The 65,162-nt window shown below is 39.9% G+C and overlaps 1 protein-coding gene across 2 annotated transcripts; it reads right to left on the bottom strand.

Moving 5' to 3' along the window:
- Positions 1–4,791: 4,791 nt before the first annotated feature.
- Positions 4,792–44,402, bottom strand: LOC119722528 (microtubule-associated serine/threonine-protein kinase 3-like). Of its 2 annotated transcripts, none has more exons than XM_038192699.1 (21): positions 43,954–44,402; positions 37,524–37,835; positions 29,368–29,396; positions 29,058–29,131; positions 28,065–28,216; positions 27,396–27,565; positions 22,054–22,165; positions 21,136–21,312; positions 20,487–20,585; positions 19,971–20,192; positions 18,817–18,905; positions 16,405–16,579; positions 15,664–15,755; positions 15,330–15,410; positions 15,113–15,183; positions 14,033–14,260; positions 13,239–13,463; positions 12,556–12,853; positions 10,597–10,934; positions 9,692–9,933; positions 4,792–9,087 (listed from the first exon to the last, which is right to left on the bottom strand). In XM_038192699.1, the coding sequence occupies exons 1-21, from the start codon at positions 44,011–44,013 to the stop codon at positions 7,666–7,668; spliced, it is 4,668 nt and encodes a 1,555-aa protein (XP_038048627.1). In that variant the 5' UTR covers positions 44,014–44,402; the 3' UTR covers positions 4,792–7,665. The 2 variants fall into 2 exon arrangements, with proteins under 2 accessions (XP_038048627.1, XP_038048628.1); XM_038192700.1 differs by having other exon boundaries at positions 29,368–29,393.
- Between the last annotated feature and the right edge of the window lie 20,760 nt (positions 44,403–65,162).

The following is a 65,162-nucleotide window of genomic DNA, read 5'->3' as shown; positions in this document are numbered from 1 at the left end:
GACGTACCGCTAGAGGCGACGTCGCCCCTAGCGGTACGGGTACCGCTAGAGGCGACTTACCGCTAGAGGCGACGTCGCCCCTAGCGGTACGGTACCGCTAGAGGCGACGTACCGCTAGAGGCGACGTCGCCCCTAGCGGTACGGGTACCGCTAGAGGCGACGTACCGCTATGGGCGAAGTCGTCCCTAGCGGTACGGGTACCGCTAGAGGCGACGTACCGCTAGAGGCGACGTACCGCTAGGGGCTACGTTTTTGACTGTTTTACCCCAAATTTTCGGCCAAATTTCCTTTTCAAAGGCACATCTGTTCCCAGATCGAATTGGAATGTGTTCAGGGTTACCTTAGGCATCTTTCCTGCAAGTTTCAAGGAATTTCATTTTTTGGCCAAAATTGAAAAAAAAACAAGGGGTTAGCCTTACATTTTTAACCAAATTTGGTCAAAAATTAAATTTTCTCCAAACAATGCAGAAATACCTCTGGAGACGAGTGGAGCATGAATCAATATTCAAACACCCACATTTTGGCGGATTTGGGCAAATATCATCCATTTTGGAGGAGGAAATGCATGTAAATAAAACCGAATTTTGACTGTTTTACCCCAAATTTTCGGCCAAATTTTCTTCTCAAAGGCACATCTGTTCCCAAATCGAATTGGAATGTGTTCAGGGTTACCTTAGGCATCTTTCCTGCAAGTTTCAAGGAATTTCATTTTTTGGCCAAAATTGAAAAAAAAAACAAGGGGTTAGCCTTACATTTTTAACCAAATTTGGCCAAAAATTGACTTTTCTCCAAACAATGCAGAAATACCTCTGGAGACGAGTGGAGCATGAATCAATATTCAAACACCCACATTTTGGCGGATTCGGGCAAATATCATCCATTTTGGGAGGAGGAAATGCATGTTAATAAAACCGAATTTTGACTGTTTTTACCCCAAATTTTCGGCCAAATTTTCTTTTCAAAGGCACATCTGTTCCAAAATCGAATTGGATTGTGTTCAGGGTTATCTTAAGCATCTTTCCTGCAAGTTTCAAGGAATTTCATTTTTTGGCCAAAATTGAAAAAAAAACAAGGGGTTAGCCTTACATTTTTAACCAAGTTTGGCCAAAAATTGACTTTTCTCCAAACAATGCAGAAATACCTCTGGAGACGAGTGGAGCATGAATCAATATTCAAACACCCACATTTTGGCGGATTTGGGCAAATATCATCCATTTTTGGAGGAGGAAATGCATGTTAATAAAACCGAATTTTGACTGTTTTTACCCCAAATTTTCGACCAAATTTTCTTTTCAAAGGCACATCTGTTCCAAAATCGAATTGGATTGTGTTCAGGGTTATCTTAAGCATCTTTCCTGCAAGTTTCAAGGAATTTCATTTTTTGGCCAAAATTGAAAAAAAACAAGGGGTTAGCCTTACATTTTTAACCAAATTTGGCCAAAAATTGACTTTTCTCCAAACAATGCAGAAATACCTCTGGAGACGAGTGGAGCATGAATCAATATTCAAACACCCACATTTTGGCGGATTCGGGCAAATATCATCCATTTTGGGAGGAGGAAATGCATGTTAATAAAACCGAATTTTGACTGTTTTTACCCCAAATTTTCGGCCAAATTTTCTTTTCAAAGGCACATCTGTTCCAAAATCGAATTGGAATGTGTTCAGGGTTACTTTAGGCATCTTTCCTGCAAGTTTCAAGGAATTTCATTTTTTGGCCAAAATTGAAAAAAACACCAAAGGGTTAGCCTTACATTTTTAACGTTACCGCTAGAGGCGACGTCGCCCCTAGCGGCACGGTACCGCTAGAGGCGACGTACCGCTAGAGGCGACGTCGCCCCTAGCGGTACGGGTACCGCTAGAGGCGACTTACCGCTAGAGGCGACGTCGCCCCTAGCGGTACGGTACCGCTAGAGGCGACGTACCGCTAGAGGCGACGTCGCCCCTAGCGGTACGGGTACCGCTAGAGGCGACGTACCGCTAGAGGCGACGTACCGCTATGGGCGAAGTCGTCCCTAGCGGTACGGGTACCGCTAGAGGCGACGTACCGCTAGAGGCGACGTACCGCTAGGGGCTACGTTTTTGACTGTTTTACCCCAAATTTTCGGCCAAATTTCCTTTTCAAAGGCACATCTGTTCCCAGATCGAATTGGAATGTGTTCAGGGTTACCTTAGGCATCTTTCCTGCAAGTTTCAAGGAATTTCATTTTTTGGCCAAAATTGAAAAAAAAACAAGGGGTTAGCCTTACATTTTTAACCAAATTTGGTCAAAAATTAAATTTTCTCCAAACAATGCAGAAATACCTCTGGAGACGAGTGGAGCATGAATCAATATTCAAACACCCACATTTTGGCGGATTTGGGCAAATATCATCCATTTTGGAGGAGGAAATGCATGTAAATAAAACCGAATTTTGACTGTTTTACCCCAAATTTTCGGCCAAATTTTCTTCTCAAAGGCACATCTGTTCCCAAATCGAATTGGAATGTGTTCAGGGTTACCTTAGGCATCTTTCCTGCAAGTTTCAAGGAATTTCATTTTTTGGCCAAAATTGACAAAAAACAAGGGGTTAGCCTTACATTTTAAACCAAATTTGGCCAAAAATTGATTTTTCTCCAAACAATGCAGAAATACCTCTGGAGACGAGTGGAGCATGAATCAATATTCAAACACCCACATTTTGGCGGATTTGGGCAAATATCATCCATTTTGGGAGGAGGAAATGCATGTTAATAAAACCGAATTTTGACTGTTTTTACCCCAAATTTTCGGCCAAATTTTCTTTTCAAAGGCACATCTGTTCCCAAATCGAATTGGAATGTGTTCAGGGTTACCTTAGGCATCTTTCCTGCAAGTTTCAAGGAATTTCATTTTTTGGCCAAAATTGAAAAAAAAACAAGGGGTTAGCCTTACATTTTTAACCAAATTTGGCCAAAAATTGACTTTTCTCCAAACAATGCAGAAATACCTCTGGAGACGAGTGGAGCATGAATCAATATTCAAACACCCACATTTTGGCAGATTCGGGCAAATATCATCCAATTTGGGGAGGGGGAAATACACGTTAATAAAACCGAATTTTGACTGTTTTTACCCCAAATTTTCGGCCAAATTTTCTTTTCAAAGGCACATCTGTTCCCAAATCGAATTGGATTGTGTTCAGGGTTATCTTAAGCATCTTTCCTGCAAGTTTCAAGGAATTTCATTTTTTGGCCAAAATTGAAAAAAAAAACAAGGGGTTAGCCTTACATTTTTAACCAAATTTGGCCAAAAATTGACTTTTCTCCAAACAATGCAGAAATACCTCTGGAGACGAGTGGAGCATGAATCATTATTCAAACACCCACATTTTGGCAGATTCGGGCAAATATCATCCATTTTTGGAGGAGGAAATGCATGTTAATAAAACCGAATTTTGACTGTTTTTACCCCAAATTTTCGGCCAAATTTTCTTTTCAAAGGCACATCTGTTCCAAAATCGAATTGGATTGTGTTCAGGGTTATCTTAAGCATCTTTCCTGCAAGTTTCAAGGAATTTAATTTTTTGGCCAAAATTGAAAAAAACACCAAGGGGTTAGCCTTACATTTTTAACGTTACCGCTAGAGGCGACGTCGCCCCTAGCGGCACGGTACCGCTAGAGGCGACGTACCGCTAGAGGCGACGTCGCCCCTAGCGGTACGGTACCGCTAGAGGCGACGTACCGCTAGAGGCGACGTACCGCTAGGGGCTACGTTTTTGACTGTTTTACCCCAAATTTTCGGCCAAATTTTCTTTTCAAAGGCACATCTGTTCCCAAATCGAATTGGAATGTGTTCAGGGTTACCTTAGGCATCTTTCCTGCAAGTTTCAAGGAATTTCATTTTCTGGCCAAAATTGAAAAAAAACCAAGGGGTTAGCCTTACATTTTTAACCAAATTTGGTCAAAAATTGACTTTTCTCCAAACAATGCAGAAATACCTCTGGAGACGAGTGGAGCATGAATCATTATTCAAACACCCACATTTTGACAGATTCGGGCAAATATCATGTTAAACCCTTACAGTTTAATAATTTTGTTTATGCAAGGTTAACCCCTTGCAACTTTTGCCAATTTGACAACAATGCTTTTGTTTGAACTGTAATATAATTACATGTAATGGTCTCGTTAGAAATATAAGATTGGCTACTCATTGTTTTTAATTTTGTACATTTGTTCAAGGTTAACCCCTTGCCTCTTTTGTTTTTAAGAAATTATATTATTTCAGTGTCAGGTGAACTCTTTATCATTGCTTTTTACTAGTGCCAGCAAATTTTTGATAAAATTTTAGTTTGAATTGTGAATATTTTAGATTCATATTTTGCAGTGCAATTTACGACAAAAATCTTCTTTGACTGTACCAGTTTTCCCACTGCTTTCTCGATCGACATTTTGTGTGCAGGGTTAACCCCTTGCTATAGTTGACCCAATGGTTTGTGGATGAGCTGTTTATCCATTTTTAATATTTATATCATCCTTTTTTTTGTAAAAAAGTATGCAATGTTACCCCTTGTACTTGTTTTAAAATGGTTTCTGTGATAAAAATGTATTACTATAATTGTCATTGTAGGAAAGAGTTTTCGGGGGGTTTTTGGTTATGGAATGAAAAATAATTTGTGCAAAGTTAACCCCTTGGAATTTTTAAACAAACTTAAAAGACCATTTTTTTTTAATGAATGGTGATATTGAAAGTTAGTATCAATTTGCTGGCAACGATTAACATTGCAAAACATTCCACAACAAACAAAATAAAAGGAATTTTTACTCACCTAGTTTTATAGCCATACGGATCAATGCTTTCTTTTATTTAACAGTCATATACAAAATGCATAATAATAATTAAGATTTACATCCAAATAGTTTATACAAAGCAAAATGCTGAGCAGCAAAATAAACAACCCAATACAACCCAATGCAATCGCACCACGTAAGTATATGTACAAATCTAAGGATTAAAAATTGTCATATAGAACCATTTTTACAGTAGATTGGTTTGAAATACAGTCCAATAGGTAACTGGTAAAGGTACAGTTCATTTAGGAGGGAGAGGTAGGGAGGGAGGGGTGGGGGGGAGGGGAGGGGGAGGGAAAACTGGGGAGGTTATAGTGTAACCTTCATATGTTGGAAGGCTGAGTTAAGGATACAGTACTTGCGACCGCTAGACACAGAACAACGTTTTAGCAGATTGAACCACGACACCTGCGGGTTGGTTACAGTTTTTAGCAACAGCCATCTTGCAGAATATTTCAATTGTTGAGACGACCTAACATAACTCGTAGTACTACAGTGTCTGGTTCATGCCAACTTCAGAAGAAAACAAGATGCCCAGTATTCAATAAGATGGTTTCTAATTGCATTCACCAAAATCTCCACTACATGTCACCCCCCAAAAAATATGGGTTTTTTTTTTACATTTTTAATTAAACTGACCTTTATATCAATACAGAGCAAATTATACAAAACTCATTTTCACCGGACTTCTGTTTGATAATATCCAAAACCAATTTTTTGTTTCTTCCATATTCACCGATAGTGATAATGGTACAAGGCGAAGGGCAAAGCAGGAACTAAGAAGCCCCCCCCCCCCCCCCCCCCCCCCCGGCCTGCATCCACCTTAAAACTTTCAAGGAGGTTTTACAAGTTTCTTTACGGATGTCTGTTAATCAGCGGTGACCAAATGAAGTGAATTGAGAAGTACCTTTCTTTGCAAAGAAGAATTATCTACCTCCTCACTAAATCAATCTTCTGTGATAACAATTTGTGCTATTTCCACTTCAACCCGTTTTCGTTAAAATGTCTTAAATCATATTGAGGAATAAAACAAATCTAGAAATCACAAAAGTAATAACATTCTGTATACTTATTTACAAAAGCTTTTTTGAAAGCTGTCACACACACGAAAAACAAAACAAGAAAACTGACAATTGAGCAGAATAAAATAGCAATATAAGGCCACATGGATACGAGGTTGTGCTTACTACGCATATATTCACAATGGCAGGGTACCAACAAATTTGAGTTCATTGATTACTTTGTGCATTTCTAGCTGGTAACCCAACGACACCATTCTGACATTTTTGCTTACAACATGAAGATAATTATTACACGGACCAAACTTTTACTGAAACAAGACAGGGCAGTTCAAATCAATTTGAATCTCGGACATTTTATGAATATTAAGATTAAAAGTGAGCACGTGTAGATGGCAGTGCACACTGCATATTCATAAATGCAAATTACAGGCAAATATTTGGACAATTGTTTTGAAAGTGATTGTTCTTAGCATGGGAAAAATAATGAAAGGACATTATTCTATACATCGAGCGCATGCATATACATGTATGTAAACTAAACAAAGATCAATGTTATTTAGCCAGCGTTACTTACAAGTCTTACAAGTGCAAAACTTAAAGTTTACAATTGTTTGATTAAATTACAATTTTAATTGGACAATTGCTGACAAAAGTGCTCCTTCTTGAACGGTATGATTAGGTGTCAGTGGTGACCAAATCTTTCTATGTAAATTGAAGGGAAAATGCTCGGGAACCAGTGCTATGTAAACACTATGCCATTGGATATTTTGAACTTGCCTCCATTCTTGTCTAGTTTCCCAGTCGTAAAGTAAATAACACTATCACATGGGTCCGAACCTCATAGGGTACCGGACTATTTTATGATAAACTAGCCAGTGCAGGATAGATATATTAAAAAGTGCACAGGTTACAAATAAAGTGGATGTATAGAGATTAAGAAAAGAATTTTCCACAAATCAAACTTAAACTGACCATATCAGATTTCATTCCATTAATAAATATTCGATTAATTATTAACGCCAATTCGATCAATAAACTGTAAACATATCAATACTTTGAGTACTTATAATAGATAATATATACACATTTTGTATTTACACAAATGCACCCTGATTAATTTGATATTTTGTCTTTTTTTCTTTCTTTTGTAGACAACCGTTTAATGAAATTCATGCAAATTTTTGGATACATGATGCACTTGGAACAATGCAAACTTGACATTCCTCTGGAACTTTTGCCCACAAAGTTTTTTTTGCAAACAAACTCATCACGCAAAAAAGGAGAGTACCGCGTTCCTCCTCTCTCAGCTGCAATCCAGTCAATTATTCAAATTCAAATCAGGGAACTGGCAGTCAAAACATGTTTCTTCTGCCAAAAGAGGGCGCAACAGTTGTGGTGGGAGGGTCAGGCCGAAACTAAGGCCGTTCAAATAACTAAAATAATTGAGACTGGCCTAAAATACAAAATCTGATTTTGAGGAGGTCACGAGTGACAAAATCCATTTTTGGTTTTTAACTTCACTTTTTTATTTTTAACTGACAGGCCACTATTAAAGCTATCGTCGCAGCGTCAATACTAGCAATAACACTATTTACAATTTTAGAATTCTGATAGATATTTCTGTACAGGCAGTAACCACAACATTAAATTTACACAAAACATTACACATACATTAAGGCTAGGAATGTTGAATGCGATTAAATATATCTCTATTTATGAAAATTGCCACTTTTATTTCATCATACACATGCGCTTTTTAAGATTTTTTTTCCACCATTTAAAACACGCAGGCAAAAAAGAAAAGCAATATGGAAACGAAAAAAAATTTTCTGTTCTATTTTCCTTTTGAAGACGAACGACCAGAGTCTTTGGATTTTTTGTCGGATTTCGACTTGTCCCATTTGCTCTTCTCTACTTTGGTCTTCTCCTGTTTGCCCTTGTCTTGCCGTGACTTGTCAGACATCAAATTATCTTCCGTTTTGCTCCGATCTAACTTGCCTTTCTCCTGCTTGGTTTTAGACTTCTCAGGAGCAGGACCATCTTCAGACTTGGATTTTGTTTTCTCCGACTTGGATTTTTCTCCTTTGGATTTTTCCGCTTTTGTAGGTTCGACAGCGACTGCTTCGGTGCTCTTGCCTTTTTCTGGCTTCTCTTTGACTTCCTGTTTGCCTTTCTCTGCAATTGTAGTGTCAACTTTTGATTTGTCAGTTTTAACGTTGTCATCCTTGGGCTGGTCTGGTACCTTGACTTTTTCTGAGACTTCAATGATATCTGGGATCGGTACGCAGTCTGTTCCCGAGTCAGCTCGATGTCTAGGCTGGATGGCAAAGAAGTCCGTCATTGGTCTCTCGTGTTCTGGAGACAGCGCTCGACGCAGCAGCGGTGAAGGAGGAGTATCCAGATTCTTCCCTCGCATGAATTTCTTGGGCTTGGCTTTCATTGGGGCTGTTAAGGTCGGGCTAGCCAGGCCATGAGCTGGGTAAGTCTGTGTCGTGTTGGAGCTTCCAGGAGAATGACCCATGTTTGTGACGATAGTGAGTGGACTCGGAGTCCTAACCGGTGATGTTGGGATTGGAGATGAACTCGGAGTCCTAGCCAAGGGGGACAGAGGGATGTGACCGACAGATTTCCTACGATGCCCGCTCTTGTGGAAAACTCTTGGCAGCTTGTGAGCAAGTCCCTGCAGAGAGCTGGGCCGCGAGGAGGAATATGAAGCCGACATTGAAGCTGGGGAATTGGGGCAGCTGGAACCAGACGAGGAACTCTGAGAGAGGTTGATAGGAGAGCTGACTGATGCCTCAAGAGGAGGGTGGAATATCGGCGGTGAACGAGGAGATTTCATCAAAGTTGGTGATCGCGGGGAAGCCTCGTTAGAAGATGGGGAACGATACGTCACCATGCTGCTACCGCGACCCCCAGACAGTGCCAGTGGGGAGACCTGATCAGCAGAACCCTTCCTTAGACTCGGCCGGCGATAGATGGAACTCCGACGTTTCCTGTCGATGGTGTCACGACGCTTGGATTTCTTGCGACGTCGTGCCATCTTACTTCCAGCTAGTGTGTGACGTCGGCTGCCAGTCTTAATGGTGGTGTTCTCTAACGGAACAACGCGTAGAATGACTTGGTTCTCATCACTTAACATGAGCTCAAGGATGTCGCGATGGATCAAACCTTCCACTGGGGTGTTGTTGATGTGAGTGATGAGATCCATCGGCCTCAGACCGGCTTCGTACGCTGGGCTCTGCTTCTCCACATTCTGAAAAAGGAAGTAAGAGTAAGTGATTGGTATTGGCATGGTTTTCTAGTTTACAGTAAGCTTTGCATTCAGATTTCCAAGTGAATGTTGAGTTGCGATTAAATATATCTCTATTTATGAAAATTGCCACTTTTATTTCATCATACACATGCGCTTTTATAAGATTTTTTTCCACCATTTAAAACATGCAGGCAAAAAAGAAAAGCAATATGGAAAAGAAAAAAAATTGTCTGTTCTATTTTCCTTTTGAAGACGAACGACCAGAGTCTTTGGATTTTTTGTCGGATTTGGATGGGCATGGTTTTCTAGTTTACAGTAAGCTTTGCATTCAGATTTCCAAGTGAATGTTGAGTTGCGTTTCTGCCGGTTGATATTGGAGGATACTCCACAGCTTATACCGTTAACCATTTTTACTCCTGGGTGGAGAGCAAGTTGGGTAAAGTGGCTTGCCCATGGACAGAACATATGGCCTGTAGCTGGATTTGAACCCCCGACCCTCTGCTCATGATTCACAAATCATAACAGGTCGTACTCCACTTACAATGCCAAGGTCCCCTAGCTTGTTAACCTTTCATCTTTAATATTGCTGAGCTCCTCAACTTACCGAGACCAAGTGATGGATGGTATAGACGTTACTCTCTCCCAGGTAGACCCGGATGGCTCTCATCTGGAATCCATACCTCCGTCGCCGTGGGAACTTCCTAATGACGATGGGTGGTTTGAGAGGTCCTGTTGCCGGGGAGAAGTCGCGGGATGGCGAGCCGTCTCGTGAGCTTGTGCCGTCCCTGGAGCTTGTGCTGGACTCACCGGGGGAGTTGAGAGGCGAGGGGACGTGAAGCTCATCACCTGGAGGAGACAATTAAGTGAAATTAAGCACTGACTTTCTTAACCCATTAGGGCCTCTACTACATTTCATTACATTTTATTAAATTGTATTACATTGTATCACATTGTATTACATTGTATTTCCCTGTTAAAAAAATAAAGCCGTACAGTGCCGGGTTGGTTTGGGGTGATACAGATGGGTTAAAGTATTTAGCTAAACAGGACTTTTTTTGTGAACAGCTGTGATCTAAATGTGTTTTGAGACTTTGCAAAGCGACGAGAACAAGTTTGGAAAAATTTAAAGCTTCATCATGTGACACATCTTTAAGGGAAGTTTGGCTCCGTGAAGAACCAGAGGTATTGACTCAACTGTCCTGTCGGTATCTTTGAATGGTACAAGATCTGTGACCAGAATGCCAAGTAAACATCTGTGGTTCTGCACAGAACAACCTCCCTATAGGTGGGCGCGGGCATCCAGGAATGTTTTACCTTGGCTTAACTAGTTCCCAGACCTATGATCTTGAAACTCAATGGCTCTTGAGTCTGGAGTGCTAAATGGTATCAATAGCAACCGATGAAAACTGGTGTGCAAAGGAATAAATGTTTTCATCGGATGACTTATGGTATATCTGGAAATGTCTCTCAAGGAATATACTTGACGCTGATAATGACATGATGACATACCTGTTGGGATAATGAGAGACAAGGTACCAGACGAGGCTGATTTGATCACCGGCCGTTGTCCTGCCTGATCCACGCTAGTCAAGCTCCCCTGACTACCAGAGCTACTGTTTCCATCTTTAGACAAGCTAGGTGACGAAGACTGTGGCTCGTTAGAGGATGATGATGTCCCTGAGGGACCATCTTCCTCTAAGGAGATGGAGAATCGGGGCAAGACGTCCTTCAATCCTGGCTTACGGGCAAGTCGGCGATGTGTACGTGGGGAGTAGTCTGGTGTCAGCTCATTTGAAGCATGTAGGGAATCCATGATGATCGGGTCACCAGACCTGTGACTGTGTCGTCTAAAGGAGGAGCAAAATAAGAATTTAAACGTAAATCTGGTCCAAATATGAGTTAAAATTTGTATTGATCTTCTAGAATGTTTGCGGGGAAATTGGTAAATGTTAATTTTTAACTTAAAAAATATACTGCTCAGACAAGTCTTCCTTTGAAAGCAGTTACTATTTCATTCTAAAATCAAGTCATACACTCTTGAAATGAATTTTGACTTCCCCCGTTACTTAATATAATAATAATAATAATAATAATAATAATTTGGGAATCTAATCATCCTTACTAAAGCTGGGATGCTAAATTGCGATGGACGCGGCTACAACGTGGTCGGGCCGCTGGCACGTAAAGGCGCCTATGGCTGCCAGCCACATCGACCCATATATGACCACGGAGCACAGCCTGAGATCGAAAGTGTTTGATTTTTTCCTGAGGGAGGAAAACCGGAGGGACCGGAGAAAAACCCTCGTGGCACAGGAGAGAACCAACGCACAACTCTACTCACATGTGCATAGCTGCCAACTTTTCAAAATCCCAATTAGTAATCAACCCGCGCGGTCATTTTCAACTTCTCGTTTTATCAAAAGCTTTACCAACATCGAGTACAGGTACATGGTTTACATGAACACATACATGTGCATACCCTTCTTGTTGTGAATAATAATGTACTGTAGGCCAAAAGATAATTTTAAAAAAATAAATAAATAAAAAAAAATAATAAAAAAAAATAAAATAAAGTTTTTTTTAAATTAATTTTGTTTTAATGTCTGTATTTGTTTGTTGAAGTCAAATAAATAATAACAACAATAACATGTGCGCATATTTTTTTTGAGATGCATGCTATCGATGTGTAGTTTCGAGTTCGTATCATGTTTTTACACACAATGATTTAGGGCCACCGTATGCAATAGAAATATCCCGCCAACATACCTTGCAAACGCATGCTGATTATCTTTTCTGTCCGTTGTGATAAACTCAAACTCTATTACCAATTATTCCAACCATACTCTTATTAAATTCCATGATTAAAATCTCGCACTGATGGGTCTCATTCGGGCAATAAGCGACTGAAAGTGCTCACGATCGTCACTGAAAAGTACTCACATACACGATACAGTACACACAACCACACATCCACGAGATGCACACAAATGACACACCATTGAAAAATATTTTTAGTCTGGTCCTAAAGTACTCCACTGCGCACACTGCATTGATGTCTATCAGGTGCTTGACTGCATTCTTATTAGACTTGTCACCAGTCCATCCATTATCGCGACATTTCGCCAGAAGTTTTTGGTCAAAAACGATACTTTACAAGTATTTTTTTTTCGTTAGGTAGAAAATGGGAAATTCGTAATGTTTTAGAGGCAAATCGTATTTTCATAATTTAACAAACAATTCGTAATAATTACGAAAAAATCGTACTAGTTGGCAGCTATGCATGTGATCCGCGGCCAGGCCGGGTCCGCGGCCAGGATTCGAACCGTGGTCACCTTGGTGAGAGGCGAGCGCTTTACGCACAAGCCACCCGTGCCACCCTAACTTGTGACCCGACTGGATTTGCTTGTGACTGACAAGTGATTTGACTTGTTGACTTTTGATTCGTTTGGCTATACTTTTGTGTCTTACCTGACAACAACAGGATGCTCGCCAGCTGGTAACTTCTCACTCTTGCTTCTGACTGGAACAGACGAATGTCCCCCGCTCTCCTTGTCATGGGATAACGGAGGCGACGCACCAAAGCTTGGTATAGGCATAGGGGCACTCAGGGAACGTTCCCGACGCTCTGAGTCATCCGAGGATTGTGATACGCTGCTGCATGAACGGTTGTAGCGCGGGGAGAACGTCGTGAAGTTGCCGATCTCTAACGTGTCTTCTTCTTCGTCTTCTTCTGAATCTAACTCGTGGTTGTATCGGTCGGAACGAGCTGAAAGGAGGAATGGTATCGACTTGAATTATTTCTTCAATTTAGGATTAAAGCCAGTTTGTACTGCATATGCAAAGCAAATTCAACGCCACCAAAAAATCAACATAATTTGCTAAAATTGTGTTGAAAACTGGCAACATCACAAATTCATGTTCTCCCCCTTAGGGTTCGTGTTATAAAAGTAGACGTCTAGGTAGCAAAATATTTCTTAAAATAAAACAAATTTCGACCCCACATTGCATGCATTCTTAAATTTAAGGCATGCTCATATTATGTCAACCCTACTATTCAAAAGAGGATTAAGCGCATGCAAACAACCTGCACATGGAGGTTGCTGGATTAAATTGAACAGCGCCCTCTATCGATCAAGATTATAGAGCCTTACTATCAAAGTAACTGGTGTCGTCCTCCCCCTCCAGTTGAGGAATAAACTCCGCCTTCTGTCGGAGCATGGAGCCCCAGTCCACACCGGCAAAGAAGATGTGCTCCTTGACTTCATGGCTGCCTCCCGTGCCAAGACGAAAGAATGGATTCTGCTGGAGGAGTTTGATAATGAGGTCCTGGGCGTCGTCAGGTAAGGCGTCTTCTCCCTCCGGCCAATCAATCTCAACTAGAGAAAAGAGGAAAGAGAGGTTGAGGTTAGAACCTGGCTAAATGGCTTGGTATACACTGAGTGAAGGTCGGGAACCAGATGGGCACTAAGGAACTCAGTGCTAATTTGAGTGTCTGGCTGGCTTGCGAGATTTACCCCAAGTGAAGGTGGAGCCAGCTGACTAAATTGTAAGGTTTCTTACTGAGTGAGACTTGGAACCAGACCAGTCATTTGAAAAAAAAAGGGAAGGCTTGTACAAAGTGAAGTTTGGGAACCAGACGAACCTTTCAGAAACTCAGGCCGTGTCCGAAGTACTTGACCAAGGCTTAAAATTGCACACGAGCCACTACCACAGACATGTGTGCAATTATATGCTGCAGCCAAGTCATTTGAGACATGGCCTGAGTGGCAAGGTTAACACCGGACTAAATCATGGGGTATACACCCAGTGAAGCTTGGGAGCTAGACTACATGACAGACGACAAACATTTTTTTACTTATGATATACCATATTATCATTTTGGTCTTCTATCACTGTTTTTTTTGTATAGCTATTGCCAGACAAATTATTCTTTATCTCTACTCACCATTGATAGCTTGGGTGAACAATTCTTCCGCAGTAGCGCCAAAGAACGGCGGACAACCGACCAAGAACTCAAACAGGACGACTCCCATAGACCACCAGTCGACTGGTTTCCCGTAGCCTTGTCTCAGGATGACTTCCGGTGCGATGTACTGTGGCGTCCCACAGACCTGCTGGTCAATGAAGAGTTTGGTGTCGTGGTCGACGCTGCCCTCATACAAATTTGTAGTCACTGTCAAACAAAAAGGAAAACAAAAAATTATGAAGAACTGTTTCCAGGCAAATGTCCACAATGTTTTCTGTGAAAGTTACTGTTTGGAGAATTTCTTGAACTTGGGACATTTCATTTTGGACATGTTCCATTTTGGACATGTTCCATTTTGGACATGTTCCATTTTGGACATGTTCCATTTTGGACATGCTCCATTTTGGACATGCTCCATTTGGACATGCTCCCTTTTGGACATGCTCCAATTTTGGACATGCTCCAATTTCGGACATGCTTCATTATGGACATGCTCCAATTTGGACATGCTCCATTTTGGACAAGCGGTATTCAAAGCAAGTTCCTTGCTGGAATGGGCTTTCGTAAAATTAATTAGCATGCTTACACATAGGTGAATGTTCTTGTGTGCGTTCCCAGGATGTTTCGAAAAATGATGCCTTGTGGAGACCCGGGTATAATACGGAACAGAAGATTGTAAAGGTCTCCACAAGGCAACTTCTAAAGGTGAATAGGTCTCCATAAGGATTTCACGAAATAGCTATATGGATTTTACTCAAAAACTAGGAATTTCCAAAGTATACTTATCCGTCGCAAAGTATTTTATGTAAGGGCTATTTGGTCGGAATTTCAACCCAGGAAAGTAATTCTAGTTAAAATAGGAGCATTTTGAAAAATAGCTTTCGACCCTCTCACGATTTTGTATACTAGAACAAAGTGATGTCTCCACAAGGATACAAATTTGAGCATGGGTGTTCCAAGTGGGTAAAGCTTGTTGGGAATACTAATTTGGTTAGTTCTGTTCATTTGTTATCATTTTTAATAAATCTTTGTAAAATAGATGAAATTTAATAAACTTACAGCTCATGAGTCCGATCTTGGAGAGACCAAAATCTGTCAGCTTGATGTGGCCAGTAGACGTAATAAGCAAACTAAGGGGGGAAAAAATGATAGATTATAAATATAAATAGTTCTCACTGTTTTTTTCCTGTTTTGTTAATGATGAACCTCATCATTACTGTTTGTTTTATTCATCTCACAAATTTACCCAGATATTTGTAAAAAATGTAATTCTTACTTGTCTGGCTTGATATCACGATGTACGATGCCGTAACTATGGAGATACTCCACCGCCAAGATGGCTTCTCCAAAGTAAAGCCTGAAACGGTTAAAAAAAGGGTAACAGTACAATAAAGAGAAAAATGCTAAGGACTCCATTCACAAATGCCTATTAACGTCTAAAATATGGACTGGCTAGGAAGTTAACCAGCCTGATTCGCTGGTATGCATTTTCAATGTCAACACATGGACACCAATGGAACCAGTGAAATATGAAATGCTAGTATAGAAAGCAAAACATCTGGGAAAAAAGTTGCTATTACGAGAAGATTAGACAAGATTTCAAATCTTACTTGGCCATTTCAAAGGGTAGTGGACCGATGTTTTTCAGGAGTGTAGCGACGTCCCCTCCCTCCACATACTCCATGACCATGCACAGGTGTTTCTGTGAGGGAATTAAATAAAAATGATGTTTTCAATGTAAAAATTAGACATTTTATTTTCAGTCTGCTTTTATTTGTACTCTTTAAAGAAGGTTGTCCTGTTAAGAAAAATGAGAACACTACATTAGATTGATACACTCGGCTAAACACTTCCTAAAATCCTAAAATCCCCGTTTATTCACCCCTTCCCTTCTTGTTTGCTATTCTATCTCATTAACAGTAACCGCCCTGAATCCTTCAAAATCCTCTTTGCCAAAGTGGAGGAATTTGCAGGATGGAGGTTACATAGCAAAAGTGTGTTACTGATTTCGTAGGATGCACTTTGTCAAGGTCTTGGGCCGGACCTTGTGTTGTTTTTGCTCAGCCATGCATAAATATAGGCCTGGATTATGCTTGAAATCCTCCGCACTGCTCCAGGATGTCACTGGCCAAGCCTCAACATATTAACAGTCACTGCCGCAGGATTTTGCAGGATTCAGGCAGTGGTCACCCCTCCACGGACCATATTCAAGAAATAATGGAGGAATTTGCCGGATTGAAGCTATATACTATATTTTCCCATGAGGCCAATTGGAGAATTTTGCAGGATTGAGGCTACATCCTAGCAAAAAGGCCTAGGGAGTTAGGGTTAATTACTGAGCGCAGTCCTACCTTAGTTTCAAAGCTGCAGAACATGCTGACCACGAACGGATTCTCAGCAAACGTCAGGATATCCCTCTCATTGAAGACTTGATCCACCTGGTTGCGAAGGGCTAGGTTGTGCTTCCAGAGCTTCTTCATGGCAAACCGCTGCTGCGTAGGCTTGTATCGGACTAAGTAGACAGCACTGCAAGATGAAGCGGAATGAAGGAATGAACCAAACAACATGAACAAAGGTCGATATTCAAATTTTGGTCACAAATTTCTCTAAAGAGAAAACCCAGAGATCAGATATTGATGCATACCTGCCAACATTGAAAAGTCAGAAAGAGGAACAGGGTGCCTACGCATCACACACGGTGAGCGGCGAAGGCGCGCGTGCGCGCTAATGGGTTGGGTCCAGGGGTAATCATACTAAGTACATGTACATGTACATGTGCCTAGTAAAATGTTACATGATATCCAGAAGCAGACCCAACAGACACTAGGCCTAATCTTATTTATTGGATAATTTTCTGAATTTTCCAGCCGGTTTTTGCTGATCAAAAATTTTTACAATTTAAGAATAAATGACTGCTGACTTACATGCTTCACAGTTTAATCACATGTAGATATTCAGTCACAGTAATACATTTTACATGTACATGTACACTGTACAAGCAGTGACAAGTACAATTTTATTTGGAAAAGTTCGTACATCATTGTACGGTGTGCATAGGCCTGTTGCAATACACATTTTTAAATTTTTCACGATATTCCTCTCGGAATTTTTGACCATATCGCTGCTTTTTCTCAATCAGTGTATCATCCTCCTGGTCCATGTTGCAGTTGAAATGCTCATACAAAAACGTTGACAAAAAAAGTGCGACTCAGCACGGTCAAAATATCAACGAAAAACCACCGAAGACTATGAAGAAACAACGTGTGTGGAAAACAAACATGGCATCAATACGTCCACCGCGCCGTGCCTGGCCCGCGCTTAATTCAGTAAGCACGCAAGAGAGGCAGTACACCAGACGGATGACGTAGCGGGTCTCAGTATTGGCTGCGGCTAGGTTGTGGCTGATCGCACAAGCCTGTGCGCGCAAACGGCTGCAGCCGCAGCCAATTCGGACATGGTCTGTTTGATGACGTTTGAGTCTGGTTTACGTCCCTTTCGTCGTACATAAGAGCGAGGCGGATTTTATACCATTATGGTAGCGGCAATAGCACCCTCAATACAATAAAACATTTTTCTCGGACAAGTGTGCGACGGCGCGGGGCATTTTTTTAATTTGTTTATTTATTTTTGGTATTATTTCTTCTCTCGCAACTCGGAAAATCGGGACGTTCCGATTTTCGGGCACTTTTTATCTCCAAAATCAGAACAGTTCCGCCTAAATCGGAACAGTTGGCAGGTATGGATATGGTAGAAGCAAGGCCTGAATAGAAAACTTCAAACAGTTTTTGGAGAACACAGAATTACAAAGTTTGACATTCAGCTGGTCTTGTTAAAGAACATTTTTAAAGAAAATAGAACACAAAATCAGCTACAGAGATATGGCAAGGTAGAAGCAATACCTAAAATAGAATAACTAGATGAAACAATTTTCTGAAAGGCTTTTGGAAAGACTCTTTCAGAATTGAACCATTTAGACCCTCTAACATTTTTAATATAGTATATTTCATGTCAATCCCGGGTAGTATTACTATTAGCTTGCAGTAGTTTTGTTCATTTCTCAAAAGTTTTCTCAGAACAGATTTGCAAAACGTGACATTTAGCTTTGCTTCAGGGAAATGGAAAAGCGAAAAATAGAAACGGAAACAGGGTTAAACAGGTGGGTCAGACCCCAGACAGGGGATCCCGTAAGCTAGCCCTAGGGGTATCAGTGACCCCCTTCAGCAAAGATGGAGGGGGAAGGGTACGGCTTGGGGGTCTTATCACGAGACCCCAGGTGAGTTACTAAGCCGTACATACCCCACCGGTTAAAACTTTTAATATCATAACCTTACCCCCCACCCTTCTGTCATTTGTAGTTTCCCCTGACTCAATCCAGTCGATCAAAATCATATGGAATTGAATTCTGCATTTGGATTTGATTTAAAATATCGATGTCTGATTCAGATACTTCAGAAAAGCATTTAGAGAATTTTGCAGTCTGGAGTAGGTTTGCAGAAAATATTGCTGAGTAACTATTCTCACCAAGGAAATATCCAGCAGGTTGGGAACCGGCCAAAGCAACACACAGCACATGACATTTTGGTTGGTACCCAATGCGGTTAGCATATCTTCCTTGTGGTGAGCAAATTGGCCTTTGCCTATGGTAACGATTCATACTTATGCTGCACCCAATTTACCTGGCTACGGCTTACCATAGACACATGTATTACTGTTAGCCGTAGCCACGTGATTCAGATACTGCCCATCTGTTATTAATGGCTTACCCATAAGCACCATTGCTGATAATCTTGATATTCTCAAAGTCACTCTCCTCGGGATCCTTGAAACTGCTTCGTCTTCTCTCCCTGTCACCCTGTCATGAATAATCAAAACAGATGAGTGCCCTCTTTCGTCTCAATCTTCAAGGATCTCAAGTTCTATGCAATTGACTCTCGTAAATACAAACACTGTTAATACAAATTCTGGTTATTACAAACAAAAAGCCTTTGTCCCGACTGAATTTATGTGCGCAATGAATGCGACCATTGGTCCTCTTAATACAAAATTGTGATATAACAAACATTTTGGCTAGGCCCAGCTGAGTTTGTATTAACGGGAGTCGTCTATAGACGAATCCGGGCACAATATTAACTGTACACTCGTGCGTCCTTCGATGAAGAAACCATTGTGCATGCTATTGTACAAAGCAACTGCCCGACGGATTATCTGAACAATAGCTAGCACAATGCATTCACCATTGAAGGGGGCCTTCATGATAGAATTAATAAGTGTGCCCAGATTGGTCTATACAGAGTACAGAAAATAAGAAAATAAACTTATTTTCAGCAATTTTTGGCACACTGCCTGAAAGGAATTTTAAAAAGTCTGTAGCCAGGCTAATGATGTGAGATTTGCAGGAGATTATAGTTCTGCTTGTGTAGCAGTAATCAGAATATTTGCTTTAACAACATTTCTTTTAAATTAAAATGCACACTTGGGTACAACCTTGCAGGTGACAAGGCCATTATGTAACCTCTGGCACGTGCAATTTCAGATTATATTCGAGTTGGTTTGGCATTTAGAGAGTAGAGAGTAAAGTCTGTCATGAGCCAATGTGGCCCATCAGGCCGGCGTTTATCTCCGGTTTCAGTAGCATGAAACGACTGAGAATATTTCTACTCCCCCTGGATGGGATGCTAGTCCATCACAGGTTACTCCCCAGCTAATGCCAGTACCCATTTATACTCCTGGGTGGAGAGAGGCAAGTAGGGTTGAAATGGCTTGCCCAAGGACACAACATATGGCCAGCAGCTGGTTTCGAACCCCTGACCCTCTGATTATGAGACACAAATCCTAACCACTAGGCCACACTCCTGGCAATTTCCTACTACTCCCCCCCCCCCCAAATCAACTAGCCTCTCTTAACAAGACAACTCACTGTTTCATCTGCTTCATCCTCTTCCTGATGATGCTGATGCTGTTGTGACCCTTGTTGATCATCGTACACCATGACATCATAGAAATCAGCCAGCGGGTCTCTGGTTAACCCCAACTGGCCAATGATGTACTTGGGTAGCTCCGTGGTGATTGACCCGCCAACATTCTTGACTTGACCTTCAGCCTCTTCCAAGATGTGGTAGAATTCTTCTGGGTTAAATTCCTAGAAAAAATGCAGAAAGGAGAAACCAAGACTGAATATTTCAGGGTCAAATTCTTGGTAATTTGTTGATAAAACAAGGACAGAATGACAGGCAGCTACACAAATCATCAATGGCTGGGGGCCAGTGCAGTCAACTGTCCCCTTCAAAATAAAGGTGCCTTTTTATTTCAGTAACTCTTAAAAATAAAAGACTTTTGAATGTCTCTTTGTGTTCTCATCCTAATTCAAACCATACTTCTGTATCAAAGACTTTTTTCAAAGAAAGGTTAACAAGTTTGATTGCAGAGTACTCACCAGGCATTCTAGTAGTCTACCCGGCCTGGCGATGATCATGAGAAGTTCCCTCTCTACTCTAGCAAAGGCCTGGGCCGAAGCATCAGACCGTCGCTCCGCCTGAAAAAAATGAAATGCACGAAAAGAAACAAATATTATTAAGATGCATGTGGAGTTTTTGTGGTACAGGGGAGAAGTAACAGTTATCTTGCATAGTTGGCAAGCCTGAACAAGGCTTGATTTTCATGTTAAAAGACAAATTGAAATTGTGTTTATTTCAAAAGGTTGAAGTCACAAATTTTACAAGAACATTGCCTTGCATTGTTAATATTATGCTCATGCTTGGCCTGCTAAAACGGAACAACAAACATTAGCGTTTTACTTTGTCAAAATGTGACTTACAATGAAGCTTTTCTGGGATTTAACATGATGATCAGCATTATGAAAACAAATCGACCACAAGTTGTAGAAAGCACTAGAAATCTTTAATCACTGGGTCCAGCGGTCCAATGAGCTATTCAATTACAAATTTTTTCTGCAGCATTTCTGGAGCTGCCCTCACTGGTCTCTGGACTTAACAATCCATTTTTTTCCTTCTAATCTTTCAATCATAACTTCTACTCCCTTCCCCCTTCCCCTTCCTGAGACCGCGCTACTTGGTCAAACTCACATCCTCAGATAACACCTTGAGCTTATTGGCCATCTCAGAGAGGTAGACATGAGACAGAAGATCAGCCTGCGACTTCTCAAGACAGTCCCTAGCCAGCTCGATGGCATGATGCACTAGGAACATGTAGATGGCGTCGCTGGCTTCCATCTGGTCCGAGGAATGCTTGTTAATGAATTCCTGGATGTGAAGAAACACAAATTTGACATCATGAACTACATGACACTAAGCAAAAATGCTCATTGATATTTCTATAAAATATAAAACTCTGGTCCACTTTGCCAAGGGAATTTGAATAAAAATCTCCTTTTTTTGTCAGGTTGTGCATTGAATTTTATGTGACACTTTGAACACTGTCAAATTCTACAAAGACAGATGAGCTTTTTCCGTAACTACTTGGCCAAAATCTCTGACCTAAACACTGACATATGGCTCTTTTGCCTTGTCAACTTCCTGCAAAAATAAAATGCTCAATCACAATCAAACAATTCACTGGTCCACATCTCGGTGCAATCAATCAATGTACACTCCAGAGTTACAGTTACCGGTGAAATTTTACGTTGGTATGTCATTGGGCACAGAGTTTATTCAGCTGGTCCACAGCATACAAAAGTAAACACGCATTGGCTGCCAAATCACCCCCAGCCGGGGTACCAGTTGTTCATTTGTAACCAAAACATTGTCGAGGAAACCCAGTGCATGATGGGTACTTACCGCCATGATCCAAATAACATAATCCATGCATCAGATGTATGCAAATGGTGAAACCAGGTCACAAGTCAAACAGAATCTATCCAATAAGACCTCAGAGAAATAACTCAGTTGGATAGGACAGCAGGTATGAGTAAAATCCCCTTGAAAGTTTTCACCAGGAAATGAAGCAAGTACGAGGGGGCCAAGACGGGCCCAGTGCGTGCCTACCTTCAACTTCTTCTCCATCTGTTCCTTGGCCTTGGGGAATCGTTCCTTGTACAGACTGTTCATGATCATCAATTCACTATCCGAGTTACTCATCAGAGGGCTGCTTGCTCCGCTGTCAAAAAAAAAAAAAAAAAAAAAAAAAAAGGTACAGTCAGAGTTGTGACAGGCTTCCTACAAACTTTCCCGACCCTAAAAAATCCACGTTTCTTTGCCCTGGTTTTTATGACCCTCATTTTGAAACATATTTTTGGAGCATGTTTAGTCATGCTGTTAATATCATGACTTTTTGGCATGATCCCTAAAACAACCAGTAAGGGGGAAAAAAGGAATAAAAATACATGTTGAGTTGTACAGGCACGAACTACACGCTGAATCAGTACCTATAGATTTGGGTGTTAGTAATGGTGGAGAGTTTCTTAGTTATATGTACAAGTCTATGGATTACAAACACAAGTTAGAAACTGTATTAGTGGCTACTTCAGACCAATCTGGGCACACTTGTAATTCTATCATGAAGGCCCCCTTCAATGGGGAAAGCATTGTGCTAGCTATTGTTCAGATAATCACGAGGCAATTACTTTGTACAATAGCATGTACAATGGTTTCTCCATTGAAGGGGGCCTCATGAATGTGTAGTTATCATGTGAATAGATTTGTCTAAACACAGACATGTCAATAATTTGTTAGCGTCTTAAAATGTACTGTATTCTCATATGCCACTATTTTAACCACACATACATGAACATGCATAATTTTCTACCATAATAATACAAATAATGTGGACTCCATACAGCAACCACTGAAGTCTAAAATTTGTCTCAGAAAATTTGTCTCAGAAAATTTGTCTAAGGAAATTTGTCTCAGAAAATTTGTCTCTGAAACCATTTGATTATGTTTTACCCCCAATATAATTACTACATTTTGGGGGGTGGGGGGGTTCAATCAAAATATCGAAAGGGAATATTTCCTCTTAACATTCCACTTGTGTTGTAATTTTGCACCAATGGCTCCCTTTAAATTGAAGTTTGCTCTCGAGCTTGCATTGAAATTGTGGCATACATGTATGTGATTGATCACAAATAGCAATTGATGGATTAAAATTTTAATTCTGCAACGGAAAACCTTCCAAGGGCCTCCCAGCCATGACAGGAAAGCCATTAAACTAGCGCCGACGACACGACAGCGAAGTCCAATAAATTGCAAATGAGATTTAAAGCCTTCAAATGGAAAATTGACGTCTATGAATCTGAATTCTTAGGGGGAGGGGAATGGCAAGACTGAGCAATCGAGTGAGGAGACTTTTCCAACTATTATTAGCTCGAATTTGGGAAAATAAAAGCGCGTCCAAGCCTTTGCAAGACATCGCAAAGGTGTTTGTCTCGGGGGCATTTGAGATGATAGTCGCAGGAGATTTCCGTTTCCCGCAGACATCACTAATCAAAAGAAGATTACGGAAAGGAGAGAATCCAAGCAATAAAATGGAATCGTGGATGTCTAATAACTCCTCTTATAAGAATGTGTCTGCATGAAACTGTCAGGTCAGGCCATATGGTTACTTAATAAGAACAATTTGCTTGAGGTTATGCAGAAAATGTAAAAAAATAAAAATGTATCTGAACTGCAACGGATGGGAAACCAATAAGAGATATACATAAAAGCAATAAATGGTCAATTTCCTGACACATTTTTAAAAAGCTTGAGAGAACGTTTTTGCATAATTTTTAATTCATCAACTGATAGGTACGTGCACATGTTTTGTCTCTTTTACTTTATTTAAATCGTTTTCTAATTTTAAAATTGCGTCAATTTTTTTTGTTATCGTCAAGACGGCCCATGCAGTGCGCACACTCACATCACTTTACAACGCTACACCTAATATACACATTACACATTGACTACACAAAATGTATTTCAAAAATTAAAAAAAACATAATCAACACAAAATCCTGGTGACTTTCACTACCACGAACATTAATTTTTCTGATGAGGCTTACATAATTGTTTTGGCAGGTATCTCATGGATATCATGCAGGCACAGCCATGACAGACTGGGCATTGACAAGCCAGCATGCAATGATCAAAGCAAATAAAGAGAAAGAAAAATAAATAAAGTAACGGTGAAATTTCTAGAGATTTATGGACACTACACTAACTACAATCTTTCTGATGTAAAAATTGATGCTTGAATGTACCGTATTTTGTGTACTACATGTGTATGTAAATTTCCATTGCAGTACAAAAAAACAAACTATGTTGATGAAGGTCAAAATGTCACAGCAAACAGTACATGTACCCCTAAAATCCCTTAAGAAAATCTTTAAAATATCACAGCGTGATTTGCAACTATTTGTAGCTGATAAAGCAGTGCATGTGAAACATTTAATCTCTCACGATATGAAAAAAATTTAAAAGTACAGTCCGAGGTCCAAACATCTGAACTCTGGATCTGATATTGTGAGCTAGCCAAGAGTATCATCACATGTGACACCACATGAGAACAAAAACAAAGAAATTGCAAGAGTGCTACTTTACTTTTCCCAAGAAAAAACACTGATAAAAACACAGTTTGCAATCTCCGTAATAGTGCTTAAAAAAGCAATGTACTTTAACACGAACCCTTATCGAACCTATTAATACATTCTTGTAATAACTTGCTTCAAAGATACACCTGACAAAACTTATACAGTTTTTTTTTTGTAATTTCACAAACGGACATCTCAGCCAAACTTTTGACAGACAAGAGGGAAAAAACCCTCTGTTTTCTATCACAGAAAATGTCATGCATTGGGTATTACTTGTACTTTATGTTTATGTTTTCACTTAACATTTTTTTTCTTCGGATTGTGGCAATTCTATATCCAGCCCAAATTTCTTTGTTTTTTTATTGGGTCTTTAAATTCAGGAATACGCATCGTAGACGGAAGAATACTGTCGCCAAATATCCATTTCTTAATCACAAGCCAGAGCAGGTGCAAGTCCTGTTGCCGAGCAAACTAAACGTGAGGTGAACAAAAGTACAAAACTTGGAGGGGTGTGTGTGTGCGTGGGGGGGGGGGGGGTGTGTGTTCCTCAGGTCAGCGCACTTTGCAGGCTCTCACAGGCTCTCAGCCTTCTCAATAGATCATGTCCCGGGTGTCTTCAAATTACTGTTCTATCCTGCATGTCTAGCTCTTTAATAATGTGTGGTTTCAACATGTTTACCATGAGAGAGATGCTTAGGTGTTAGTTTCACAAGACAGTTGCCTGTAAGCCTAGTATCACAGTTGACATGATCGATTTCCCCAGTCGACACTTTAAGGAGGGGCAGGGCTTAAACAACAGCAGTGCGCCTGGACTCGGGTCCACATTTAAATAGGTATGATTGGTTGCCCGAAGTCAGGTTATATCATAAGGTCAGGTTGTATCATCGCAAATGTGTATCATGCTAGCTTTTAGCCGAGGTAAAAGTCAGCTGACCCAACTGTTTGTATGTCCGTGTCAGCAACAAAAACGAAACTAATCTCAATCACCCAATCTAACTTTGCACCACAGAGGTCCACATTTTGCATTGCTGTTGTGGATTACTTTTTTAAAGAAAAACTTGTAATTGTAATTTAAACTGCAAACAAAAGCAACACAATTGCAAAGTGAATCATGCATCTGAAAAACTTGAGGGTAGATGAGTCACTTGAATGTTTCAAGAATAAAGAGTGAGTTAAGCCCGTCGTCGCTGTGGATCGATTTTGCCTTCTCAAATTTCAGAATTAACCTCTGTCAGTTGATAAAACATATGAATCACATTATTCATTATTTATTAACTCAGACAACCAATTAAGAAACACAACCAATTGAGGTTTGAAAGAAAAAGCCATGAGTCAGAACTACCTAGATGACTAACGACCATCTCAACATGGGGATCAAATTCTGAAATTGCAAATTTATTTTCAGATTTTAATTCTGAAGCTTGCATCCCGAATATTTGCTTAAAGAAATGATAGTCCAAGGAACACACTCACATCACCTGCTGCTAGTCAGGTTTATACATGTGCAACAGATTAAAATACAATAAAGATGAGTCCGCAGCATGGCTTGTTATTTGAAACGATGATGGAAATGTCAAACGTCTACTCAGATTTCAAATTCACAAATTTTTGCTCAGGATGTTTTATTGGGCTTGTATCCACTCGGACAATCAAAATTTGCAATTCCTGAAGGGAGCTACAGTACGTACTGTATAAGACTCTATCAAATCTTTGATTTTGCCTTCGATTAAGATTACTGGTAAGATGGAAGATTTCAGGCTTTCTAGTACTTTAAGGATTTGTATATTTTATGTGATTAAGCTTCTATTTCTCAAATTCACGACGGTACCAATAAAAAGTTTTGCATCAAGTTTTGCTTGTCAATTTCCATCAGAAATTTCAAATGCATCTCAACTGTGTTCCTCCTTCGTACAAAAAAAATTCAGTCTTGGTTTTTATAAATCATGTGGTTGAACGACTAACATTAGTTGTCACTTACACTTTGACGCTCCTTTGAAAAGGTTAACCAGCTTAAAAATAGAAATTAGATTATCGAGGGGAACATACTGTCTCCTCTGATCTCTTCAGCCAATCGAGAGGCTTAAATGAAGTTACCACGGTGATGAATCCAGCGGGCACATTTTGGAGAAGTTTATTATTAGATCCCCCGTTTGTTTTGAGGGGAAGTTGGAGGGGAGGGGCTTTTTTTGGTCAAATCTGAAGTTTCAAATGGCGGAAGACTCTGATATAAGGATGACTTGTGATATGATCACATGAACGGATATCTTGAAATATTTTGGGAAGCATCCATTCATACATAATTTCTTCCGCTGTTGGAAACTTGTCATAATTAAAACATTATTGCAAAAACTTCAAGCAAGATCATGCGCCTTTTGGTTTAAAAGATTTCAAGAATAATCCATTCAAATTTATTTTTTCGTCTTTAAGTTTTAGAAACCAATTTAAACATGTCATACAGCTTCTTTCCACTGATGTAATGAGGTTTTAGAATGCCAAATTCTGGAGTTCATAAACAAGTCAAACTTTGTGGGGATTTTGATGTTTGTGAGGATTTTTTATGTTTGTGAGGATTTTCTATGTTTGTGAGGATTTTGAGGTTTATGAGGATTTTGAGGTTTGTGAGCAGTGTGAAGATTTTGAGGATTTTCAGGTTTGTGAGGTTTTATTTACCTGAGGCTTCTAGAGCGAGGTCTGAAGTTAGGCGAACATCTGCCACTTTCCTCTACGTCCAGCATGACATTACGCTCGCTACCGCTGAGGTGCTGGGTAAGGGTTTTGAGAGGTTTATGAGGTTTGTTAGGTTTGTGAGGGTTTATTTACCTGAGGCTTCTAGAGCGAGGTCTAAAGTTAGGCGAGCGTCTGCCACTTTCCTCTACGTCCAGCATGACATTACCCTCACTACCGCTGAGGTGCTGGGTCAAGAGGTTCAAGTCTTCCACCGTGGGTTGGTAGGGCAGCTGATGAAGTCGCTCCTGGCTGGAACAGGAGGACTGTAAGATGGGTGAAAGGAAGAGAGGGAAAAAAAGGACATCTTTACGGACAGAGAATTTGAAAGGTGGAGGTACAGTAGATGATCAATATAATTATCCCCGCCTAACTCTCCCTTTGTAACCATTGATGGTGGGGCGCTGTAGTTCAATAGTTACAGTGTTCAACTTGTGCCATGGTACATGTATGTGGGTTCAAACCCTAATGGGGAATATGGTGCCTGTGTTCTTGGGCAAGACACTTTATTACAATTGCCTCTCTCCACCCAGGAGTATAAATGGGTACCTGCTTAAGTAGAGACCAGATTGCACTGATCCCGAGCAGCTGCAAAAAAAGGTCTAATAGCTTGATGAATAGAGGTAATAATTGTGAAGCCCTTTAAGACATTGGTATGAAGTGCTATATAAGCACTGCATTATTATTATTATTATTACTTCTGTAAAACAAATGTGATAAAGAAAAATGCCCTTTAAACATAAACACAACAGGTAAAGATCTTACTGAAACATTTGAGCTTGGCGTGTTGGTTCCATAGCCAGAGGATGGCAGCGAAGCCAATGACCATCTTCTACCGTCAGCCTGCCGCACTGAAGCAAAGGGGAAATGAGCAGCTGCACCATGAGGGGGGACACGAGGGCTATCGAGGGGGCTCACTGGGGAGGGGAAAAAACACCCAAACTTTGAGAAGTAATATACTGTTAAATGTTTCAACTTACTTACAGTGTATCTAATGTGTAACATGGCAATAACAAAATGTAACATTCATTACAAATATCAGAGACAAATTCAAAACAGCGAAGCAAGTTTGGCAAAGTTTTTAGAACAGTAATGAGGTTATCGGTTTACACCAGATTCAAGTTCGCCATGTTCTTGGTGATATGTTAGAGCACCCTATATAGGTGACTTGATACAACGATGCAATTTCAGAGCTGGTTTGAGAACCATAATGCGGTTATCGGTTTGCACCAGATTGAAGTTGGTCACGTTCTTGGCTTAATTGAATTTCACTGCTTCTTAAGTACTCCGTCAAGCTCTTGTCAGTTCCTGCCTGTAAGTCCCCTCCTAAGACTGGCTCAAAATGTGCTGGTTCATTGAGATGAGATCTTATAAATACCAGAATTGATGGCAGGAATTAGGGGCAATCAATCACTTCAAATCACCACGACCTCCCACATTAAAAAAAAAAAAAGTCAAGGCATTGATGTTCCTTGTGTAATCCCCACAATTTTTTTTTTTTCAGTAAGTGATGGCTTCTCGTTAGATAATTCTAACAAAATTTGAATTTTTAGCACAAAATTTTAGAAATCTCGCTGTGACCAGCGTCAGTCAGCAGGGAACCAGTCATATGCATCACATATTGCATGACGTTTCGGCTGGTAATCTATATTTTCTATGACCCTAGTTTCACAATTGCAGAATGTTGTTTTAAAAAAAAATATTATTAACCAAAAAAGATAATCACACACCAAGTATCAATTTTTATATTTTGTTTACCTTGTGATACTGGCGAGACAGATCGCTTCTTCTGAGGTGACCGGTCTTTCCTGCTCCTTGAGCGACTGCAGTAACTGTTGCCAGACAAAAACAGGACAAAATGGCTCATTTTCAACTCAAAATCCTAAAAAAAAAATTATGTTTCCTTTATTTAAAAACATTGTACGTCTGACTTCATTAGTATATGGAGCCTGTTCAATTTAATAAATTTGCCAAATTTTTAAAATAAAATATCACACTTTTTAAATTGTGATGGAATTCGATCAATCCACGTCAAAATTACAAAAACAAATTAAAGCAATGAATTTACCTTCCTCTCCGGGACAGACTCAGATCCTTCTGTGGAGAAACAGAACAGGTGTCAGTATTTGTGGAACTAAGATTCACCCACCTGTGACAGGTGTACAGACACACTCTTGACAATAACAGTTTTACCAATCTACGGTACCACACATGCGTCCAATACATGTACATGTTCATGAATTATTTAAATGCATTTTTGCTCCTTTATGGAAACATCTTTGCCGTGCAACAGGTGTAGTGTGGTAAAGACAGCTGTTGAAGGCCAAGGCACTTTTAACACCCCCACCCACCCCATTCCCTACCCCTTTTCAAATTCTTTCTAGGAGCCAAAATTAACAACAAAACTGCTGAAAAACCCTCTACGAATTTTGGTTTTGTTCAATCAGTTTAAAGGTACCGGTATTATACAACATTTGCAAACACCAAAAACCAAAACTACCAAATTATCATGAAATACCTTACTTGACTGTAAGTGAATAATAGTCTCAAGCATCCTGTGAAATCATGGCACCTGGTGTGCTGTCATTTTCAAGAAAAGTGGAATTGTTTTTCTTCAAATATTGCCTTAACAAATGTAGTTAGTCTACATTTTGTTTGCGGTTGCTACTTAAATAAAATACGAACCCCCGAAATCCATCCATTTTTGAAAATTAAAGGAAGAGCAAATGTTGTACATAACAATTGTAGTTTCAATTCAGTAGATTTTTTCTCCTTCAAGAATCATAAATGACACTTAAAATGGACCACAGAGAAAAAAATTTAATTGGTTAGAGGAAATTGGAGTTCCTGGAATAATTGGAACGCCAGCAAGCTCTGATCAACTCAAAATAAAGTCATCAGACATTTATGACTTCAGCGAAGCACTTGTTGAAGGGCTAAGATACTTCTGATGAAATCGTTACCCCTGATTGATGGGATTATAATCATTCCTGGATCATCTTAAACCCCCTGGGAGATCAGGCAATGGATGGATTCATTAACTCTAATTCTCTGGGCGTTCTTGCAAGGCAATTTCCTTAATACCGGTACACCAAAATAAAACAAGCGACACTTGTTTTACAAAATTGGGATTTGAAAGTAAAAGTTGCAGTAGAAGTTGGCTGCTGAGTGCTCGAAATGCTGAGAAAACTGACATTTTTGTGAATAGGCTAGATGAAGGATGTAGGGAAGATAGGATTTTAGTAATGAATAGTCTGTAAATTAAACATTTTTCTTTGTTCTTGTTTTTGGATACACATACTTTCATTGTGATTGTGTCAGTCCAATTTGTGCTTTTCTTATAGTCCATGAATAAAATCTCCAAAACGAAATAATAAATAATTTTTTTAAATTCCAATCCCAGCTTTCCATCAAGTACGTAAATTTGGATTCAGTATAAACACACTGTGCAGAAAAACAAGAATGTTTAGAGAGGGAAATTCTCAGTCTTGGCACTGTGCCAACGAAGTCGAACAACAGTCAACGAAGTCAAGTGTTTTTATAAGTGACACCACATTCGTGTACATTACAGGTACTCGTACGACGACAAGCAATCACGCAGCGCACGTAGTTAACGTGGGTTTAGATAGCGTATTTACATGCGGAGGCGCGCAGCACGCAGAACCGCAAGCCTCATCAGTTGCCTCGGTCCGTACGGACCACCGCACGCTGACGAGTTGTTGATTGAATGCTTAATTCTACTGCAGTCCGCGGCGAGTAAAAATAATATTTGTCAGATCCCCCCAGGGAACCAGTGCCCGGAATGGCTTGTTTTACCATTGATTTCGGAGGGTGGCATTTCCCTGGACTGGCATACAGGAAGTTGAGGTGGGAGGTGGGGGGGGGGGGGGGGGGGGGGGGGGGGGGGGAGGGGGGGAGGGGGGGAGGGGGGGAGGAGGGAAGGAAGGGGTGTTTTCTTATCAAACAACTCATCAGCGAGAAATAATCAATGCATCATTGAGCAGACTGCTGGGCCAGTCAGCTCAATTGGTTGGAAAAGACAGTTTTGCACGTATACCACCAAAGTTGAGCAACGGTCATCTCAGAGAAACAAATATGTACCCGGTAGGATGAAGGAACAGCTTTATAGACCATTATCATGTCGCGGCCATCTTGAATTTTTCCCATTCAAATCAACGTAACCAAAGCGAGGCTGGAAGGAAAAATAGTCTGGCTCCTTTTTGCACAAACAACATTATCATTCAGTACTGTTAATGGATACAGGGAACAAGACTGAAATGGTGGCAGCATGGTAAAGGTCTATAGCAAGTTTGTCTACATGTAAGTTTCATGTACTTTTCCCCTCTCCTATTACAAACAAATGAATCAATAGAAGGAACATGACAATATACAAAATTGCTTTGTTTCTTTCAAATTTCTTTTGTCTACTAATTAAAATGTTCTTATTTGCGCACACATAGTCTCCCTCCAAAAGAAACTCTACAGGATTTCAGTATTTGAGGACTCGTTTGAAGAAAAAAAAACAGGGCATGATTTTAAAGGAACAAACAGAAAATAAAATAAATACTGCTGACACAGTTCTGTTTATTATGCTGTTTTTTGGCCTGATTTTTTTATCCAATAAAAGTTATCTTGTCTTGCAAATTGTGTGTTCAGACACTTGACCATGGACAGACCAATTTTTTAAAAGAGTGAATTACAAGCGTTGAAATGCTAGACCTGTACATAAACACACAGTAGACAAAACCTCCGCTGGGGGAAAAAAAAAGGAATCAAAATCGAAACAAGAATCTCAAAATCTGACACTGCTTATCTTGGTGTGTCACAAAGCCGTTCCAATCATGGGGCAGATTATATATCCCTCAATTCGACGGGATATAAACCAGCAAGCGCCACAGAAGACTCTTTTAAAATTTGATCTCGCTCCGAGAAAGTTAAGAACCTCGTCACAACAGGGAAAGTCTAAAGGCAATTTGTTACTTGATCCCAAGACGTAGAAAGAGTCCCCGTCAGCACGCACAACGAGAGAAAAAAAGCAATGCATTGGGATTTCAAAGGCTTTTTAATACAACTTCATTTTCTCGTCTTCAAATCTTGACCAGTCTGAAGGATCTTGATCTAAGGTTTCTTGTGAGCCGGGATGAAACTAGACCCTCGATGACTGAACTGAAGGACCCTGCTTTCAGGATGGTGTGACGTCCGTCGAGTTCGACAGTACTTTTTCTCACTTTCACCTTCCCTCAAGGAAATCTTCCGAGGACTCGCGGACAAAGAGATGCGAAGGCTCCTCTGATTGAGTCGTCGCAATTTGCCGTGACCTAATTAGATTTTATCTGTCTGTTTGTGTAAATTCTCCAGACTGATCAATTGTTGCTGCATTTTATCTGCTAGCAATACTGGGTCACACAACAGGGCAGTTTGTGCCACAGTTGAACTGAAGAATATGTGGAAATAAAGCTTCCAGTTTTGTTTTTTTAAGAATATCTATTTTAAACAGAGAGGGAAAGGAAGTCTGTCCAAACACATTAGCTTGGAAAAGTTACAGGTACAATGGCCTGTAAAATGTTTAATCATAATTATTTGTGGATACATGTACCGGTACGATGCAGTCTGTGCGTAGTTTTAGCCAACAAATCACATTCTCACATGGCATGTACATGTATGATCTGCGGCCAGGAATCGAACCAGGGCCACAGTGGTGCGAGGCGAGTGCTCTACGCACAAGCCACCTATGTATTTAGGGTCCAAAGTGTGACATTTTCCCGTCCCTGGTACAAGTACTTCTGCCATACTGCTATCATAAACGTCTTCGAACAATGTTTATTTGTTGGGTACATGTACCGGGAGGTACATGTTCATGTAGTTCATAATCACTCATGGAGGACGACTGTATTGAAGAGTGCATCAGAATTACAAAATCATAGACCTATGCATGTGTACCCGGTACATGTAGACGTACATGTAACCAGGGACAGGAAAAAAGTGGACCATATTGAAATCAAAGCAAGCCAGCAGAGAAACTTCTGCCAGTACATGTTACTCGGCACACAAATCACTGTGTGCATTGTATCTGGATTCTAGATGCACGTCATGAGAATACTGGAGCCGACCGTTGATTTGCTCTCCAGTTCCTGCCATCAATCTCTGAATCTCGCAATTCCGTGTGCAAACCTGATTTCACTGTAGCCAGCTTCCTGCTCACTGTTTACTGTATCTTTTCCTTTTTTTTTCATCCGCACGTTTGCCGACTTCCGCTCAGGGGTAGAAATTCAGGATCTTCTTTGATGTTTTCGTTGAGCTTCAGTCAGGAGATTGCTCCATCTTTTCAAGAGTCTTCATTCCACATTAACGTTTTCCACTGAGCTCGGCGAGATGTGCAGATCTTGTTATTGGATTGATTAAATTGCGTCCATTTGTTATCTGAAGCACTGAGTCTCAAAGCTTTCCAAGACATGCAGTACCGGTACATGTGTGCATACCAGAATGTCAAGCATAGGAAAAGGGTATGCAGTATGCAGAAGGGGAATTGTTACAAAAAAAAATTGGAAATTTAAATTGTTAAAAAATTACTAAGTCGCTTGTTATCTAAATTCCTTCTCCAAAACTCCTACTGTAGCTACCGTAATTTTCGGAATATAAGCCGCGGCTTATACGTTGATTTTGCCCATGAAAATGTTTACTGCGGCTTATACACAGGGCGGCTTATACGCCGAGCCTTGAAGAATAAAAATGAAATTCACATGTGTATTTAATGTACTGGTATAAGAAGAGTATATGTTGCTGAAATGAATTATAAATTAAGAAAGTCATTAACAAACCGAAACCACGTCTCACGTAAAGGTACCGAGCGGTAAAAAAGTACGGTGATGAAAGCGGTCTTTGACACTTGCCACCAGCCGTACGTGATACTGGTACAGTGCAGCAGCGATATGCAGGCATGCTTTCCCAACAGCGGACCACACCATTTGTGGTAACAAAGGGGTGTTCTTTCTTGGGAACAATAATGACCAATATTTTCGCTGTTTAAAAAAAAAGAAAAAAGACCACTACAATTTTTATGGCGTTCGAAACATTTTTTTATTACATAATCAGTTGTTCAACGTCACAATATATTTTGTTTTCTTGAAATATATTTAAGAAACGATGTAAAACTCAAAAGAGGGACTAAATCACCCCTTACAAAATTAATGGAATCGTCTATTAAAATGTCCGCTTCGTTTTGACTATTTCCAAAGAAAGTTACGATCGAAACTTGAATTTTTCTCGCAACTAATCGCAACAATTTGATAAGTTTTGAGATAAAAAACGGACCTGTTTATTCTTAGGACAAAACAAATCAGCATCTGTTGCCACAAAGCAAGATTTGTAGCGCTCCAGTCAGACAACACACGGTGGGTTTCATACTCTCTCACGTGCTGTGGGAAAATGTTGTCATTCACCGGCGTGCGTGGCGCAGGCTGCCGGGCTATGACGGGGCAGCCGGCAGCAGTTCCCGGTGTTTATTTCTCATCAATTCCCATATTTGTTTGTAAAAGTATCAATTGTAAATGATTTGATATAACTTTTGTGGTCCTTTTAATAGCTACTGTAGTGTGAATGGAACTAGTTCAGAGCATTTTGACTAGAATTTGGAGGCCTTACAAAATTGAAACCGCAGCGGTCAGTGCGGCTTATACGCCGGTGCGGCTTATACGCCGACTTCAAATCTTAATTTGCAGATTTTTGCGTGCTGCGGCTTATACGCCGCGCGGCTTATATTCCGAAAATTACGGTACATAAAAAATAAATGCAGATGAAAATTCCTGAAGATTTATAATAAACATACACGTACACCATATGATCAAGATTTAACTGACACAAAAAGTCAATGATTGGGGCAAAATTGATGCAAGCTTATAAAAATGAATGAAATATAAAAAAATCCAAGGATTATTCTCTAAACGGCTGCATTATGAACAGCCAAAATACATCAAGGCTTGGTTAATGGGTTCAACTTTGCACAGCTCTCAATGCAAAGCCCAAGGCTAAACAGATTAGTCAATGCATTCTCCTTGATTATAAAGGCCTCCGCTATAATTCGTTGCAAAAAATGTCCACATATTTTTATCTAATCAGCGGCTTTGGACACAGCTTAAACGATTACATGTGCAAATCTTGGCAAAGTGAAGTACCTGACTCTGTGGGGAAAACTGGTCTGGATTCCGTGACATTTATTGTGAATATGAGAGGACAGGATTTTTTTTTTTAATGCATGAAGAAGATGATTCAACTTAATATATTTTACAAAGAAGAGCATAAATTATTTTCAACATACATTCAACATTATTTTCAAGTATACATGTTGCAAACATGTACATGCATGTATATGATTAATCCTTAAAAAGTGCATAAAATCAATCAGAAGACAAATTAAAAAAAAAAATCCTTGGTTTTAAGAAATTTATGTAAAACTAGCTCCTTAAGAATTTTCTTTTAAATTTCATAGTAAATTGAGCATTGCATTTACATTTGTACAATATTTATGTGCATAAATGTATGTATACGAATCAACTCAATGCATGTACAATGTATTACACCGTACACAGTATTTTATGGCCTGAATTAAATTGAATTTGTGCATGTTCGCACTCAAAGCAACAAAAACATCAATCGTTCAGATGCAGGCCGACACTGGGGTCACTCACCAGATCCTATTGCAATTTAAAAAAACTCAAACAAAGCTTCATTCCATCTGGGAGATCAACAAAAATCAAATATCCGTAAATTTGGAAATTCACACTGGCGAGGAAATGAAAATATGGCCTACTGCACATGTGCAGTGGACATGAGTGATGTTTTAATTTGGCAAGTTCTGCCGTTCTCAAAACACCTGTTTTCGCGATGATTTGCTTCATTTCATGGAGACCGTAAACACGGCAGAAAAACACATAATATTGTAATCAGCAGGTGCAAATGACTAAGGGTATTACGCACAATTGGTTTTTAACGATTAATCAATATTATGCAATGTAATATTTATGCATGATTGGAAAATGTGTACATGTATGTAAGAGGTGTTTCATGTTTAAAATTGCAAAGATATTGACATTTGGTTTTGTGTACAATGTATTTAACCCAAGTCACATGGGACTAATTTATTTCAGGAAAATTCAGATTCATTGGGAAAACTGCACAATTATACTGGTAGTACGTATCTATTTCTTTAATTAACCCTAACCTTCCCAAATCCTCCAAAGTCTTCTTTGCAAAATGGAGGATCTTGCAGGATTGAGGCCATATGGCAAAAATGCGTGGCTGATGAGGATGCACTGTGTCAAGGTCTTGGGCTGGACCTTGTGTTGTTTATGCTCAGCCGTGCATAAATACCGGTATCTAGGCCTGGATTATACTTGACATCCTCCGCACTGCTCCAGGTTGTCACTGGCTCTGCCTCAATACATTGACAGTGATTGCTGGAGGATTTTGCAGGATTGAGGCATTGGTCACCCAAGGACCACATTCAAGAAATAACGGATGATTTTGGAGGATTGAGAATGTATGCTATGTTGACATGGAGGCACTTGGAGGAATTTGCAGGATTGAGGTTGCATCCTAGCAAAAAAGCCCAGGAAGTTAGGGATAAGAGGCCTCAAATCACAAAAGCCCATTTAAAAAAAAAAAAATTGTTCAGACAATGTGATGTACTTTTCGCCAACTACAAAATGTGTGATGCAAGAACAAAAATACCGCTTTGCCAGAGCGACAACGCACGAGAAATCGAGCAGGGAAATTTGGAAATTACCACAGACTAATTGTATGGAAGCAGACAGGAAAATAACAAGACTGGTAGCCCGTCCTAATGATTAAATCTTGACCGCCCAAGGATGCTGTGGTCTCGTGGTAACGGCTGACTCACGTTTTGTGGCAGCATCTTCACAATAATGGGGTTAATCGGAATGTATACAGACAGATGTGCAGGATGTTTGTGTCTTCATAAATGTCTCCTACCAAACAACGCGTGCTACTTGGGAAGATTCCAGGAATGACTGTAAGCCTGCTGGTTAGGGGTAATAACTTCACTCCAATGATCAGGTTTTATCTCTACCTTTTTTTTATCATTTTTGTGAAGATTCAACGAATAATTATATGCCCTCTGGAAAGGGGGAATAATTTTGATCCAATGGTCTTGTGTTAAGTAGCTTTTTAATTCGTTGATTACATTAAAATGTAAATTAAAATATTTACCAAACTTGCAGATAACGAGGGAGCTGATTGGCCAAGCAGGTGTCGTACTCGCTGCAGATTGGACGATTCCAATGTCAGCGCATTGGTTGTGCTGGTATGGTACCCCGTGTTCCCTCCCCCCGACGGTGGGAATTGCTGGCTGAGGAGCCCGGCTCCACCCAGGCTGCCTCGCCGCGCGATGCGACTCTCATCGATGGATAGAGGGCGTCCTAACCGGAAACTACGAGGGAAGGAGTTGGCGAAGCCACTGGTGGCACTGGCAGGCTTGGGGCTGCTGTAGTCAGTGGGTCCTCGTTCCTCATCATAATCCGACTGTAAAAAGAGAAAAAGAAAAAGATAAAGTTAACAATTTTTCCAGCTCAATGAAAACAATTAAAATTCATGAACATTAGTTCTGGGCAAAACAAAATCTTCCACAATCCTCCTTTGGATATTGAAATCTCTAAAAGGACAAAGCAATAAGTGGTCTGTTAGAAGAAAAATCATAGAGCATGGAAGAGACCCACTTTCTTGACCCACGGTAAAAGCAAACTTTGTTCAAGGTTTGAAGAAATCCTGGCTAGCCAACCTCTTATCATATCATCATCAATCAAACTCTGCAAGAATGAAACAGGAAATGGTAATTTATTTCTTCTTGACACTGAGGAGACTTTGTCAAAACAAATCAAGGTTTGAGAACGGGGACAGGGTCGGTGGAATATCTGATTCATTTTACTGGTCATTCCTGGTCCCTGAACCTGGAGCATTAACCTGAAAAAAAAACATCACTTCCTAGAACATGATTTACAATGTTGACTACACGAAGACCTACACTTAACGAACCAATTAAGGCAAGACATACATGTAAATTAAACAGTGCTGTGTTTTCAATCAGTCAGTTGTGCTGTAAATCAATAGATGTTTACAATGTTTAAATCATTTGAAAAGTAGTTCAAGCGAGTACAAAATACCAGTTCTGTGGACCACACAGCAGTCGAATGACAGGTTTTGAAGATGAAGAAACATGTTTTGAAGAAACATGTCAGGACAGTTGAAAGTCCCTACAACTCGGTCCACATTTTCCTAATAGAAAACTTCCTCACAAAAATATCCCAGCCACAGCATAGGTACATTTTACAATGCTTTAATCAATTCCCAACTATCACCGTATCACATCAATGGATTTTTCTTTTTTGAGTAAAAGCCCATTTTGATTCTCCATCTTCCATCATACACGCTGTTAAAAGCCCAGCCCATCTGAATTTCTAATGTTTTACTTAACTCAAAAGTGTTTTTAACATTGTTATTCCTTTTAATACAATACTTTTAAATTGTTAAGGCCATTACTACCTCGTGTATAAAATTTTACAACATCCGGACATGTCTATAACTCCAAAAAATTTTTTTTTAGTGACTCAAGAAAACCCATCCTTTTACTCTAATGAAACCTTATCCCGAGAGCTTGAAAGCTGTTCAAAGGAACTTGCGGACAATACTCCCCGGAAAACCGACAAAGTCAGTTGCGCTTGGCACGAACAATGAATCGCAGCGGCACTCCCTCAGCTTTCTGTCCGCCGCGCCGGCCTGAATTGACTTCTCTGAAAGACTTGATGTCACTCAAACCCATCTAGAGGTTGTTTCTCTCAGGTAATGCTATTACAATGCGACGCCTATCAGATTCTGACCGAGAGATCTGTTGTGCGGAAGGCCCCCCCCCCCCACTCTTCCCGCGTCGGAATGACGTCAAAGGATTTTTTAGACGCAGATTGAGAGCAAGATTTCTCAAAGTGTCAGGTTTTATAGAAAGCTTCGACAAGAAGAGACTGCATCTGTACGTGTAATGCATCCTCAATCTCTATTATCTTGGCTTTGTACACATATTTAGGAAATATGACGGAGGAGTTTTGTAGCTTTTTTAAACCGGTGTCATGTTGAAATATCCAAATTCCAACGATTAATGGATTTTTTTGGGTCAATACTTGAAGCGATATATTCGGGACAGCCCGACGAAGCTCTGACGCTAACTGGGATGTTGTGGCCGTTGGTTAAGAGCACGTATGTAAAGCAGTGCCAGAAACACGAAAGACTAAAAGTAGAGAGTACATCAGACATGGCCTGACATCATTCTCTCGTCCACTTGAAGGTCTAAACATCTTCTTGAAGTTTGGGTTGATTTACTTTCAGTGCGGTGAGGATGAACTTAGGATGACCCTATGAAGAGTTGAATTTCTCAGATGGAAGGCGCCATACGTACATGTAGGCCTTATGGTACATGTATCTGAACACCTACATTTTTACAGGACTATTTAAGGGGTGCAACCACCAAGGCCAGATCCAGAACAAAAAAAAATGGGGGGGGGGGGGTTTGGCAAAAAAAACGTTGTGACCAAAAAAGTTGGTTAAAAAATTCCACCCCAAATTTAATATGAATAACAAGGGGAGCGGGTTAAATGTACCGGTATTGCTTTTGTTCAAATTTTGTGGGTGGTGTATTTGCAATGGCTGCCTTTTTGCGACGTTGCTAAAAAATGAAAGAATAAAAAAAAGGGGGGTTAAATTTTTTTGGGAGGGGGGGGGGGCATGGCCCCCGTTGGCCCCCTCTGGATCCGCCTTTGCAACCCCCAACCCCCTCCCAAAAAAAACACCCCAATTATGATGAAAACTTAATGAAAATCCATACAACAGCATTTTTCCTCACAAGTACCAGGTACTGTACTGGTACCATCAATTACTCGGTTTCGACCTTTTCTTTCAGTTTCAGTCCAAAACTGATGCCCAATTAAGTCCAATCTACGCGGAATCTACAAAAACTCCAGATGCCTGTTCAATAATCAAATGCCGTACGACCTTTACGGAGCACAATGCATGCTTGATTACTAGTTTCGCTGTTGATGTACTTTTGGGAACACATCAAAACCAATTCATTTCAGGAACCCATCACAGACGCAATTATCGCCCACATCAGAAACCGAACCAATAAACACACACGGCTACTCACCCAGTGTACTATATGGTCAAGTAAACATAATGCACTGGTGTTGACTGAAATGCATGTTTCAGTTTTCCAGACACGTTTATTCAGTTAAATAAGGAGCTCATCCTTAAGTCAAATGATTCACAAAATTATTTTTCCCTGAAAAAGAACGTTACATGTGCATGTACTGTACAACAAATTATTCCTTTGCCAAACATCAGGGTAACAGTCATAACCTCAAAACTGTTATCTTCATGTCTGCCCGTTGTTTTGAAACCATTAAACTCGGGGCACTCATTTGACTTTAACTCTTTGCCAACTGCGTTTTAGATCCTGCCTGTATGGCCCGATGTTTGCGCTGCTAAGACGGACTGGCAAATCGATAAATCTCCAGAACAGTTTACGAGAAATTCATAAACTTCCCTCCTAGACTTACTAAACATTTGTCAGCTGACGGAGGATCCTGGGCTGAACAATGTACAATCACTGGGAATTAATCAGGGGCCAAGATGTGGAAATGTCACCCCCATGTCTTGAGAGTAGTCCCTCCCTCCCTGATAACGACCAACGTGAGGGGGGGGGGGGGATTGGGGGACGGCCCAACAGGCTCTGTAAAGACAGAGAGATGATGCCCCCAAGACATCAACCCCGTCAAATCGGAATGGATTGCAATCGGTGTCTCGAAGCTCCGTTGGGAAAGAGAAAAAAGTTCATTAAATGTCAGTTTGCAGTGCTGCAATCGTTGTCCGCTTCATGAAATATTGCTTTCGGGTGGAAGGGGCGAGCGCGCAGCCCTACATTTTATTTATTTGGTTGAGTTCTTCAAGACGACCCAGGTTTTTTTAAAAGGTTTGCAGTTTGGGGAGTGTGTTGAATAGATTTATAGTCTTGAAATTCAATCTGGTCTCAAGATGGGAATACATGATGTTGTTTGGAACACTGTTGATCTTATCAACAAAGTGAGCAGTTCCCCTCGATTTGCAACTCAAAAAGAAAGGAAAATTTAACTCTTTGTTAAGGCCAAAAAAAAGAATAGTTCTGCTTCCGATTACATGCCTTTCAAAAATAGGGTCGGTCGGTCGGTCGGATTTTTTTTTTTTTGGCCAATTTTTTTATGCAGATTGAATGGGGTATTCAATTATATGCGAAGTTTTAGCCTGAACTATTTCCATTGCACTACAAAAGCTATACACAAAATGGCCACAAAAAGTGAATAAAACCTACCTTAATTATTGTCAATATATTTACGTTCGATAATTCGTAAAAAAAATTGTGGGAAATTCAGGTCGTTCGCACCAACGCTAGTCAAGGGGAGCTGGCCAAAACTCCGAAGTGTGTGATGCACTGTACATGTACATGTGTGGCCCGCGGCCAACGGGTCGAACATTTCAGGAAACACGCTGCATTGTATCACTCCAAATACGAGTAGTGCGATCTCAAAATGAACTCTTGAACACGGAAAATACATACACAGACAAGCTAGATCGAATCTGTGATTTAACTTGCAAATATGTTCTTTCTCCATCGGTGTTTTCTTGGCATTTTTACGATGTCTTTCTCAGCATTTTTACGATGTCGAGTCCAACCAGTTGACAGAGCACGTGCCTGCGCCTGCATAGCCATGCTTGTGCTAACGATCGCATAGCCGTGCACAGACTAGTTACCGCATTTTCATATTGGCCCCTGCGCGGCGCGGCGGGAACTAGTCGTCGCCGCATTGCGCTTATTACGCACGTGATTATAGACATCGAATTGCGAAGTAGTTGAATCGCACAGCGAATTTGTAAAAATAACGGAGGTTTCTTTTGAAAAAATAGCGAAGGTAAGTAAGAAAACAATAAATACAAGCATTTTTTGATGCAAAAGGGTTGTTGAGAGGTATTTTGTGAAGACAGACAAGACATAAGGTTTTTATTTTTATTTATTCAATCTTTTTTTCTTTTTTTTTGGAATTGCCGATAAATTTTTTAGGGTCGCAGCCTAAAAATAGGGTCGGTCGGGTAACCGGAAGCAGAACTATTCTTTTTTTTGGCCTAAACACAAATTAATGAAAAAATTTCTTTTTGAGTTCTTATTCTTTTCCCATTACAAAATATCGGTAACAGAACATTTGTATTTTCTGTAATTCCATTTAACATATGAAATATCACACACGTATACGAAAAAATACAGTAGGGCCTATATCTTTTGAAACTATCTTCTTTACAATTTTTTTCTTTTTCTATGGTAAGTGGTTCTTTTGGAACAATTTTAAACCACATGAGATGAAAAATAAATGTCACAGGGTGTCACTAGTGGGAAATAAAATCCTGATCACATAGCGGCAAGAAAAATCAACACACAATTGCTGAAAAAGACCAAATATTATTGTTACCGAACAAATCAGTCTGAGTATTCAAATGACTTGCACAACACACTGTTTCCATGACCCTAAGAATCAAATGTCAACCGCATGCAACGATTCCAGAAATCAAATGAACACACGAAGAATTTACTAATTGAGCGGTCGCAGACATCATGCCCTAAGAGAAAGCCCAGTCAGAAACCAAGGTATGGCACAGGGGAAAGCTACAAGTACTAATGGTCATAAATTGATTAGTTTGTTAATAATAAAACCATCGTGTGGGGTTCCTTTCTACAAAACTGTCACACTCACAGTACAATGTGTATTGGTATTTAATACACTCACAGACATTTTCTGTCTTTGGACCATAATTCTTGTACAACACAAGTAATTGGCAAGTGAAAAGCAAGGGGTCTTGTTACTTTCTGAGAATAGTAAAGGCATCTTCCTGCATCCATCAAAATCAACACAGTCAATTTGTGCCAATGTACACATGTGCATGTACTTTTTTTAAACTAGGACATGTTACGGACAGTTCATAATTTCATGTGAATGCAATTGCAGAGACAAATTTGACCTCAAAAAAAATCTGAAGCAAAATTAACCGGAGTTGAAATGTGTGAAAGTTGGCATCCACGTAGACCAATCCTAGCAAGCTATCATTACCATCACCGAGGCCCCCTTTAATGGCGTAAGCATTGTGATAGCTATTGTTCACATCATAGGCCAGTTGTTCTGTACAACTAGCACAATGCTTTCACCATTGAAGGGGGCCTTGTGAGTGTGCAGTGATCACGTGCCTAGATTCGTCTGAAGACAACTCCGTCAACAGCCATATTCTGAGGTGGCAACAGGCTTGCGCAAATCACACTCAGGTACCGTAATACGCACACAAGTTAGAGCTCCTTCAACCAATAGAGTTACCATAATGCGCACGCCTTGTCTTTGAGAACGCGTGCAGCATGCGCGTGAGTGTGGCACCCCTACAGTAACAGCTTCTAGTTCTGGTCGCCGGATTCTGCTCTAAGCAGCGCAAATTTTTGCCAAGTACATCACAAATTTGTGTTTGTATTTGCCCTTAGTATGAACCAGCGCCAGTGTAAAGACTTGCAAGCAATTGAGGAATATCTTACCACTATGTTGATGTGGCACGGCGCCTTGGCATTGGGTCGACGCTGTCCTAACGACTTCATATTGAGAGGCGACGAAGATTTCAATTAACCCGAGACGTTAGGGAGGAAAATGAAGTTGATCCTACGTTGTCAATTATGATCGCCAACGGAAACAAGGACATCCAAGCAGTCCAGGACCACCGGTCAAAGTATCATGAGGTTCTCCGGTGGAAATGCTGGAAATCCTCTGGATTATTCATCCAAGTCTGACCACTCTTTTGTAAAGTCAGGACAATTTCCTAACACGTTCAACAGAGGTCTGGGACTTCAGTTATGTCCACATGCAGCAAACGTGCTGCATTCAACCCATGATCTGAAGACCCACACGTAGGTCTACATCTGCCGTAAGCAGACTTTCCCAATCACAAGGTATGTGCACGCTCGGGTATTTCTCGGTGGATTCTGCTGTCCAGGTTCCAACCAGCAGGGAAGTCATGCGTGTGTATTTTGCTGCATACACACACAACCCATAAGGCCCACTACGGACCCAACCATTATTCCTATTAAGGGGAGACGTCAGGTGCTCTCAACATCAAGTGCAAGTGTCAATGCCATTCAGAGTTGTAGATTCCCAGCCAGGTGAATGTTCATCCCCACCTTGGAAATGGTTAGTTCCAATTAAATAGGTCTCGTCCAAAGAAAAAATTCATCGTCTGTGCATGTGCGTGTACATGTACTAGTACATGTGTACATGTACTGTATGCAACTGTACAAGGTGTGTTGTATACAAGGTACCGGTACATGTACATGTACATGAACAATCATCTATTGACGCACATGTATTGAATGGACAAATTAAAGTTCTGATAAACTGCGCACAATTTTGCCTGTGGCCCGTGTGACTAACGGAACAAGGGAAGGCTATACAAATACATACATACATGTACATGTACACTTGTACGTGTACTCGCATGTGAATGTTAGTAGCCTGCAGAGAAGCTATGTATTTATGTACAACACTAAACTGTCCAGTATGCACATATCCGTCAGGTGAAATAGAATGTAACATTGATAAATGTTGTGAATAGGTACACGTACACGAAAAACAGAACATGAACAGACCTTGGACATACACACCCGACAATGTTGACAGGGAAACAAGATAAGTGTTGGCCAAGGGACCTGTCTTTCAATTGGAATGTGGAACTGTATGTTATCTTTCTGTGTCAAAATGGCCTTAATGATCTTTTATCAGAACATTTGTTTTGTCTGATCTGCACAAGCACAAACAAATAGCAGACCAAAGTATCTGTTTCTATAGTTCAAAGTACAATGTAGTCATGAAATATTGTTGGAGGGGCAGGGAAGGGGCAGGGGAAAGGGGCGGGGAAGAGTGTCAGGTCAGGGGAGGGGGTGAAGGGAGGGGGCGGGAGGGGGGGGGGGTTAAAACCATGACCTTTGCGATTGGTGCAAAGTACACATGTAGTGCTCTTGTCTCAATCTGGCACATATGCAGGGTAACATACCGGCACAACTGGTACCCCGCTGTCGAGCAGCTGTTGACTGGTTGATTAATATACCAGCAACAGCTGACTTGGAATGTACGTGATTGCGTTGCACCGGTCTCCATACTGTCGCAGGCATAGTAACATGTACAGAGCGCTGACTACTTGGACTGCAGATAGAATTTCACCGGTCTCTCGACTGTCAGGGATATATTAACATGTACAGGGTACCGATTGGTTGGTTGGAAGAAGGAAACATTGATGAAAAGGTGGATACTGTATTGCTGTCAAAACTAGCAGTCATTGTCATGGAAACAGGTGACATTATCAATTTGTAACTAACTTCCTTCCAACCCTCTCTGAGGAAATTAGACAATTAAAAACAGTTACACACAACACTCTCTAAGGATTTCACTCCTCAAGAAATATCATCTTGGGGATTCAAATTTAACCAATATTTAGTATTTGAGTACGTATAAATTTGAAAGTGAAAACATGATGAATTTATCAATGAACGTCCGACAGTATATATGCAGGAACTGGCAGTCAACACTGCAGTTCGGAAGTGGCTTCTTTAAAACGAATGCTATGTGATTGTGAATCATTTCTTTTGGCAAACATAAGTTACATTTTGTAAGTTTGGTTTCAAACACTAATTAAGTATGTGATAGGCCGTACAAGTACATGTACATGTACATGTACCACTAAGATCCCAAAACAGTATGAGATATTAAATATCAATCACAATTAACTCAAGTAATTGATACATCCCTATGACATGCAGGATTGGGTGTAGGGATCGGACAAGGCAACTGTTCTCTCTCGTAATGGCAAACTTCCCGTCGCACGTCGCCTGGCGTTGGGCCAACACCCAGGGTGCGCGGCGCGGCCCAATCCTTGACGCGATGTTTGTCATCAGTGCGTGGCACTACGCAGAGGGGTTTTCAGACCATCAAATTATTGGGGGACTTTGTTTAGTATAATAACAACATGATCTTAAACTTTTTGGGCTCAAGAATTTAGCTGAAGCATAGATAGTGACTTTTTTCTTTCCTATATTCAACCAACCTACTGTGAAAAAAAGAAAGAAAAAGGTTTTTGGTTGGGGGGGGGTGCAGTGGAAGTCATTCCGTGGTTCAAGTAATTGATTCAGACAGACACCAACCCAGTGCAGGTGAACGCAGTGTCCGTAATTTTTTATAAAACTCAAGTTTGAAATTAAAGCATCAAGATTTACAAGACATTAAAAAACATGAAGTGTTGTGTACCATAGAATATTCAAACACTACAACATTGCTCCCCCCCCCCCTCAAAAAAAAAACATACCTTTTTTCCAACAAATCCTTGTTGAGCCAAGCCATTGTTGTTTTTTTAAATGCCCTGGGACATAACTCAAAACAAAGTATGATTTTAAACGTCTCCAGATACACGTACATGTACATGTACATGTTTGAACTGTCCGATCGTTAAAATTTTCAATCAGTGTACTCGTATACATTTACAATGTACTGGTATTTCAATTCCTGTACCAGGGCAGCACATTTTCAACCTTGCTCCCAATTCCCTGCACGGTTTGACCTCATGCTGAGTAAGCACACATTGCATGGGTCAACTCCGGGTTGAAATGTGCAGCAACTGCTGAAAAGGCTGACAGCCCACCCAAAGAACGAGTATCAAATGGCTTGCAGGACCACGACACACAAAACGTTAGGCCTATATATTCAATCAATTCTGATATGGCTATTCATGATAACTGGAAGTCTTTTCATGTACCGGTACATGTGGTCTACAGCATTTGCTTTTGCTGTAATATGCAGAAATAGATGTATTTGGGGGTTAGTATTTTATAGCAAATATTGTTACACAGATCATTGTTACACAGATGTTCTTGTAGTCTGTTTCCCCGACCCTACTTCAGACCAAAACAGAGAAATTTATAGACGTTGGGGAATTGTCAGGTCATGGAACCAGACTAGCTGGCTTATTGACTAACTCAATAAAAAGTCAATTTTTTTCCAACAATGGTCGGCCGACCATCGTTGGAAATTGTTACAAAAAATTCCACTTGTCTTGAAAATGACAGCACACCAGGTGCCATGGTTTCACAGGCTGCTTGAGACTATTATTCACTTACAGTTAAGTAAGGCATTCCATAATAATTTGGTAGTTTTGTTTTTGGATGTTTGCAAATGTTGTACCTTTAAGGGGTAATCCTATATGATAGCACTGCTCAGGTGACAAGTAACAGCCAGTCAGTGAGCTACACGCGGTACAATGAGGACACTGGGCTGGTCTGCTCAGACCAGCAATAATACCAGTATACCGATAACCCGACCGACTTACAGTACAGTGTACTGTACGCACTCTCCCTAGATACCAACAGCCTACGGTACATTGTACATTGTATGATTAATGCCTCACCAGCAAAGCTTAACTGGTTATCAATCATCAGATACAAATGTATGTAGTGTTCACCTATTTTGCAACTGCACTAGCAAGTGCAAATGTTGATCTGTGTCATTCTTGCCCCATAAAGGGTTGCCTAGTAAGATATTTATTTCAAGAGCGAGCAAGACAAGAATCCAGCAGTTGAAAAAAAAAATCTCAATTGTTTTTGTATTAAACTGCTTATCAAATAAACAACAGGAAACAACAAAGTTTGAATGGAGCAGGATTCGAACCTTTAACCTTGGAATAGCTGTTCCAGCATGTTAACAAAAATAATTCTTTTTTAATGATCGATACATTTATAATTCACGCATTAGTTAAGCCATTTTTCTCACTAAGGTTATTTTTTTTCCAAATATTTGCCAATATGTATTTAATATTCAAAACAGAATTTCAAACTATCAGGAAACTAGTGAAATTTGTTTAACCTGTCTGATCGGTCAATTGTGCAGTTTCCTGAGTATTTGTCGAAGCCATTTTATTGCAAAACATTCCACAAATGGGTTAACACCACTCCTCAGGTACTTCAGAAGTATCCAAGCTTTCAAGTACAGCGGCGCGGCCAGCGGCTTGCGTCATTTGCTGAACCCACATCTGCGTAATGCGTGGGTTTTACATTTCAAGGTTTGAGCATACACGCCAGGAATGCTGGACGTCTGGGGATGCAGTTTGGAGAAAATGGATTTTCAATAAGATGCAATCGGATGACTTAATAGGGTGGAAAACAAGTTTGGGGGAATTTATTTAAAAACAATTTTTTGGACTTGTTTACATTACTGTATCTGGGCGATTCAATGGGAAAGTGGACTTGGCTGAAAAAATGAAAAATTTATGAAATCTTCAAAACTGCAAGCATCACGACCTCAAATGTGGTATCAAATGAAATGGGAAAAGACTATTAATTTGAGTGATGGGGTAGTGTGCAGAGCCTGGTCAAACGCTTGATAAATCCTAACATGCAAATTGTATGCATTCCCGTGCACCCGCCAATCGGAGTTAACTTAAGAAACTGTGACATCATTTCCATCAGAAATGTGGACTAAGCTGTTGATTGGTCAATTTGGATGCCATGTTTTTGTAATACAACAATGGGTTACCGAAGACCAAATAGAAGGCGCCCGCTGAATGGTCAGAATCTTGAGGTCAAGATGCAGTCTTGTTTTGCATAATTAATTGCCGAATCTGCTCGCATATCATAGACCCTTGCTGTGGAAGGGGATATTTACATGTACCCTCCCCCAAATTTAACTGCAATTTTTGCCAGGAAAAGTTGAACAACATTAGGAAAACTGGACGATGACATGTGTCACAAAGTTTAAGCATTGAACAGTTTATTCACCTCTCCTTTTCTCAAAATGCCTGCCAATGTGCATGCACGCAATGTTTATGAAACTCTGAAGTTGAATTGCAGCTGTTCATAATTGATTGGTTGTTTACACACATCACACGTAATTAACCCTCCCCTGTCTCAAAACGGTCGCTTTTAATTAAAAACGTGATACGCAGAAACCTTGAGCTTCATGCAACCTGCGCAACTTCTACCTTTTGTGGTTAAAGCCAAAAGTCGGCAAGAAAATTCGTGCGGGAGAAAATTGAAAAGCGTGATTCATAATATGCTAGATGGAGAATTCTAGATGAAGGGGGAAAAGGGAGAACATTCCCCAAAGCATTGACCCACAGGATGTGATTTACGGGCGTGTCAAAAATGTGGCTGAACATTACAGGTCATTCGTGGCAAAGTATATTGGTACCATATGTACTACTACGACAACGCACATGCAGATGTAGACAGATCTCTATACTGTTTGAAATGTCACTGTTTATCGGCACTTTCATGCTGTAAAATACTGTGCATTAGTTTGTACGTGTACATGTATGTATCACACTATGTGGTATGGACCCAAATGCAAAACAGTTGGCGCTGGGCAGCCTAATCACGAAATTTCGTGAAGGCCATAGTTGTGGGAACAGTGGATTTAGATACAACGTACATGTATTTTCATCCGAGTGTGCACATCCAAACCTGTATTGTCTTCACATGACAACACACCTGAATGCGGGCACACTGCAGCAATGGCGCTAAGGATGTGACGTGAATAAATCAGTCTACAAATTTCCAACAAGCTTAAACGAAAGTTAAACATTATACGGTATAACATGTGCACCTAGCACAAATAAAATTGTGTTTTCAAAGCTATTTAATTTACAAAACTTAAGAAGCACAACAGTGCTTGATTATATTCGGGGTAGACGTAGTTAAGTTTTTAGTCTTTGAATGACTGCCCGCCATTTATTGTCAATCATTGGTGACTTATAATGCCAATCACGCTTATCTGCAGACATACTGGGCAGGCGTCAGCTAACCACAGAATTCCACGCTTACGCTCACCACTCTGTGCTAACAGCTACCAGAAAAATTCTGTGCTAACCCAGTAAACACAAAATCCTTAGTTACGGGATGTATGCATGTACAGTAGCCAAAATTCCTTGCTAACACGTGAAATATGCTAACCGTAAGCTCAGAATGTTCTGCTACCATAAGCAGGGAGTTTTCGCTAACGTTAAGCAGAGCCGTGAAATCGGGCCATAATTTTTCCTTAGCATAAAATTGCTAAGAAAGAAGTCTCTGATTAACAGTGACGTGACATAAAACGAGCCCAGCCTATGAAACGAGCACAGTACAAATACTGACGCAGGACTTGGATGGTTGTCTAAGAAATTTGCCAAGAAATCGCTGAGGCTTTTTACCAGCCACAAACTGTCCAATGATTGGATTTGGCTGAATCATCGACACGGACTCAGCTCTTGCTTGTATGCGGCACGGAAGCCGTGAGGGAAATTGGATAAAACGTCGTCGTTTATCCCACGGGATAATCACTCAAGATGACAAGATTGAAAGTGTTGGTTGGGAGGGGGAGGGGGGGGGGGGCAAAACCGGCTTGGCACCACCTCATGATGGTACGCTTGCAGCAAGAATGACTTTGTAGATTTTTTTGCGGAAAAACCAGAAGGTTTGAAAGCGATGACAAGGATCGTGGCCGAGTTTTATTACTTCAAGGAGGAAAGTATTCATCGCTGGACAGGTTATGGAAGTCTTCAAGACGTTTCTTCTCGTGGTGACTTTCTTTGAATTCATTTTGACACCTTTCACTACCGATCTCCTGTTTGTATCATTCAATGTCATTCCGAAGCTTGTTAACTCCAAATAGTCCAAAGAAACATTAATGAGAAGCAAGAGGAAATCACAAAGTGGCAACATCTTTAAGATGTTTGGCTCTAATTTGGTCAAGACACAGCACCTCATTGCACGTTTAATATTAAATGGAGGAAAACTTTCATTTACGTTAATTTCCTGAGCAGTGCGATTACGTTTTAACCAACATTATACACTTCAAAATTGACATGCGCCAGATCGTTGTTACAGGCGATGCATGAGCCATTTTCAAGAAAACACTTCACATGCACAGTGGTAATTCTTCAATGATGTAAGGCTGCAAAGTCTTCATCATGTAGGACCTTGGATGCAGTTTCCTAGGAAACACATCTTCTTTTGGCAGTTCTGGATAGTCCGTTTGATTAAACGATATGCAAGACAGAAATTCCAAGCCAATTCCTGAGCGTGCTAATAAGATCGGAACTCCAGTCCACGACTTGTACTTTCATATTGAACGAGTGACAGCAAATCGATGCTTGAAAGCTTATTACAGACAGCGGTTTTGGCATTTCGACATTCACATGGAGACAACATAGTGATGCATCGGTAGATTTTCAGAAATATTTCCTGACATATATTTTGTATTTCTTGCCAAGTTGCTACCGGTATAGGCCTACATGATGCAACAAACCAACATTACATGGCCATGATTGTATAGCATCAATCGCAGACTAGTATTTTGCTAAGATAAACTTGCCCCCCCCCCCCCCCCCCTCAGCAAAAATATAGAAATACAGATGTTGTTTCCATATCAATTGCAGTATATGAACACACGCACTGATTTCAGAATTTGTTTATGTGCCGCTGGGTGAAACGTGTGCATGTTTTTTGGCCGGTATAATCGCTTTTCCAGCCTCTGAGCTCATTATCAGATCAGGCGATACTGCTGACAGAATAAAGATGAGGCCCCGCACGGCCCCAGCACGGAAGTTGACATCATCCATCCACCCAGGAGATAGGAAGGAAGGACCACATCAGTGTGTTTGTCCAGTCCCTCCTGAGACTACAAAAACCCCCAAATGGACAATGGAAGGCGCTATTCCTCTCATGGACGCACCTGTCAACAACCTGCTTGACCATTCTTAAAAGAGGGGTTTTCAAATCCAATGTGGTGAATTATTTGGAGGAAATGAATGTCAAAATATTTCCTGTAAAATTGAACTCTAAAAGGTTGCTTTATTGAAGGGATTGCTAAACCCTCTTTAAAAAAATCCTTAATTGTAATTTTGGCTTAAAGGTAATAATTATAAATGTGGTTTTGCTGTAATTTTCAGAAATGGATGGATTTGGGGGTTAGTATTTTATAGCAAATATTAGTACACTGACCTGTTCAAAGTTTTGTGTTCATAGATGCTGGAAAAACAAAGAAAACAAATGCTGTCCTTGTATTTTGGTTCCCTGATGATACAGCAATTTATAAATGTCAGGGAATTGTTACCGGTAGGTTAGGGAACCAGACTAGCTGGCTTGCACACGTTCACGGATGTGTAACTGATTGCAAACAAAATGTTGACTAATTAAATTTGAAAAAATGAGGGCAGTATTCCAAAAAAGTCAGGTTTTTTCCAACGATGGTCGGCTGACCATCGTTGGAAATTGCTAAAAAAAGTCCACTTTTCTTGAAAATGACAGCGCACCAGGTGCCACGATTTCACAGAATGCTTACGACTATTATTCGCTTACATACAGTCAAGTAAGGGTACCAGTATTCCATAATAATGTGCCGGTAGTTTTTTTTTTGATGTTTGCCCATGTTGCAATTTTGTACCTTTAAGTATATCAGTCATTCATTCCAGGTTTTTCTTCCATTTGGCCACAAACAATCAATAGGTAAAATTAGGCATAATTGTTTCGGCTTTCTTGTGCATTGCCACTGTTGCTATGGCAATAACCCTGAATAATTGGGCCATTCGTGACTGCTCAGTGATTGCATACATGTCGGCAATATTTAGCAGCCATTCAATTCTAAATTTATGAACAACGCACAGTTGCAGACAAAAATGGTGGGGGGGGGGCAGAAATTAAACATAATTTCTTTTTAAATTTTAAACTATGTGTTCCATCTTCTGTGAGACTTCAATTCGAAGCCTCTGGAATTCTTTGATATACGTTAATTTTTGGAAATTTATGGAAAAACTGTTGAAATGTTGCAAAAACTTTGCAAAAACATTGAATTTTAAAGCGAGGAAATGTTTTTTGTGCGTGTTGATATGAAATGTAAGGTTGGAAGGAAAAGGGATAACTGGAATTTGCCTCCCTCTGCCTGATGAAGCCAATTTTTTTTTAAAGCTAATTTATGCACTTCCTGTGTTATCGATTTTTTGGCAAAATTTGTACCTAAAATAATTTTTCTTCTAAATGAAGATCAATGACTAAGACGACTAAAAATATCAACTTAAAGAACATTTTCATATATACAAAAATGTACATGTACAGTACATACATGTGCTGATATCTTAGCTTGCGTAAGCCAGAAGTCGACCCATCCCCCTTAAAGAAATCCCATGACTACAAATCTTTAAGTGGCCATCAATCTTAGACGGGTACGAGCAAGCCTTTCTCCCTCTGGAGATTATGACCTTGGCCTTGATCATGTGACCTCCGACAAACCATCATGTGTGACCTCGGTTCGGCACCGGATGTGTGGCTTACAACCAGCGACGATGGCTACAGCTGGGTTTGATAATTTCATCATTGATAATTTATGCTGACATACTACATGAGGGAATTGAAGAAGATCTGGACATGGGGGATTATTGTCAAGGTGGCGAAAGCAGAACAGCAATAGCCATGACAACAACACACAGTCATACTTTACCATTACATCTGAGGACAAGGCATTGTTATCTTCGTTCATACAATGTAACACTCTCCCATAGACTATGCACACAGACTTACGGTACATTCGAAGACCGTTCTCAACACAAGATGTACATTTGTAACTAAGTTCGAGGACAACAAAGAATCTGTTGTTCTCTCTTTGTCTTGCTGTCCTCCGGCTGTACATGTATGTAATACTAAAACATGTAAACAGAAACTGCTTCATAAGCATGCAGGTAAATTGACAAGAAGATACCTTGACAATTTTTTCCTGTGGGATCAACTTTTGCATCGAGATCAGTAGAAACAGCAGAAAGTCATGGGTTTGAGTCCCAACTTGTCAATATTTTGCACACAAAAAATGTTTTCATAATGTGTACATGTACATTATTAGTGTTCGGTGTACTGTTCAACAAACTACCTGTACGATTATAATTATTAAAACAAAGAAGAGGTTTCTTTAACCCTCCTATGCAAATAAACATTCTGTGCAAAGTTGTCCTTTCTGTCAAAATCAATCAAGTGACTTTTTTTAACAGTTAAGAGCTCCCTCGCTATATAAAGTAGGATTGACTGGCTGTGACTGTTTATGTTACTTCATATACACGTAGCTGTGTTTTGACTGTAGGTGATTGATAAGCCAGCTCTGCCTACCACTTGTCTGCTTTTGTCTGTTGACTGAATTTGATTGGTCACAGTGCTTGGCTTGCTTGAAATATGATCTGACTGTTGGTGACTAGCCTGTGTAAAAGGCATGGCAGGGAAGAGGATTGATTTTTTTTTATGACTGTTCAGACAGCAGTTAGTCCTAAAGTGAATAGAGCATATGATGATAAGAGATTTAGATTGCCACAAGTGTGAAAACATGCCTGTTGCGCCCCGGGCCAATCTTACACGAATAACCACCTCTACATGTACCGTTATGCAAGTTTTAGAAGTGTCAGTGTTCCACAGGATGGCCTGTTACTTTAGTCAGGTTGGTGTCATATCCTGTAGTCAAACACTTGCCAATCAGTAAATCAAGGGGAACCATGCAAATCACGCTAGGGGCGACATCTGGGCAGCGTCCTACAAACTGGCGACAAGAAAACCAGTAATATTTAGCTCACCAAAAAACTCAAAGAGTTCGAACGACCTTTTGTTCAACAAAATATGAAAAGATGTTGTGCAACCTCCGATCACCCTGGCAAAAGTAACGGATGCACTCAGATTTTAGTCAGCCCCTGTTAAATCGTTTGAGGAGAATCACAAGATTCTCAACAAATCAGGTGTATGCATCGTCACACGTAGGGAACAATTTGTAGGTGAAAATTTTGCAAGGTTTTGCCTCAGTCTATTCTACAGTATTTCATGTACTGCAGTACTGTCTGAAATATCAGAACATCAAATTATTCATCTGTGCAAAATGAAAATGTGTTGAAGGCTGGGGACCCTTGTTGCCAATTCTTGACGTACACGTATACGTAGACACCGATTGTAATTACTCTGTCATGAACATGAGACATGAAAAACATGTACAAAACAGAGGCAATATTAATTGGAATAGCGAAATCTGTCTGAAATGTACACGTTAGCCAATATGGTTCATCAGGTCGACGTTTACCACCGGTTTCCCAAACACAAAACCAACTGAGAATTTTTCTATTTGCCCCCGGAATTGGATGCGAGTCCATCGCAGGTTACTCCCAGTACCAGCTAACAAGGGTCCTTATAATGCATGTACCGGTACTCAGGGTGACTCAAGAGAAGCAAGTGGAGGTAAACTGGCTTGCCCAGGGACACAACATTTGGCCAGCTGCCGAATTCGAAACCCCGACCCTTCTAATCATGAGTCATTCCCTACCCACTTGGCCACGCTCCCCAAATACTACCTGTATGTTAAGATGAACATTGAAAGTAATTTCTTAAAGTTACATGTATGTACATGTACGGTAGTTGTTTGAAGTACATTATGTATGTTTGTACCGGTAAATAGTCATATTTTAAGACACCATACAAAAGTTTTACTTGCAGATACCGGTACCGGTACCACGTGCCACTACAATAAACGGAGGAAACGTCGCCCTCCTTTCTGGCAGTAATTCAACACTAACTCCTCTGCTAGCACTCAATGTTTCCCGCTTTCTTGAAAAGCGGAACCCTTTAGGAAATTAACTAAAGACTCTGGAGAAAACTAAGATTCGTCATGAGTCACTGTAGCTGAAACATAGAGCAGAACACCCAAGACGATTTCGCTGCTTGCTCCCACCCCCCCCCAACAACTCTCCCTCCCCCTTCCATTGATGTTTTTCTACCAATCCCATGTTTGATTAGGAATTTTTTTTTAATGGATAATTTCATTGAAATTGTATTGATATAGAACAAAATGAGATTTTTCATTGTTTTTCAAATTAAAAACAACATTGTATACATGCAACATACATTCTGCCTTTCAACTTTTCAAATGAATTAACATTCAAACACCGTACACAAGAACACACACACAACACCTGGTTTTTTTTATAAACATGTACCGGTTCATGTACATACTGTTCGTGCAGACAGTTATAATGTATGCCCCCTACAACATAATTCATGTCCCCTATGACATCAAGAGAGGGCACCATGTACCGTTAACCACCCGGTATGAACTTGTAGACACATGTAATCATTTCAACAACAGAGGGCGCCAGCACAGTTTCTCTACACTGACCATTGGCACTGGTGTTTACTAACAGCCAAGTTATAGAGGGCAGCAGACGCTGCACACAGTACTTTTGTACCAACACAAAAACATATGGTATACATTTATGTATTGTGCAAATGACCGTGCACAGTAAAGTTCACAGGTCACTGTAATTATTACACTACATATATTTTACATTTGTAAATACATGTACTGGTATGTGTATACAGCAAGTAATTTTCCATAATTGTAAACATGTAAATACTGGTACAATTTCATCCTAAATTGTTTCAATCATTCAAACCTAAAAAAAAAATTTTTTTTTAAACAATCATAAAAAATTCAAGACTATTAAATTATTAATTTATTTGTTATCTAATCAATTAAATTATTCAACATCCAATGATCAAATTTTTGATGGATCAAACCAATTAAATATCAAATATTAATTCATTCAATCAAAAATCATTGGAGTTCAGTGATAATTTAATCAAAAGGGAGGGGCTTGAAAACAGACCTGTTCAAAACGGAAAAGCATGAATACAGTCGGCAAATGTTGAATCGCTTGCCATTGTGGAACCAGCGTTGTAGATTTCTATTATCGTTAATTCTATTGTCTATATTGTGTTAGAACCAGTTTTGATCCCAGAACTGCCTGATAGATTTTTTTTTTATATATTTTGCTGTTCAAATACAGTTGAAAGACATTCTCGGTGAGGCAAATGAACAATATTCAGAGTTATACCGGTACGTCTGAATAAATCCACGGCAAAAATAGAAGTTCCATTCCACGGTGAATGGAAGTTCCATTGCAGGGCACACTACTGGTGGCTCTGTCCAATCAGATGACAAGGATTTATTCAGGCATTGTATAAAACTAATGATGATTGGTTCACATTTGTGACCTGTTCTGTCAAAATCAGACGCTTCTGGGCAGAGGTTGAAATTAAGATAGGGCCAAAATACGCTGTGGGGTGATTTTTTTTCGATGTTCTAATTTTTGAATATTTGTAATCCTGAACATGTCTAAAATATACTATAACAGTTTGAAACCCTAATTTGAACTCTAAATATAGTTTTTTTGATGATTTTTTGAGGTACATGTATATTACTTAAAGAAATGTCTGTTTTGTGACGTTCAGGGCCATTTTTTCCGTTTGCTACTTTTTGACATAATGAACTTCAAAATAGCATAACTTTGCCCAGGAATTACAGGTTTAAAAATTAAACCACCTATTAAAAGGAAAATGTACATATATTTTAACAATATCCAAAAATCTTATTTTCGACCTTATGCCCAGAACAGGTAACATTTGTGCAATGGAAAGAATAATTTCATTCCACTAATTCTTTATACATGTACATTGTACATACATTGCATACATTGTTCCTTTCCACACAGCTTCAATTCGTGGAATGGAACATTCCATGGTCACCTCATGAAATTATTCTTACCATTGCATTCACAGACATTGTTTCACCAGAAATGTTCTGTACATAAAATTTGGCAGTCGAATGATGATTGCTATAGTGGTGTTGGTTTGAGCGACGTTATACTTTACAAAACATCTGCTTTATTACTCAGACAAATGATGACTATATGTAATTGTAATAACATAAATGTCACACACCTTGATTATTGAAAGCAGACGGGAATTACCAGTGGCGACGTGCAAAATAAATCCATGGGCTGCATTGAGTTAGGCCTAATTGCAGTGAATTCAGGACCACCAACCATCATTATTATACTAAGGTGCAGACTCTCATGGGATGAACGGAGAATCCTAATGTATGACTTGATAAGTTGACATTTAAATAACATAAATTCCAAAAGTGACCAAAATTTTGTAAGAGGACACGAGAAGATGTAGAATACAATGTAGAAGGCACTTATTTTTGGCTAAAGAAAAGAACTTCTTCCACATGCTATGAAAAACGATTTCTGTTGTTGAAACTGTATACAAAATAAAACAGGAAACATGCCTATTTAATGTAAAATATATGAATAGCACGACTTTGAACAAACATGGATTAACTTTTATCTCATGGATAAAATAGTCTCCCCAGTGGAGAGTCCAGGTTTTCTTTCCATAATCAGATCTTTATCTGAAAATAATAATCATAAAAAGCAGAGAGAAAAAAAAGCCTGAAGCTATTAAAAAATCACCCCCGCGTAATTTAGAAATCAGATGCCTGTGGTACAAGTACGCATACAATCGTGGCACATGTGTGCACGCGTTATCGTCACACAGATCGTAGTCTACGAGCACAACGTGCAAATTGAATTTCAAGCTTATTGAATTGGCGACCATCCAAACAGAATCGGTACGTGGCCGTCTTTTTTTTTCGGACGGTAAAATCTCGGTGAAACAACTGAATTTAATTAGTTCAACGCAAACACACCAAGTTCTGAATGTTGTCGTTCGGTACTGCATGAGAATCGATTGTGATTGGCTGTACACATGCACAGTAATTTACATATTTGTCATTCCTAGTCACGTACAGTACACATTTCAAACTAAGACTGTAGAATCTGAAAATCTGGGGGGAAAACAAGGTTCTCCAAGACTTTATATTCTTTTTTTCATCTATTCTAAAATTTGGGGATTCCTAATCCTATAATAGATACATCTGCTACATGTGGACTTTATCAGAAGTTACATTGGAGCATAAACTCACCTGTGAAAATGCACATGAACATGTACATGTACTGGTACATTTACATGTATTTTAATGTATACATATTTGTACAATGTAATACATGTTTGTACAATGTATCATATGTTTGTACAATGTATAAAATAATGTATAAATAAAAAATGATGCATATTCAACAAGAAAATTTTAGTCTAAACATTTTTAGGGTTCTTTTTTCCATCAGCAAAGTGTTTCAGTAATCCTGTGAACATGGTGCGGTAGGTTCCCATTATGTAGGGGTCATTTACCGTCCTCGGAATGCAAAGGGTAAAAGAGAAGCATTGAATAGATATGCAACCTTTTACGCTTGATTTAAATCGTTTAAAAAAACCTCCTAATGCTCGGTCTCGTAAATCTTTCTGCTTGGGTCAATTCTGACAAAACGTTTGTCGCTCTGTAATCCTACTAAACCTGGAAACGACAGGTCTTTTATTTCCTTCGACAATGCAGCGAGCTGAGCTGGTCTGCAGTTCACTGGTTTTTGTGGAGACAAAACATCCAGGGTTGCCTCCAGAAAATATCCATTCTTTAGCATCAAGTGCAGAGGATTCTGGTTTCCTCGGTTGCCATGGGAACCGGGTGATTGATCCATAATTGATGCGGTGCCCGGGGATGGATTGCACTCTCAGGGCTTCTTCTATTGGCTTCTTTTTCCCCAAGGATGAATTTATGTCTGCGTTGCATAGTTTTATTTCATTTCATTTTTATTTATAACAATGGTAGGGAACTGCTCGTGTAATAATGCAGTACTTCAAATATTTGTGAGAGACGTGCACGTCTGCCCACAATCAATTTGTGCATTACGTGTATCTATAAAATAAACCTGCAGAGTCTGATTGTGCAAACGTTTCTCGATGTCCATATTGAACACAATTTATATGAATACACAGACATTTTTACTGACACGGCAGATGAACAGACTTGTAAAGACAGAATAAAAATAATAACTACAAAAGCTATTTTTTTGCAGTATTTCATGGCTAAATTTATTAGACTGTACCATCTGGCCACCATTTCTGCACACTCAAGAAATTGCTCCTGAAGGGTGCAAGTGTGCAAAAAAAAATTCCCATAGCCACTAGTGCTAAATTCCCATACTTCAAAATTCTTTAAAAAATACTCAGAACTCTCACAGGTATTTAAGGTGCACAGAAAAATGATGATCGACATGTCATCTTTCAATTTCTTTTCATTTTTTGGTGGGTTGACCATTGACTTTTTCGAGAAATTCTCGCCCAAAGAAGACGACCCCTATTTTCCCCAAAGCGGAACGGTAGCCATCTTTAAAAACGATCCCTCCACAACATGGCAAAATAGCGCCACTTTCAAGCCCAATTGTATCCAAAATGCTCAGAATTGGAAGCCCAAGTCCGGGCCAGAGGTTCATTGCCATACTGTATCTCTTTAATTCCCCAATGTTATGGCTCTCAGAACTCTCTAATATGGAATATTTTGAGGGTATAACTTTTATTCATGAGCTCGGCGGATGGGTTTAGGCCTATTTACAGGTGTGCACCCTGAATTACAGTGTTGGATTTCAACTGACCCAAGATTTCCTGGCGAAAAAGGCTCGGATGTTCTAGGGTTTTGAATTCTCCTTCAAATTATACAACAGAATATGAAAGGCAAACAGGTACAATTATATCTGACGAGACAGTTGAAATCAAATATTTCTGCTGGTACGTGATATTGATAACAATCAGACAATATAATATAAATTTAATTCAAGGTACACCATGCACACTGGACTATGCTTTTTGCTGTAATATTCAGAAATGGATGGATTAGGGGGTTAGTATTTTCACGGACCATTTAGACATAGCAAATCTTGTTACACTGACCTGTTTAAAGTTTTGTGTTCATACAATGTAGATACTAGAAAAACCAAGAAAAAAATCTGTTCTTGTAGTCTGGTTCCCTGACCCTACTTCAGACAAAATGTAGCACATAGAAGTTAAGAAATTGTCAAGCCAGGGAACCAGACTAGCTTGCTTGCACCTGTTCATGATGAATGCATAATACTGGTTTGCAACCAAAATTTGGACTAACTAAATTTGGTAAAATGGGGCAATATTTGAAAAAGTCAGGTTTTTTTCCAACGATGTTCGGCCGACCATCGTTGGAAATTGGTACGAAAATTCCACTTGTCTTGGAAATGACAGCACGCCAGGTGCCATGATTTCACAGGATGCTTGAGACTATTATTCACTTACAGTCACGTATTTCATAATAATTTGGTACTTTTGTATTTCAATGTTTGCAAATGTTGCACATGTACACGCCCCCTCATATCTCACCACTCTGATTGACGTGTATCACCCCAGACACCTGGCCTTTGGTCCGGTTCAGACAACACACTGCTTGTAGTTCCTAAAGTGCATTCTTTGATAGAGGAACGTGGGTTCTATGCACATGCCCCACGTCTTTGGAACAGTCTTCCGAGGGAAATCCGCTCAGCACAAACACTTCAAGGGTTCAAGAACTGTCTCAAGACTTTGCTGTTCAATCGTTAATATGCCTTCACTGTTTTCTCTTATTTTGAGTCTTAGTTTCTGTAACTTACATGTACTTTGCTGTTAAGCGCTGTGATACCTTATGTGTCAGAGCGCTCTATAAATGCTTGTTAGTATTATTATTATTATTACACTTTACTTTCTTGATATCAACTCAGTTCTGACTACCTATTCTAACAATTAAAACAACATTTGGCAAGACATATTCCACGAATGTGAATTAAACTGCTGCAAACTGCTTACTGACTATATATACAAAATTAAGAGGGCTAGACGTTCCGGTCTTAGCCAGATCTTCTTACTTTGAATGTCTTAATGTTTGTCTGAACATGTTCAACACGCTTTTCATCAATAATTCACTGAATCTCTTGTTTTATTTAAGCAATTAGCAATCTTCTGGCTCGCTCACTGTAATCCTTATTTTAAATTCACAGTCGATACCCCATCCATAATTCCCATGCCATAAAATATGTAAAACGTTTACACACCCGTCCTTTTTTTCCCCTCACTCCCCACCCCCTGGCGCCAGCTGCAAGTTTTTTTTTAATATCTCTGTTACCCCTGGCAACCGGGCTATCAGTTTAGCACACAAACCCCAAATGATAACTGACATTCGTATGGCTTTACCGTGGGGAGCCATTTTGTCTCCGTGCACCCTAAGACGACCTGTTCTTTCCTCTGATTACCTGTCACCGAACGACCCTGCTTGAATTTATTGATGTGGACACTCGCGTGCATTCCCAACGTCCGACGCAATTTGCAGTTGGCACGGTAAACTGCTCCGATTTCAGGCAACAAGCTTTGGAAATTTTTGAAGGAATAAATGAATGTTGAAGGCACTGATAGGAAATGCTACACTATGTATGACATGTGAACGTGGATGTGTACATGTACATGTACATGTACACTTATTGTCCTCATTCTTGACACTTTTTTCTTCTATTTTTAACTTTGTATGTTTATCACATCTTAAAATCTTAATATGCTCATTTTGAAATATTTTTCAAAGTTTCAAATTTGTTTTAAATCCTAAATTTAAAAAAGATATTTGGTGGACCTTTTTTCACGATCCAAATATTTTTAATCCTCCTATGCATTGAACACACATCCTGCGCCAAGTTTTCCTTTCAGTCAAAATCAATCAAGCAACTGTTTTCAACAGTCAAGAGCTCCCAGCCTACACAAAGCAGGATTGACTGGCTGTTATTGTTTAGACCAAAAAAACATTAATTCTGCTTCTTGTGACCCTACCGTACCTACCCTATTTTCACAGCCCCTACCATGATCTTTTTTTTTGGAAAATGAGGGGAAAAAACGAAAACCATCAATTACTACCTTTTACCCTTGACAACACGCAGACACCTCCATGTGATTGTACACAAAAAAAAGTGTAATAAAAATGTCCCTACATTACCTACCCTATTTTCAAATGTCATGTAATCAGAAGCAGAACTATTCATTTTGTTGGCCTTATGTACCAGTACATTGTATGTGTAAATTTGATACAGCTATGCTTTGACTGTAGGTGATAAGCCAGCTGTGCCTACCACTTGCCTGCTTTTGTCTGTTGACTTAATTTGACTAGTCATGGAAATCACTTAAAGGGACACTGGGTCCTGGAACAGCCCAATTGGGCTACAAAACACGCTTTGAACGAGATGATGTTAATCGGGAATAACATTTAAAAGTAGGATATAAACATCCACAAAACTATCCTTTCAAAGCTGGGTGTTTTTGTGTTATTCCTGTATTATGCGTGCGAGAACGAATTTCGGGGTCCACTTTTGCGACCCCATAAATTCGAACTGTTTGGATGCTAGTTGTGATTTCATTCGTAAAGTGTTCGCCTTCTGCGGACATTGAAGAAACCATTCTTTTTTGCATTGGTGATTGGTCACCGCTGTTCCCGAGACACATATTGTACACTGAGAACGACACGAAAAACGCATTTGTACTCCGTCGTGTTCGATGTAAACAAGTGGGTTTTTTCCGTCTTTTCTCGAGAACGGTAAGACATTAGGTTTTTTCTTTTCAACCAGGTGCTTTGAAATAGGCTAAGTAAACAATCCAATACATGAAATATTCGGGGATTTCAGGACCTAGTGCCCCTTTAATCAAAGCAAATCCACTTAAAGTTCTGACCTGATTAAGACCTCAAGAATAAAAGGAAAAAGACCCAATTTCATAAGAGGTACATGTAGCATTGTTTTGGGGCGGGAAAACCATGATTAAACCAAGATGCATTACAAGAGGTGTACATTTTTGATTTAGTTTTTTCGTTTTCAAGGAGACGACTTTCTTTGTGGGGGTGTACATCAGAACCTGGTACCCGAGTACTCGGCCGCTGATGTCAGGAACCGGTTCCAGATTATGGGATCGGGTACCCGTAACCAACTTTACATATTACTTAGTAACTTCTCAGACAATGAGAGAGAAAGGTTTTGAATGCCATTTGTGGGGAATTTTCAAAATGAAAACCAGGCTACATTGAAAACCAAAACAGATTTCGCGTTTATGAGCATTTTATCACGCGACAGATGACACTCGAGATAGTTGCAGTTTACACCTTTAAGTTATGAAGCCCTTCAGACAATTTCCTGGATTTGAATTTCTGGGGTTGGGTTTCTTTTACGAGTACCTGGGTACCCGTGTTTTACTTCAATAAGGTATCCCGTTTCCGCACTAACCGTAAATGCACACTACTAGTTATTTGTGAGTATTTATGTTGCTTTTTGCTCAGGGGAAAAATACAGAACTTGGAATAATTACTTTGGGGACTCTAACGTTCCAAATCAGCTTAAGGCTTCCAGAATTCTCCTTATTTATCATTTTCCTAATGATTGAGTTCAGAGATTCTTTCCAGCTAGCTCTCCGAGGACAGGTGAACATGACTTCTGGCTAAGCAGGTGTTTTTATCCTTTCTTTTTTTCAATAAAAAAGGTAGACCCTAACATTATGATTTTAAAAACTAAGGCATGTTATTCAATTATTAGGCCTACCGGTATTATTATTGGGACAAAAACCCCTAGGAAAATGGATGCTTAGCCGACATGTACGTGTATATATGAAAAGGTTTGTCACTCCAGAAAAAGATAAACAAAACCTTTGTGAAATATTACAATATCAAAAAGACATTTTTCTTACCGCTGATCTGGACCGAATCACCTGCCGATGAATCTGCCGCAGCACAACCTCCGGTGAGCTGTATTCCTCCTCCTCTAAAACGTAGTCCTCGCGATGTCGATTCCTTAACGCTTTGAGGCCCTCTCGCGAACCAACGGACCACGAGCGTTGAGAGTGACACATGATGATGAGTGAAATGAAAACTCCTCTTCAGCTCTTGAGTTTGTCTCAAGGGTCTGAAGTCT

This window comes from Patiria miniata, unplaced genomic scaffold, assembly GCF_015706575.1.
Source record: "Patiria miniata isolate m_02_andy unplaced genomic scaffold, ASM1570657v1 HiC_scaffold_15, whole genome shotgun sequence".
Taxonomy (NCBI): Eukaryota; Metazoa; Echinodermata; class Asteroidea; order Valvatida; family Asterinidae; genus Patiria; species Patiria miniata.
Note: the sequence above shows the minus strand (reverse complement) of the source record. Positions and strands in the feature narration are given on the sequence as shown.

Bases quoted from the DNA above. Each gene is read 5' to 3' on its own strand.
- LOC119722528 (XM_038192699.1), bottom strand. From the start codon at position 44,013: ATGAAGTCGTTAGGACAGCGTCGACCCAATGCCAAGGCGCCGTGCCAC. The intron at 29,397-37,523 runs GTAAATATTTTA...GTTTCTCCACAG, and splicing joins CCTCGTTATCTGCAAGTTTG to AAGGATCTGAGTCTGTCCCG. The intron at 27,566-28,064 runs GTAAGATCTTTA...CCCATCTTACAG, and splicing joins CGCCAAGCTCAAATGTTTCA to TCCTCCTGTTCCAGCCAGGA.